The sequence below is a fragment of the Phyllostomus hastatus genome, unplaced genomic scaffold, assembly GCF_019186645.2.
Source record: "Phyllostomus hastatus isolate PE091 unplaced genomic scaffold, TTU_PhHast_1.1 phas_contig_80, whole genome shotgun sequence".
Classification (NCBI taxonomy): Eukaryota; Metazoa; Chordata; class Mammalia; order Chiroptera; family Phyllostomidae; genus Phyllostomus; species Phyllostomus hastatus.
The window spans coordinates 6,784,609-6,856,697 of NW_025333960.1; the positions used below are offsets into that span (position 1 = coordinate 6,784,609).

General features: G+C 42.9%; 1 pseudogene; it reads right to left on the reverse strand.

Annotated features, from left to right (window-relative positions):
• Positions 1-33,820: 33,820 nt before the first annotated feature.
• On the reverse strand, positions 33,821-35,712 carry LOC123826267 (annotated as a pseudogene).
• Between the last annotated feature and the right edge of the window lie 36,377 nt (positions 35,713-72,089).

The window sequence follows — 72,089 nt, forward strand, 5'->3', positions numbered from 1 at the left end:
ATATTAAAAAAAAAAGAAGTACGAATTGGTAGGTACAGCACAGACAGGGAGATGTTAAAAATAGTGTAGGAAATGGAATAGCCAAGAACTTATATGCATGACCCGTGGACATGAACTAAGGGGGGCGGAGGATTGGAAGGTGGAGGGGGGCCAAGGGGGAAACAGGGACAACTGTAATAGCATAATCAATGAAATATACTTTTTTAAAAAAAGCCAAATGTCACCAGAAATACAGTTCACTGCACTCTGGTCCACGAATCATTTTGGCCAAGATTTCCCTTTAAGGCTTCATGGTTCCCACTAGGTGGCATGTCACCTTCATTGCTTGTTTCTACTGTTTCCTACTTCTCTTACTATAAATCAATGTTGTTGTTTTTGCTGTAGGTGGGGGGGTGTGGGAGACGTAGTGCTGGAGAAGTTTCCAGATGGATTGTGGAGATAGTGAAATCTAATGGTCTGTTTAGCTCTGTGGACACAAAGCTTGGGACAGTGAGGGACTGGCCAGCCTGGAGTGGCACAAACAATCCCCCTTCACTCCCAGGCCAGTTAAACTGTGGACCACATAGAAATGACAGGATGGTGGTGACCAGTCATCGGTCCCGATCCCTTGCAGTGGGAAGACAAGTGGCCCTGTGGTCACCCCCTGAGGACACTATAGACAGCGGGAAGAATGTACACTCTTCCCTTTCCCATCACATTCCGAGTAGGAGGTGCTGCCAGGTTGACCACACAAAACCAGGATCCACCAGACTCCTTAGAAATATTTCTGTCCTGGTGCTGTCCGTCCCCTCTCTGCCCACTGCCCTGGCACAGCTACTAACAGTGACTTTTTTCCCTTCTGACTATTCCTGTTCGGAGGATAAGTTATATGATTCATTCTATACTCAGCGTCTCCTGAAACTTCAGATAGGACATGTGTTTGTGTATCTCTGAGTGTGGACATTAGGGATGTCAGGTTGGCAACAGCCCCCAAGAGTTTCCCTGCCCAGTGCTGGCCTGCTGGTGCAGGCAGAGGTTAGGCACACGTGGCAGGTACAGTATCACCCCAGGGCTGGCACTGCAGCAAGTGAGGGATGGCAGGCAGGCCTAGGCACTATCTGTTGCTCAGGATATGATGGCCAGAATTTCATGCAAAGCACAGAAAGAACACGGGCCCTGCCTCTAGGCAGAATTGGGGAGAATCCAGGTAGAGCTTTGCGGTGCTTGGAGGAAAACCACGGACAGGTAGATGTTTGTGGATTTCGTTGCTCAGCACTGTAGTGGATTTACTGGGTGGCAGCCCGTATTAACATCACGGCACCATAAATGCCATTAGACCCGTAATGTAATTGCATTGCAGGTACCATGGCTGAACCTGGGCTCTAAAGCTCTGTGACCTTGGTGGGACTCTTGGGCACAGGTGGCAAACACAAGGCCTGCAGGCCAAATCCGGCCCTCCACTTTGTTTTAGCCAGTCTGGCACCGTGTGTCTATCCAGCAGCAGCGCCGAGCTCTCGCTTAACTGCTAAGGAGTAGTTGCATTTATACAGTCCTAAAATTACATTCGGCCCTTTGAAGGCAACTGCAAGGTTGATGTGGCCCCCAGTGAAAATGAGTTTGACACCTCTGCTCTAGGGGGTCCATATGTGGGGAGTAGCACAAACCAGTTCCGGTAGCAGGCTTCTGTCTAGCAAGAGGGGAGCCAAAGTGGATGTTTGGGGTGGTCTCCATCTAAATGGGGCATCTAACTGCATGTGTATGAAGCGAGTGCCTACTAACGTTGATTGCTTTCATGGGACTGATGGGGCTCTATTGCAAATAGCCTTAGTAGGCACTGTTGACTTGCAGAATGTTTTCTGGAATTCTCTATTATACCATCTTGCATCCGGCTATTTCACTCAACAACTTTATGGGGCAATAGTTTTAACCCTATTTCACTCTTTCCAGGGCTGGCTTGTTATTTAGGAGATATTACCATTTCTTGAATCCAGTTTGTATCCTCTTTAGAAAACCAACCACATGTAGTTTCAGAGGTGGCTCCTGCTATCCTGAAAGGAGTCTGACTTGCCCTAGGACAGCCCCTGTCCCCCATAGCCACTCTGTGTCTGCTGTAGCCTGAGCCCTGTCACCCCCCGGGACCCCAGACTGGCCTCAGCAGACTGCTGTCTCCTTTTCCTCTCAGACGAAAACATGGGAACAACCTGTCATGGCACAGTCCCAGGGGACAGACCAGAAGGCTGTCACCCAGCTCTGCCACAGAGACTCTAAAACAACAAGATGTGATTTAATGGCATAAAAGGTGGCAAACAGAGCCAAAGGAAGGACATGCCCCTACCAGAGGCCACTTGTGAAGATGCTTCGGTGGACTGGGGACTCTATGTGGGGCAACCTTGGGGGTGTGGGCTGACGAGAGCAGGGGCACACTAGGGGAGGAGCCCAGGTCACTGTGTCACCCAGGAGCAGAGTCACACCCTTCAAGGAAACTTTGATCAGGACATGTGGGCTCCATAGACTCCGTGATTGTAAGACTCTCCAGTCCTGACAGACTTCTGAGATGCAGGGTTGGAGTCCAGGTTCCTTAGTTAATAGCTGTGGGGATGCCAGTAGAGAGAGGGAAAGGAAGGGAGGGAGGAGGGAGGGAGGGAGGGAAATAGCAATTTGAGAAAGAAACATCGACTGGTTTCCTACTGTACGCTTCCCAGTTGGGGACCGAACCCACAACTCAGGCACATGCCCTGACCCGGAATTGAACCTGCGATGTTTGGTTCATGGAACGCCACTCAACCAACTGAACCACACTGGCCAGGGCTTTGACTGGCTCCTGTGCACAAGGGATGTGGACTGGCCCAGCTTTGACCACCTAGGCTTACTGTGGAGCCTGGTGGGCCTAGAGTGACCAATCTCTAGGCTGCCATCAACATTCTCTCCTCTGGCCCTAAGGCCTGTAGAATACCATCACTTCCTGTTTCAGGGCAAAGTGAGGGACTGTTTCCTTAGACCTACCGGCCTCCCCTCCCCCAGCCCATCCTATCAGCCCTGGTTGCTAGGTAGCTGTTTACCTTAGAGGCAGAACACTCCACAGGGTTCTGAGCAGTTATTTGTGCCCTCAGGACACTGGCAGTCAGTGGCAGAGCTGTGAGCTTGGCCAACCATGGAGGGCCTGGTGCCTACCACTGTCACTGCCACCGCATCCACCTTCCAGCTGATCCTAGAGCACCTGTGTGCAGTTCTGCTGCTGATTTCTGAGGGCTTGAGACATGTCCCAGGTCTCCCTGTGTTCCCCCTGGGTCATCCTGGTGGGTGCTCTGGTGGTGGTATCTTTGATAGTAAGAAGAGGACACACTTCAGGAAGTGTGAAGGCACTGGGAGAAAGGTATCCTGCCCACAATGAAGTCTGTGCAGGATGTAGTGAGAATATTGGACCAATGACAGACCACCTGAGCAGGATGTTGTCACCTCAGGACCTGGTCGATTTAGCAAAAACAGTACGCAAGAGCCAGCCTCCTAAATGTTCCCAAGCGACTGATGAGAAGCCCATCTCAAAAGCACTGGGGACTGATGGAGAACAACTTCAGAAGAACAAACCAGATGATTTGAACAAACACACCAGTTATCCCGAAACTTCAGAACTGTGCCTAGACGAGACTATGGGATGGAAGCAGAACACCCAAGAGAAGAAGGAGGAGAAACAAAGGCTGGAGCATTCGATGGCTCGAGTGTAGTGGGTCCCACAAGGTAGAGTCAGCCAGTCTGTGTCCATGGTGGGAAAACCTCTTCAGACCAGCCCCAAACCCGAGGTCCTTAGAGGTCGCTTGGTTCACGTCAAGTCACAGGTCGAACGACAGAGGGGAGCAGAAAATGGGGATCAGCTTGTCCATGGGTCAGAAGGTGATCTCAAGGGTGTCCCTCGTGATGCTGACCTCAACGTGTCCCTTCAAAGTGCTGACAAGGAAAATCAGGAAACAGCCAGAAAATTGCAGGAGCAAAGGCAAATAAATGAAGAGCTTACAGCAGAAATGAAGAGTCTGCGATTGGAGAAAGCATCTTTGCAGTGGGAAAATTCAAACCTTAAAGCTGAGATTCAGCAACTGAAGCTGAAGCTTCTAAAGCGCTCCTTAGAAATGGAGAAGAAATCTCTGGAGGACTGGAGGACCATGAACTCCACCTATCAGATTCTGAGCACGTATAGGAAGATGGCCCAGGACATGAATCAAGAGCTACGAAGAAGCACTTCCTATTATTTAAAGGAGATTCGATACCATCGGGAAAGAGCTGAAGAAGCCCAGATGGCAGCTGAGTGCACTGAGAGAAAGCTCAAGGCGCCGAGGAGAGAAAATGATCATGACAGGCAAATGCCTGCCAAGGACAAGTCCACATCCCAGCCTTTCCCAGGTGGCCATTTTGCTCCTGCTGCTCCACCCACAGCCCACAGAGGCCCAGAAGTGTCAGGTCATCCCCTGGGTCATCGGCTCCCCAGGAAGGAGCAGGATCACGCAGTAAGAGCTCAAGAATCCGGGCGCACCTGCAGGTTTGACTCAGCTTTCACAGCGACTGGGCCCTGAGCCCCCACAACCTGGACAAAACATCTGCCTGTGTTTCTGTTTCAGTAATTCTGATCGATGTCTTGTTAGTTAAGCTACTCTTAGTACATCGATGCCACCATTGCTCTTAGTAATACACAGCTTTATAACTTTACAGTAATATTATTTCACTATAGATTCATTAATGTAATTTTCATGAGTACAGAATTCTCCATGAGACTCTTTAGAATTATCTGCTTATTGTAAGTGTTGCATTTTGATTTAAATGACCACTATTACCTAAACTGTCATCTCAGTTTGACACAGATGTTTAAACAAAGACCATCACTGTCGGCTATGGCTACTACCACAAATCTATGGAAGTAACTTCATATGTACCTGGTTTTAAAAACAATACCAAAAAACAAAACAACAAGAACAAAAACAAAAAAACTTGAACAGGACAACACCCCAAATCCCTATTTAAACTACATAATATTTTTATTAACTTAGTCCTAAATTCATAGTTTAGTCAAAAAAACTGTAGGATAGTTTAGTTCTAAATTGAGATTAGAAATCTTAAAATTCTTCTTCCTTTATGGTTTATTCTTATTGTTTCTTTGTCTAAGGTACTGCTTAATGTTTAGCATTTCTAAATTTTATGCAGTCAGAATAAAAGAGGTTTCTCTTGGTGGAAAACACACACACATGCACACGGTCTTGCTCTCTCACACATGCACTTGCTCTCCTGTCCATCACACACTCACACACACACACACACCACGAAGACAGAAGGTCCTCATAGCAGTTTTGAACCTCAAGAAAATGTAAAAATACTGTTGCAAACATGAATAAGTATTTTTAATAAATAAGTCCTTAGAAAGACAAAGTGGTATGGCTGTCATTTGTGCCACACACACACACACACACACACACGGAAGCAGAGCTGGCCGATGCATCTGACACCAGCTCATGAACATGGCAGGACAAGACACTAGGATGAAAGACATCCCCCAGCATGACAGAGATAAGGGAGGGTCCAGCAAGGGGACCAGGTGCCAGCAAGAAGGAAACTGTGACCACTCTGGGGCCTGGAGAAAGGAGGGCCCATAGTGTCACCTGGGTCCAGTGAGGGGCTGTCTTGGGAACAAGGGACCCTGCCTCTGCCCTCTGTCCTCCACTTACTGCTGAGCAAATGCAGCACCCCAAAGGCCACGGGAGTGCAGACCAGGGTCAGCCTTGGGCACAGAGCAGGCCCAGAAAGGGCCTGAAAGCACTTGGAGAATGACCACCAGACTCTGTTTGATCCAATGTGTGCGTGGGCTCTATTGCCTTGTTCACACCCATTTATTTAGTAACAACCTCTGGAGCCTCTCCCTGACCTGGGGACTCTTCTAGGTGATCGGGACTCAAGGATGAGAAGAACAGCCCAGCGAGCCCCATGGACCCCAGTGCTTACATTCTAGTGTCCTCCTGGAGGGACTTGAGAGAGGATTTCCCCTGGGGGTACTGAGAGTCCTATGCATGAGGACACCAGGGACCCCCTGGTGGGGCGGAGGGGTGAGCGTGTTGTTCCCCTGGACCCCATTCCACACCAGTCTGAGGAGGCCCACAAGGGTGCAGGCACTAAAACTGGAGACAAGAACCTCGAATGCTGAGTGATCCAGACAGAGAGAACTCAGACCTGGTAGAAAGAGGTTGGAATGCCGTGTGTAGCTCATGGGGTTTCAAGAGTGTTGAGTTCTGACTTTCATCCTGAGCTTTCTGGGCCAAGCAGGAAGGGAAACAAGACCAGGAACATAGCATTCTTCCAAGAAGAAGCAGAGGCTGGCTCAGGGCTGGGCTGCCACAGGGCTTTCCAGCAATGTCATGGGCGTGTCTTCCTGTAATTCTCCCTAAAGCCCTGTCTGAAAGACACCTGGGCATCCAGGCACTCCTGGGGGCAGCCCTCCAATGGGGATTTAGGCTCCCATCACCCTCACACTCGGGTCCAATCTCCCTGGGCACAGGTCCCCTCTGCCTCACATCCTGGTGTCTTGTGTCTGGCACAGGACCTGGGTCCCTTGCCCTGTGCAGTCTGACCAGGAACACAAAGCCAGCACACAGTGGGCCCAGGTTAACCCTGCAGGGTGCTATTCAGCTCTCCTTGTGGGGGAGGGATGCCGACAGCCCAGTGCTGCTCCTGCCTCTCTGTCCACCTGGGGGGATGATGGGACAATGGAGGAGCTGCCACATGATTGAGGTCAGATTCTGCCTGGGAGGGTTGATCACTGCCCCTCCAGCTCCCCCTTCTTGGCTGGCTGGAGTCATAAAGCATCTTAACATCAGGCCATATCCATTCTGCAATCACAGGTTTAAAGATTGCCTCTGTGGAGCCTCCTGACCTGCATCCCCAGCCTAAACTGCACTATAGCATGACTCCTGAGCAGTGCCCATGTGAAGACTACCCCCAGCACCAACACACCCCATACCTCCACTTGTCATCCAGTTACTGTCAGCTGCAGTTAGAGTCTAGGAGAGTCACCCAAGAAAGACCTTCAGCCCAGCCACTGGTCTGGGATACCACATGCCTTCCCTCCTGACCCTGTGGAAATGGCATTCTCTTCACACACACACACACACACACACACACACACACACACATGCACACTCACACCCATGGACACATAGACACATACATACACAGCAATCATGGAAATCAGAGGATGGTCATACACCAGAGCAGGGAGTTTGTGCCCAGTCCAGCCGCTGGTTATTAAGAGCATGGACCGAGGTGGTAATTTTGCCAAATGCTCTGCCCAAAAGATGCACGGCCCTGTTTTCTGGGCCACACAGAGTTCATCAAAGGGTGTTTGGAAAGGGGACCTGTTATTTATCATCTCTAAGCTGTGCCAGTGAGGATGCTGGGAAGGGACAGCTAGGGAGAGAGGGGGTTGGGTTTATTTTGTAAGGACGTGAAATGGAATAATACATATCCAATCCTGGGTGCACGGCAGGCTCAGTCATTGGAGCACAATCATGGCATGACACAAGGGTTGATACATTGCCCGTAGGCTGGATGACAGTCCTTCACTCACCACTTAAGCTCAAGGGCCCTGCTTCTGGAAGCATGGCCCTCTTATTAGGTCTCTCAATTGGGCAGGATCCCAGGATCAGCTGGTAGAGCCTTCAGCCTCCTAAGTCACACACCTGCCTCTTGAGGAAACAGGCAAATAACCCTGAGGTATGTCAGGGTTTGTTCATGCCTGCCTGGTCAAGCTGTCCTGCTATACACCATGCACATATACCCATACCTTCACTGCTGTCATGCATCCTCCTAGCCCAGTCTCATCACTTCTCGAAGCCTCATTTTCTTTGCTTGGAAGGACAAGCATGGAGCCTCAGACTGTTACTAGATGGATGTCTTAGCCAGGAGTGTCTGCCTCAGGCCCACTGTAGTGTTTGGGTTCATGTGTTCCTGTAGGAACGATTTCCTAACAAGAGTCTAGTTGACTATGAGGATGTGTTTATTAAAACTGGGGGCAATGAAACAAAAAAGGGCCTTAGCATAGAATAGGTGACAGGAGAGAGCCTACATAAGGCTGCTTTGGCTCACTAAGAAAGGGGAATCACAGTAAAAGAAGTAAGCTCTTTGCAAAATCAGAGAAAAGAGGGGTTTGGAGACAGGTTAAGGGGGTTAGCCCAGGATGAGCTGGAACTGCCTATTGCTATTCTGGTTGCATTCTCATGAGGTCCCTTGGAGTTTAGGAGATGCACACCTATGTAGGAAGAAGTATGCAAAGGACAGGTGCAGGTATGCTCCCAGGAGAGCAAACTCATGGTGGATTCTTTGTTCTGAAGCTTTTTATCTTTCACTGGCCTCAGGCCAGAATCCTAACAGAGATATCAGAGGAGGGTCTTAATAGAATATTTATTAGCTGTTTAGGTGTGTCCTTCAATATATTGATTCATCAAAATATATGCAGAAAGAGATCAGGGTTATTTTTCTGGTTAGTTTTATTTTTAAAAAATGTTATTGAAGAGGAACCAGGACTGAGGCTGTCCTGTCCCCAGGATGGTCTAGACTGTGTAAACACCATTTGCTCCTAAGTGTCCAGAAGAGGCTGCAGTTCAAAAGGTGGCATGTGTCCCTTTTTCAGCTACCACTATAACTAAACAAATTGATGAAAAGTAGAGGATATTGAGGCACAATTGTTAGAATGAATGAGTCACTGCAGTAGGCAATCCAGATTGATGAATCTTCAGATGCTGACAACAAGGCAATGATGCTTGTTTTTGTGTGATAGATTTTTTCAGAGGGATGTGCATGAGGATATGTTATGTGCATTTTTGTTGCCAACCAACACCATAGCTGCAAAACTATTCAAGTCTTTGAATGGTTACATACCAGGAAAACTGAACTGGTCATTTTGTATCAGTATATGCATGGCCCGAGAGGCTGTCATGCTGGGTGGCTTTCTGGTTTTACTGCTCAAGTCAAAGAGGTTGCTTCTAAAAGTGAGTCTACACGCTGTGTCATCCATATAGAAATTCTGGCTAGCTGAAAAATATCATCTGAACTTAATAACATTTTTCAAGATGTGGTTAAAATTATCAACCACATTAAAGTACATGCCCTTAACTCATGTCTGTTCGTGGAGCTCTGTGAGATGGATACAGAACACATATGTCTTCTCTTATACACATAAGGGAAATGGCTTTCTAAAGGTAGATCACTGGCCACAGCTTTTGAGTTACAAGAGCTGCTCCTGAGATTTAGAAAAACAGTCACCAGTGGCAGCACATTTCAGTAACACAGAATGGGTCAAAAACTTGCTTACTTGTATGACATATTCAACTTGCTCATGAACTCAATCTGTCACTTTAGGGGAGAATAAAAACCCTGTTCAAGTTGCAGATAAAGTAGCTGTATTCAAAGCCAAACTGGAATTATGAGGGTGATGAGTGAACATTGGGATTTTTGACATGTTTCAAACATTAGCAAAGATTTTAAAAGAGACTCAGCCAGGGCCTTCTTTCTCCCAGCTGGTGCATGATCATCTATCTCAGCTTTCAAAAGAATTTGAGTATTTCTCAACCACAAAAGACCCCTGAACTGGGAAGAATGGACCTGCTACCCATTTATGAATAAGCCAGGTGAATTGGCTTTGTCTGTGCTAGAAGAGGATCTACTGATTGAGACTGCAAATAACAGTGGCCTTAAAAGTATGTTTGATACAACTTCAAATCTCCATATGTTCTGGATTAAAGTCAAGGTGGAATATCCTGAGATTGTCACAAAAGTCCTGAAAAGTCTGCTTCCATTTCCAAAAGTCTATCCTTGTGAAGCAGGGTTTTCTGCCATGATAGCAACCAGAATGAGATTATGGAGTACATTGGACATAGGCAACATACTTCAGGTGTCACAGTCTCCCATCACCCCCAGATGGGACCATTTAGTTACAGGAAAACAAGCTCCGGGTTCCCACTGATTCTGCATTATGGTGAGTTGTATAATTATTTTATTATATATTACAGTGTAATGATAATAGAAATAAAGTGCACCATAAATGTAATGCACTTTCATCATCCAGAAACCATCCTCCTCCCACCGGCCCCACATCCATGGAAAAATTGTCTTCCACAAAACTGGTTCCTTGTACCAAAAAGGTTGTGGACCGGTTATCCATGGAATGTCATTTTGTTACTGAGCAAGGGCCTATTGCCTGATGTGCCTAAGATTCAAAACTATGGCACAGGTGTCTGAAGAAAGAGCTATTTACTTACTGCTGAGTTGACTTACAGGTAATATAAGGCACTGCTCAAATCTGTCTTCTGAATCTAGAGTCTGGACAAGTTTTAAGAGTGAGGGAGAAGAGGGTGGTACAAGGTATTATGGCAGGGCAAGGTTTGATTGGAGGGTTTTGGAAATTGGCCAGTTATGGCATAGGATAGAGGGGCCAAAGAAAGCACAGAGGAATTCCACTGTGGCAGACTTTGATTGGTCAGTTCTCTATTCATCCATATTGACCAAGGCACCATATATTCCTTATTGAAGGACCTCACAATTTGTATAGGGCTCTTGTGGCCACACTTCTGTAGACTAAACATTCTTGGTTCTGGGGTCATCTGAAGGACAGGGTGTCACATGTGCAGTGCTGTCTCCATAAAATAGCTCAAGGATTGTATTAATCTCCAGTTTGCTATAAGGGAGCAAAACCAGGGTGCTGTTTCTATTGAATTATTCGATGAACCAGAAGAAATAAGAGGGAAAAAGGAAGGTTCCTCATCACCAACAACTTTTTTTCAAGTGGGAGTTTTATCTTAACTTAGGGGTGGTCCTGGAGAAGGTTGGCCTTGGCACTGGGTGGCAAGTTCTTTCACAAATTTTCCCCAGTGGCAGCCCTACTTCCAGTCCATCTTTGCCCAGAGGCACTGGGTTGGCATATTCCTTGTGTAACCCCACAGTAAGTCCATTTCTTTAACATGATCCTTTCTCCTTTCTGTCTTCCCATTTCCTTCTTTAATCATTAGGCCCTTAGGACATCAATTTCTGGTCAGCATCAAACTTTCTTTTTTTTTAATTTTATTTTAATCATTGTTCAAGCACAGTTTTCTCCTTTTTACTTCCAATCCAGCCCACCTTCCCAACCCTCCCCACTTCCCTCCCATGACCACCCTCCCCCTAGTTTTTGTCCATGTGTCCTTTAAATTTGTTCCTGTAAACCCTTCCCATTGCCCCCTGAAATTCCCTCTTCTCTCTCCTGTGGTCACTGTCAGCCTGTCCTCTATTTCAGTGTCTTTGGTTATATTTTGCTTGTTTCTTTGTTTTGTTGTTTAGGTTCCTGTAAAAGGTGAGATCATAAGGTATTTGTCTTTCACCACCTGGCTTGTTTTGCTTAGCATAATGCTTTCCAGCTCCATCCATGCTATTGCAAAGGGTAGGAGTTCCTTCTTTCTTTCTGCTGCATAGAATTCCATCGTGCAAATGTACCATAGTTTTTTGATCCATTCATTTACTGATGTGCATCTAGGTTGCTTCCAGCATCTAGCTATTGTAAATTGTGTTGCTATCAACATTGGGATGTATAGGTTCTTTTGGATTGGTGTTTTAGTATTCTTAGGATAGAGTCCCAGCAGTGGAATTGCTGGGTCAAAAGGCAGATCCATTTTTAGTTTTCTGAGGAAGTATGGGACTGCTTTCCATAGTGGTTGTACCAGTCTGCAGTCCCACCAACAGTGCACTAGGGTCCCCTTTTCTCCACAACCTCTCCAACACTTGTTGTTTGCTTTGTTTATGATGGCCATTCTGAATGGTGTGAAGTAGTATCTCATTGTGGTTTTAATTTGCATCTCTCGATATTGAACATCGTTTCATGTGTCTTTGGATTTTCTGTATGTCCTCCTTGGAGAAGTGTCTGTTCAAGTCCTTTGCCCATTTTTTAATTGGATTCCTTGTCTTATTAGAGTGTAGTCGTGTAAGTTCTTTATAAATTTTGAAGATTAAACCCTTGTCTGAGGTATCATTGGCAAATATGTTTTCCCATACAGTTGGTCCTCTTTTAATTTTGATACTGTTTTCTTTAGCTGTGCAGAAGCTTTTAATTTTGATGAGGTCCCATTTGTTCATTCTTTCCTTTATGTCCCTTGCTCTAGGGGACAAGTCAGTAAAAAAGTTACTGCATGAAATATCTGAGATTTTCCTACCTACGTTCTCCACGGCTTATATTTAAGTCTTTTATCCACCTTAAATTTATTTTTGTATAAGGTGTAAGTTGGTGCTCGAGTTTCATTTTTTTGCACATGGCTGTCCAGTTCTCCCAACACCATTTGTTGAAGAGGCTATTTTTACTCCATTTTATGTTGCTGCCTCCTTTGTCGAATATTAATTGACCATAGAGACTTAGGTTTATTTCTGGGCTCTCTGTTCTGTTCCATTGGTCCATGTGCCTGTTTTTATGCCAGTACCAGGCTGTTTTGATGACAGTGGCCTTGTAGTATAGTTTAGTGTCAGGTATTGTAATCCCTCCTACCTTACTCTTCTTTCTCAAAGTTGCAGCAGCTATTCGGGGTCATTTATGATTCCATATAAATTTTTGAAGTGTTTGTTCTATGTTTGTGAAATATGCCATTGGTACTTTAATAGGAATTGCATTGAAAGTGTAAATTGCTTTGGGTAGTATGGACATTTTGATGATACTAATTCTTCCAATCCATGAACACAGTATATGTTTCCATTTGTTTGTGTCTTCCTTGATTTCTTTCCTGAGTGTTATGTAGTTTTCTAAATACACGTCTTTTACTTCTTTGGTTAGGTTTATTCCTAGATATTTTATTTTTCTTTTTGCTATTTCAAATGGGATTTTTTCCTTGACTTCTGCTTCTGCTGTTTCATTGTTGGTGTACAGAAATGCTTTTGATTTCTGGATATTGACTTTGTATCTCACTATTTTGCCAAATTCGTTTATTAGGTCAAGCAGTTTTCTTGTGGAGTCTATAGGATTTTCTAGTACACTATCATGTCATCTGCAAACAGTGACAGTTTTGTTTCCTCCTTTCCAATTTGGATGACTTTTAGCATCAAACTTTCTTAAGAACAAAGCCTCATGTCTGTCAAGCTAAAGATAATATCTTGACCTCAGTTGTGTAACCAGCCAGAGCAATGCCATGGTTGACATTGTATCATCAGTAATGATACAATGATCCACTACCCTCTACTCTGACCCTAGACAATCAGTAGAGCCTAGGACCCCATGGTTAATGATGTTTGCCCTACATAAGCCACCCCCTGGGAGCCATTGAGGAAGCCAGGCTTTGAGCACTAGCTTACCTTGACTCTGGGCTTGGTGCCATTTCCTCAGTTAATAAACCCTTCCTTTCTTGGATGCAAACTCCCATTCACATTTGATTGGGCTTTGATATGTGTAGGCAAATGGACTCCTTTAGTTTGATAACACAAGGTGTGTCCTGTGCAGGGATCAGAGTTAGGGTCATAGATGTAAGAGATTCAGCATCTAGGGTCCCTGCATGCATGTCCTTGGAAGTTGGGAATTGTAGTCTGTCATCAGAGTTCTGGACACCAGTTCCAGAGGCCTTGACCTAACTTCCTTCCCATAAGTTCCTAGCTACAAGCTCTGTTTTTCTATACATCTTATTGTAACTCCAGTTTCCTGGCTTTAATTTCCACTCTAGGTTGGTGGTGACTTCTAAAATCTTCATCTTTTGGTGTGATTTTTCCCCAAAACTTCAATGCCACCCCTCTGTTATTCCATTTTCATGAGACTCCATAGGACCAAAGTCACTCTCTCTTATTTCCTCTCATACCTACTTATTTACTTTATTCCATGTTTGGGTTTCCCTTTTTTTTAATCTCATTTATAAAATCTTGATGATTTTCACCATTGTACTGTGAACCAGGCATGGAGGGGGAGTCACAGACAGGCAAATGGGGACCTACTTGTCTTTTGACTCCTGTGTCAACTGTACTTGTCTTTTGGTGTTTATTATCTCCCCTCCTCAATGATGAACTCGCATATGATCTAAAAACTCTACAGTAAAATGAGATTGAATATCTTGCTATGGATGAACAAAATAAAGTGAAACTTCCTCCATGTTCTCAGGGCAGTTGAGCATGGAGGGTAGAACTCAAAAGTAATGCTTCTGGCACATCTCACTTTGTATGATGCTTATACTTTTTCCTGAAAGTAATGTGAACAAATGTTTATGAATCAAACATTTAATTAATGGAGACACTTCATTCTTTAAAGAAATTGTTGAATAAGAGAATAATCAACCTTATTTGTCTTTGGTTTAAGTCCTGGCCCCACACTAACATCTTCTCAAATCTTCTTATTTATTCCTGTAAACATTTTCCTCACACAAGTTTGTGTGTGTGTGTGTGTGTGTGTGTGTGTGTAGTATCCAGCCATGTAATATGAAAAATAGAGACATTTATTGGAGAAGATACAAATACAAGAAACATTGTACATAGGACAATGAAGTTTCTGTCCCCTTCAAAGTAGGCACCTTGGTACCTCATACCATTCTCCCAATTGCCATTAGCTACTCTGTTATATTTTCCTGAATCTCATTGATGGTCTGAAATCTCTTCCCATCAAAGGTGATTTTAATTTGGGAAAAAGCAAGAAGTCTCAGGACACCAAATCTGGGCTATAGGAGGGTTCAGTCACCTGGGTGGTTTGATGTTTCACCAAAAAACTCTGCCCAAGATGTGATAACATGAGTGGACATGTTGTTATGATGAAGCTGCCAATCACCAGTTGCCCATAACTGTGACCTTCAGAATCATCAGAATAATTCCCATGGGGGAATGTTCAAGCTTAATACAAAATTGGATGTGGACTCATTGCTCTTCTCACTCAGTCATTTTCAATGTGATGGCCACATTATACACATGCTCACTTAAAGGCCTATATTGCCCCCAGTGGCTAGTACAGTGATGTCATCATTGTTCATGCATGGACGTTCCAGTCCACTCTCCTTGGCTGCCAGGTTACATCAATGTCACGCAAACCATTCTCATTATATTAATAATGGCTGGATTTTTTTCCAGACAGACCTTGTCTGGTATGTATATGTACTATATTCATCTACCTATATCTCAGAGATATGTAATGAATGTTAACCAGTGCATTTTTAATTTATTTATGTTACACATACTCCTATAAGTCCTTCTCCTGTGCTGGGTACTGTTTAAGTGCTTTACAAATATTACCCATATTTAACATTCAGAACAACCTTATGAAGTAGGTACTATAACTGCTGCTGATGTGGATATGGGGAAAGGAGTCAGAACATCTTTCTGTTGTCCAATTTATTGCTTATTGCTTGGTATTGTTTTAGTAAAACTTTGACTCGCCTTTATCCAAATTCTACTTCATCAAAATATAGAAAGAAACTCTTGGCAGCTGTAAGTAATGCAGGCTTTACTTTCCCATAGGAGATGGTTTCAACATAACCTCATTGATTTTTCTGGGTAAAGATTTGATAAGGTCTGTGATAGAGTTTTATTACCATATAATTTCCATTAAAAAGTAAATTGTACTTGATTCAGCAGTTGCAGTAATTTAAGACCATTCTCATTGCTTTTCATTGGATTTAATCTTATACATAATTGGGAATAAGTTCAACAATCAACAAAAGAAAATAAAAATAAGGAACAGCAACAAATAATATTGAAAATTTCTCAGAGTCAGGATGAGCAACTCTGTTGGATTGCCTGTGTCTGAGAGGTTCCTGGGACACAAGAATATGAGTTCTAAAACCCATACATCCCAGGCAAATGGGGTGATTGGTCTTCCCAGGCTTCTAAAAGCAACAGATGCAAAGTTAAAATTCAGCATCAGTGGAGCTTGTAATCTGGAAAATATGCCCCTTCATTCATCACTTGGGACCCTCATGATTAACTGAAGAATGATGCTGTGTTGCAAATGAATTTCCTGCCTTATATAAGATTTTCCTGGCTTTTGCTCCCTCTTGTATTAATGTAGATACTCTGTATTTTAGATACAACATAGTTTTAAAAATATCTTCTTAATTATTTCTAAATTTCTCAGTATGGTTGACCTTTGAAGAGTGGCAGTTTTTTTTCTTTTTCAATTTCTGTTCATCTTGCCTTCCTCTTTATGAGAAAGCATACCTCACCTAATAGATGGATGTAGCCAACAAGGAAGAATTTCCTTCAATTTTTGTGGATTAAAGCTTTGTAATTTGGTTATCCCAAGAAGAAAGTCTATAACTTTCACCTTTCAGGTAAATTTTAAGAGTAAATTTTTCCACTTTGATCTCATCACATGCATGAAACCTATATGAACACAATTTAAACAGTAGTTGTTTTTCTAGAAATATAGCTTTTAGCTGCTGAAAAGTGGCCAGGGAAAGTAAGCCACTAAAACCCAAATTAAGGATTACCTCTGTCACCTGACTCTGTCCCCTTCTCACCAGTGGCTCCTCTCTGTCATTCTCTTTCTTCCCCATGTGTCACTTGCTTACAATAGGTCAAATGTGTGCCAGTGATAGGCACATAAAGCTAGAGCAGTCAATCTCATCAGACAAAAAATACATTTGAAGACCCACTGCCTTGGAGACCATGTTTTTCTAATTTTCTCAATGTTAATTAGTCATTTTGGCATGCTACTAGTGCAAATTTAGATCCTACCATTATCCCCATCCCAACACCCTACTGCTTTGGTCCAACAGTGAACTGGAGCATTCCTGATGTCAAAAAAAACAAAAACAAAAACAAACAAACAAAAAAAAACCCAAACTAAAGGCAATTAGTGTAGCCAAATGACTGCATAATTTGGCGAAAATATTTAATCTCAGTTCAACCCTTGCAGCAAATAGAACATTTGAATTGTGTTTTGGAGGTTCCAAAATAATTGTTTTAAAGGAGGGCAGTTCAAATATATTGGTTTGAAATTACCGTTTTTCTGTACCTTATTTTTTTAAAAATAAGGGATGGGCACTTCAAAATAATTTTTTTAAAAGGGAAAAATTGGGGTTAAAGAACTACAGTGGTAATCTCTAAAACCATTTCATATAAAATAAAGAATTAAAAAACTGAGGCAATTATGACTTCTGGCAAGATGGAGGCATAGGTGGATGCACTGTACCTCCACGCACAACCAAGATTGGAATAACAACAATTTAGAGGCAGAATAACACCCGGAACTGATAGAAAATTTATCTGAATGGAAGTCAGACAGTAAAGAAGTTGAAATAGACCCGTTCATCCAGACTGGTAGGAGGGGCAGAGGCACGCAGCTGGGATTGGGGTCGCGACGCAGAGAACAGGCAGAATTGGGCGCATAAGGCAACTGGGAGCACGTAAGGCATCTGGGGCGAGCAAGATCGCAGCGGGTGGATCCTGAGTACGCAAGCGGCAGCTGGCAGACCCAGTGAGGCAGCGATTGTGGAGCAGGGCAGAGCGCACAACCAAGAATCCCAGGGAAAAGACTGAGGTCCCAGGAGAACAGAGTTATCGCCATTGTTCCCTCTCGACCCCACCCCTACATACAATGTCACAATCTAGCAACTGGGGTGCCCAGCCCTGGTGAGCACCTAAGGCTCCATCCCTCACCATAACAGGAGTGACCAGACCAAAAAAAAAAAAAAGAAAAAAGCGAGAGAGAGAGAGAGAGAGAGACAGAGAGAGAGAGAGAGAGACAGAGAGATGGCTCAAACAGAAGCACAAATCAGTGTCCCAGAACTCATCTTTTTGAGTGACCAAGATATAGCTAACCTATCAGAGGCACAGTTCAAAACACTGGTGATCAGGAAGCTCACAGAATTGGTTGATTTTGGGAGCAAATTAGATAAACAAATGCAGGTTACCATAAGAGAAATGAAGGAAAATGCACAGGGAACCAACAGTGATGGGAAGGAAACTGGGGCTCAAAACAGTAGAGTGGACCAGAAGGAAGAAAGAAACAACCAAACAGGAAAGAATGGACAAATACAAATTCAAAAAAACGAGGAGAAGCTTAGAAACCTCCAGAACATCTTTAAATGTTCCAACATCCAAATTATAGGGGTACCAGAAGGGGAAGAGGTAGAGCAACAGATTGAAAATGTATTTGAACAAATAATGAAGGAGAACTTCCCCATTCTCGCAAAGGAAATAGACTTCCAGGAAGTCCAGGAAGCTCAGAGAGTCCCAAAGAAGTTGGACCCAAGGAGGAACACACCAAGGCACGTCATAATTACATTAGCCAAGGTAAACATGAAGGAGAGAATCCTAGAAGCAGCAAGAGATAAGGGGACCGTCACCTACAAAGGAGTTCCCATCAGACTGGCAGCTGATTTCTCAAAAGAGACCTTGCAGGCAGGAAGGGGCTGGAAAGAAGTATTCCAAGTCATGAAAGGCAAGGACCTACATCCCAGATTGCTCTATCCAGCAAAGCTTTCATTTAGAATGGAAGGGCAGATCAAGTGCTTCTCAGAAAAGGTCCAGTTAAAGGAGTTCATCATCACCAAGCCCTTATTTTATGAAATGTTAAAGGGACTTATCTAAGAAAAGAAAATTAAAAAATAAACATGTATAGGAAAATGACAGCAAACTCACAATTATTAACAACCACTCCTAAAACAAAACCAAAATAAATTAAGCAAACAACTAGAACAGGAACAGAACCACAGAAAGGGAGATCACATGGAGGGTTAGCAACAGGGGAGTGGGAGGAGGAGAGAATAGGAAAAGGTACAGAGAATAAGTAGCATGGATGGTAGGTAGAAAATAGACAGGAGGAGGGCAAGAATAGTATGGGAAATGTTGAAGCTAAAGAACTTATGACACATGGACATGAACTAAAGAAGGGGGAATGTGGGTGAGAGAGTGTGTACAGGGTGGAGGGGAGTGCAGGGGGGAAATGGGACAACTATAATAGCATAATCAATAAAATATATATTTAAAAAGAAAAAACTGAGGCAATTATAAAGAACTATAAACTTTGGAAATAGAAAATTAGTAATGTTTAAAAAAATATCAAGACACATATCCTGGCTGGTGTGGTTCAGTAGGCTGGAGCTTCATTCCATAAACCAAAAGGTTGTGGGTAATTGTGTTATGTGTACACAATGGAATACTATGCAGCAGAAAGAAAAAAGGAGCTCCTACTCTTTGAGACAGCATTGATGGATCTGGAGAGCACTATGCTAAGTGAAATATGCCAGAGGTGAAAGACAAATACCATATGATATCACCTGTAAGTGGAACCTAATCAATAAAACAAATAAGAAAGCAGAATATAACCAGAGACATTGAAATGAACAAACCAGAAGGGAGTGGGGAGGGGGATAACAGGAAGTAAGGGGAAGGTTCATCAAGGAACATTTATAAAGGACACATGGAAAAAGTCAAAAGGTGGTAGGATTGAGGGTGGGGGTTGAGTGGGGTTGGGTAAGGTGCTGGTGGGAAAATGGAGACAATTGTACTTGAGCAACAATAAAAAAAAAAGGAAAAGAAATTATTTTGATTCACCCTTGATTGGCTAGATTTCATTGTTTTTCTTTTTCCAAGAAAGTCTCATCATTTTCTTGAATTATTGCTACTTGACAGCATCTGCCTTTTGTCTCTTTATTTTATGTACAACTTGACTAAGTAGGAAAATCCTAGGTGACATGTTCTCCACTCAGAAGCTTGTAAATATTGCTTCACTGGCTTCTGGCTTTGAATGTTGCATTGGAGAAATTTGAGCCCAACCCAAACTTTCCCCTTGTGTGTAATATGGAACTTCTGCCTGAATCAACATATGAATCTTTCTGTAACTTGGAGTTCAGGAACTCTTCTGGTGTCAGGGGTTGAAGTAGGTTTACAGTTTGAGTGTGTGAAACGTAGAGTTTATTCTTGTGGTATGATTTTGTAGTTGCATTATTTTCCATACGAAAAACTGTAAACTCACTTTTGTCCCACTCTGTATATAGGTAGTGCAAGTTGTGTTCTTTTAAGCTGTAGAATCAAGTAGGTAATTTCAGGAATATTCAATTCTACTAAATGAGTTTGTTATTTTCATCAAAGTCATATATGCACATAACTGAAAACTCAAATATACTCTGATCCACAGTTCCCCAAGGCTCAATCCTATTTTCCAGAAATAACAAAATTCTAATTTTCTGTTTATTTTTATATTTACTTCTATATTTCTAAGTAGCATGTTTATATGCTCTTTCTTTATTTGCAGATTTTAGGAATTATTGAATTGCATTCTTTGGTGAAAGTTGAAATTTTCCCCTTTTATTCTTTTGCAGCCCCCTTCAGCTAACAAAATTTTGATTGATTAGTCCCTTATGTTTTCATTACTTTATGTGTATAAATAATGTTTTTTGCCTATCAGTTGTTGCCATAACTAATCTAGCAGTTTTCCCTGAACCCCTAAAGGCTTTCTCCATTTCCTTTACCCTGATTTTTCTTTTTCATAAACTCCTCTTGTATTTCCTCTCCTCAAGAATGCAATCCAGAGACTTAGTCTGATTTATTCTTACTTCATCTATAAAGTGCCGGAGTCCAGCTCCAGCAGGTCCAGGTATTCCCAATGGATGGACAGCATCAGCGAAGGTATGACTCAAGAGGTGCAGTTTCAAGCTCAACAGCCAGGCATCTCTGCCTGGGCTCTTGAGTTTTTTATTTTTATACAGTTGGGTGTGTACATGTGGCATATGTGAAAGCAGTAAAAAAAATGAAGTTTTTAAGGCATATTTGGTTTATCCTTATTCTGGAGAAAATAAGAAGCAGGTCTCTATTGCATATTATTGTGCAAGCTTTTAGCTCCTAATCTTTGCAATTAATCAATAACACATTTTACCACATTATATAACACCTTAATTTCTTAAAGCTTAACTTAAGTTTAATCTATATATTCTAAAGTTGCAAGCTAGGCACGTAGCTGGGCACAGGACTGTTTTAGCTCACTGACAAAGGCCATGCAGAAGGCTTTTGTGGTCAATGTGGTTAGTATCTGTCTCTCATTTCTCACTTCAGTGCCAGAACCCTGTCATCTTGTGCAAGTAATCTTTGTTTTGCTCAGTCCATTCAGCTGCCTGCCATCTACCTTGGTGTTGATGTATTTTTATTATTTGTTTCTATCTTTGATGTCTGACTTTTTAGGCAATAAACACCATGGGGGTCCTGATCGCTTAAGCATTTCATAGAAGGGAAGTGTATAATAATAACCTTTCCAATATCCATTTATATTTACCCATCATGTCTCTTTATGATAGATTCTGGTATAGAGTAAAGGGGGATCAGTGGGCCTAGGAGTTAGAGGGTGAACAGACCATGGATACTGGTACTATGCTGACCAAAAGTGTTTTTTGAATCTATGCCTAGCTCCCAGAGCCCTGGTTTTAAGGAATTGTGTAATAAGGGTGGGTATAGGGGCTTTTGTAGGGAGTAATCCTAGGAGTCTTTTCCATTCCCATTCTTTGAACTCTAACCCACATGGGAGGACACTCTGGTGGCGAGTCACTCTCCAATGAGCTGTCATTTTCTTGCTTACTTCCAAAGAACTGTATTTCTTCTGTGGAATTCCATTTGTCCCAGTCCCATGGTAAATCACATAGACCCTAAGCACAGGTAGTAATACAATGATTAAGCAGAGGAGTGCCAAGTACTTTCCCCCGCCGTGTCTGCTGTGCAGATGCGCAGCTCCTTCTGTGACTGTGTCAGACAGCAGGGCTGGGTTGGCTCTTGGCAATAAAGTGTAGGACAATTTCTCTCTTGAAATTGTTATTCATTAAATCCTTGCTCAATGAGTAAGTGCTGAGAAAATAGAGTACTAAGTTTATATATTCTTTCCTGTGCAACTTTCTGTTTTTCCCCAAATTAATAATTGCCTGGAATTAATCAATATCTCACTTTTTATTTGCTTATATTTCTTTTTAATGATAATTGATTATCTCCAGAACTTCCAAAGAAGTCTTAACACATCTAAATACTGTTTCTCTATATTATAATACATCAGGTGATCGCTCCTCCTCCCAAAGTCTCCCTCATGTCAAGGGCTGTGAACAGTTCTGTGTGGGACTCTTCTCCTTACGGATGGATTTTGGTGTCCCTCCCCATAGGGTCCTTACTTCTTGATTACCAATCTTCCTCTTAGTTTATTTCTTTATTTTAATGGAGCACATCTTCCAGTAATTTCCTGAACACATCGGGGGAGAGGTACTATTTTGAGCTATTATCAGAATTGTTTTTGTTCTAATATTTGTGATTTGGCTGGGACTAGAGTTCTAGGTTGGAAGTCCTCATAAATTTGAAGGTGTTTCATGTAGCTGCTGAGAGTCCATTGCCATTCTGATAGTTCTCTCTCTCTCTCTCTCTCTCTCTCTGTTATATTATTTAGAATGTTCTGAAACTTTACAATGATGTACTTTGGAGTGGTTCTTTTTATTGATTATGCTAGGAAAATCAAACTCTTCATTTCTGCAATGTTTTATTTTTTTAAATAATGTCCATTTTTCCTCTTTTCTCCCTTAGATTTCCTATTAGTGAGATGTGGCACTTCCTGATTTAATCCTCTAATTTTATTATCTTTTCTCCCCTAATTTTCATATTATTGTTTCACATAATTGAGGATTTTCATTCTTTAAAAAATTGTTTAATTGTTGTTCAAGTACAGTTGTCTCCATTTCCCCCCACCCCAGCCATCCCCACTTCCCACACTTGATCCTACCCCCCTTTAGTTTTGTCCATGTGTCCTTTATAGATGTTTCTGAAAACCCTTCTCCCTTTTCCCCCCATTGCCCTCTCCCACCTCCCCTCTGGTTACTGTCAGTTTGTTCTTAACTTCAACGTCTCTGGTTATATTTTGCTTGTTTGTTTTGTTGGATTTTCTTAATTTTATCTTTCAAACTTTTCATGCATTTAAAAAATTTAAGCTGTCATATTTTAAATTTCCACTGAGCCTTTACTTCTTGTTTTCTTTATTTTTTTTTAAGATCTTACTTTTTATTTTCAGAGAGAGGCAAATGGAGGGGGAAAGAGAGGGAGGAAAACATCAATTGGTTGCTTCTCATACATGTCCCAACTGGGACCAAACCCACATCCCAGGCATGTGGCTTGACTGGGAATCAAATTGGCAACATTTTGCTTTGCAGCACGACACCCAACCTATTGAGCCACACTAGTTAGGACTCTTGTTTTCCAATTGTTCCTTTTCCCCCCTCCTAACATAAGTTGTTCTTACTTTTTGAATGCAGTATCATATATTACCTTTTGATGATGTTAATTATTTTGCTTTTCCAATCCTGCCTCTGAGTTCCATTTTTGGGTATGTTTTGGTCTTTCCCCTTAAGACCTTCCCTGAATGTCATGATACTTTGTGACTCTAAATTTAAGAGGAAGGCACTAACAGTGAATGGGAGGAGTTGCTTGTGGGTGGTGCTTATTGATGAAGGGTTGTATTGTAAGGTGATTCAGACAGGTATTCAGAAGTTTCTTCTGGGGATCCCTACATATTCAGGAACTGAAGAGATTTTCTCTGGCTCCATCCATCTTTCCAGAGAAGCAACTCAGTGTTTTGTGAGAGTGTGGAAGAAGGGGCTGGGGTTTACAGCAGCTGGTGGACGTTCACTTGATTTCCCCATAGAGCCCTTCATGCCCCCTGCCCCAAATCCTGAGCACCTCTGAGGGGAAGAGAGTTTTGCCCAGTGGAGCACACCAGGACCAGGAATATGGGGGTCAAAGGACTGCTTCTTATCCAGAGTTTGGATCCATTTCCATTTTCCATCTCTTATCTCACTCCATTGATTCCTAAAACATCTAGCCCTCAATTTCCCATGGGCTTCTTGCTGCTGTCACTTTCCACAGACACTTAGGGTTCAGTCTTTTCTGTGTTCTTCTCCTCTACTTACTTTCTAAACTTCAGACTTTCCTATTTGTCACTCAGTGTGGTCTCTTTGGCATTTTGTTTGGAGTTTTAACCCTGCTTTATCCCTTCACTCTCCTCTTAGTAAAGTTTTGCAAGGGAGCAGTGCTATAAACATGCATTACCCCCACCATGTTTTATCATCAGATCTTTTATGATTTTGAGTCTTTCCTGCTCCAAATGCTTTGCTCTTCTTTGGAAACACCAGTGTGAGCATGTTAGATTTTCTTTCAGGTCCACTCATATCATGATAATCGTGATAACTGCCTTCTCATGCTCTTGGTCCTTCGTATCTTGTCTCTGGCTGTTTTAAACCAGGCTATTGTTTGTGTGTTTCTTACTTCCATTGCCATTTTCATTTTTTTAAAAATTGTTTTTGTCTTCTGTTTATTCCATTTTAGTAAATTGCTTAGTGTCACTTAAGGGAAGTTGTGTTTCTTTATAAATTGAATGGAATTTCTGCTTCACAGTTTTACAAAATCTCAGCTCTTGCCAAGCTGTCTTTTTGGGAACTGCACATTATGAGCCACAGTGAGGGCTGTGCTGTGCTAGGGGGACAGAGGTGGTCCTGTCCTGGTGAAAGTGTTTGGGGCTTAGCTGGAAGAGATCCACATTGGACTCCTGGCTCCTTCTCCAAGTTGGGCTTTTCATTGTGAAAAATAGGGTAGTTTGACTAGATAATTTCTAAAGACACTTCCAGCTATGTGTCTTTTGTAGGCAGTACCATCTCTGCCTTCCAGTTTATAATCCCATTGTAATGCTTGCCTAAGCCACCAGTGTCAGTGTGGTAAACATGTGACTTGTGTGAAGTGATCTCACATGATGAATGATCTGCTACCTCTGTGACTAAAATCTGGATGGCTGGGTTGCACACACACACACACACACACACACACACACACACTTCCTCTCAGGTCACTGACCCAATAGTTTCATGTTTGCTGAAGTCGCCTGGGCATCTTTACTGCTTGGCAATTCGTGTGTATGTCCCCACTCAGCCTTCAGGTTTCCCTTCCATTGAGCATGAAAGATCTTTCATAACGTATTCCCGCACCTCACCAGTCCTATGATCCTGCCACCTTTTGTCATACTCCTAGCAGAGGACTTTGCCTTCCTCCTGCTTCACAGAGAAAGATATAAACTATTAGAAAAGAACTTGCCTGAACTGGCAGCCCCTCCCTCCCTCACAGCTGCCTGGTCTCTGCCGGGATTTAACTTATATCTCTTCCATCTCAAAAAAGCCTCTTCCTGGATGCCACGACTTTGTTCTTCTTTCTCTTCCCTTTCACAGCTACATTTCTTGAAAGCAGTGACTGCATTTGCTGTCTCCCCTTCCTTAGCTCCTGCTCACTCCCTATTCCATTCAATCTGGCTTTCTCCCTTATCTCCACTCCATTGAAATGGTCATCACTGACCTTCATGTTGCTGAAACCGTGGCTAACTCTTGTCTTCTCACACCTAGACTGTTTCTCTCTCCCTCCACAAACTTTTCACTTACCTTGACTTTTAGTCACACTAGATGCTCTGGTTTCTTTCCTCTTGCCTTGGCTGCTTATTTTCACTGTTGGGAGTTCTGCTACCTTTGTTTTTTCTTTGGGTTCTGTCCTAGATGCTTTTCTTTCCCCTCAGAAACAGAGGTGAGAAATAAGAGCAGAGAGGGGAGGTATCCTAGATAGGTTGGCTAAAAAGCCAAAAGTAGACAGATTTGGCCCTGTTTTTCATTTGTAACTGTAGGAAGAAGGTGAAACAAACCTCATTAGATTACAGATGGAAATTTGACATGGGTAGGCATAGAGAAAGAACCAGTTAGCATGCCTAGATACATCAGCTCCTCTGTGGTGTCAAAGGGACCCAGACATGCATGTGTATCCACAACAGACATGCAGGGTGCATTTGAGAACTGTGCTGGAGAGTTTGCTCCAGAAGGCTGACAAGGCAAAAGTGGTGAAGGGACCCTATAGATGAGGGTGGCCAACTGAGCTGCCTAGAACAGGGATTGGGGCAAGTGTTGTATTATAATTGTGACAAGGGGGACCAGGAGGGCCAGAAGTGGAGTGTATCAGCAAGAGGAGGTGGCTAAATTCTTAGAGGGGAAGGTTTCATTTTTCCAGCTGGATTCTAGGGGCACCTCACTCAGTGAAATCAGCTGATATACACCCAAGACCCAATTCAAGCTGGAGACCAGTGGAATAACAGCAAAGCCTCCAATGCCATGAGGGCACTAGCACTTCTCCAAACCCAGATGCCCTCATGGAGAAGGACAGGAGAGTGGGAGAAAATAAGAAATTGTATTTACCCTAAAAGTCATCCAAAAGAACTCATTTAATTGGGCAAGGAACTGTGGTAATATAAATGATCTAGTTAAAATTTTACTCATCCCCATTCTCTGGGAGGTGTGTGTTCATGAGAACATCCAAGTAGTTATAAGGGATAAATAACCTGCATTTTCTTTGCATATTTGAGTGTTAAGTGAGACATTTATAAATTTTGCAAGAAATTTGAGGTAGCATTTAAAATGCTTTAAAGTATACACCCATTATAATGATAAAAGTCTGTGGATCAATGTGAAAAATGTGTAAGATGTTATATTAAGTTAGCAAAGAATACAAGTTATGTGGTTGATTGTAACCATGTAAAATTATGTGTTTGAATAAAACCTGGAAAAAACATGGGGAAATGAAACCATCTCTGCTACTGTGGTAAACATATGAATGGATTTTAAAAATGTTTTTATTTATGGTTCATAAAATAAAAACATTAATAAATTTATTTTATTAATTATTGTATGTTTAAAAATAAATAAATAATGAAATCATATTTTTATTTTTTCCTGAAATATCCTATTGGTTACATGTGTAAGCCCTGCTCCTTGTGGAATGGGAGTATGCAAGAAGTACATACTATGAGGTGAGGAGCATGGGGCCCTGTTGGAGCCTGGCTGCCACTGTCTGCCATCTGCCCTACAAAGACTCATGTCCTTCCCACATGCAAAATATGCCCATCTCTTCTCAAGGTGCCTAAAGGTCTCATCTTATTAGAACATTTCAAACAATCCAGAGTCTCATATCCTGTCTAAGTGTGGGTGGAGCTACTCAGCTCCAGTTCCTCACAATCTGAAGATCTGTGAATTAAATGGTCAAGTTATTCATCTTTCACACATCTAACATTCAATGGTGGGACAGGCATAGAATAATTACTATAGACTTTCCTGTCCAAAAAGTAGGGAGAAGGGAGCCATACAAGAGTCACTAGTCCATAGCAATTCTAAAATCCATTGGGGTACATTTTAAAAATTACTTCAGTTGGACTTAGTCCTAATCATGCCTGAGAACTTGCCTCTTGGTTCTGTCCCCTAACTGTTATTTCTATCCTTGAATTGTCCTTCCTTTCTCATGAAAGGTAGCCTATGTTTGCAACAGAATTTGTTTCCTAGTCTCCCTGTCTGTAGATGTTTGAAGTTCAAAGATTACTTTTCAGTTGAACTCTGTGCCTTTTAGCCCAAGCTGGTTGTGGTTCTGTCAAAATAATTTTCTCATGCCCACAACTCTTTCTCCACCTTAGGCTGCTACTGAGACTGCTGCAAGGCAACAACTTCAATGTACTTAGAAGTCCCAAACACTTCTGGACTGAACAGTTCTTTGAGGCCATAACAAAGGATTTTGCAGTTGCACCATAGGTTTCATCTTTAGAGCAAGTTTTCTCGAGAGAGCCCTGGATGTGATCTTTGCCACAAAGCTATTTCTTAAGTTAGCATCCTTTGTCACCTGGAGAGCCAGTTGATTTTCACATCCAACAATTTTGGACTCCTTCCTATTTAACAGTCTTTCCTTTAGTTTATCTCTGCCTTCTTGCATTTTAGTTTGAGCAGTAAGAAAAAAAAGTACACCTTCAAAATTTTAGCCTTGTTACTCATTTCATTAGATATTTTATATTTTTCACATTCTGCAGATCAGTGTTGATAAAATTTTGCCACTACATAACCTCTAGTTTACAATAATTTTCTCTTGTTTCCTTTAAGCCCTCAACAGCCCTTCTCAAATGTCACAAAGCTTTTGTGAACAGTTCCTTCAAAGTCCTCTAGCCTTTCATTAACACTCCTTCAAATCCATTATTGAGCAGGGATCAGCCCAGAGCAAGTCTACCTCAGGCCAGCCTGTAGTGTGTGGGTTCTTGACTTTGTGTAGGAAAGACTTCACAACATCAATCCACGTGATTCTGAGAGTACATTTATTAAAGCTGGGGACAGTGAGACAAAGGAAGGACTTAGGGTAGAAGAGGTAACAGCAAAGAGTCTGGTCGATGTTCTGCTTTGGCCCACTAGAAACATTACAGGAAAGGAGTGAGACAAGGTGGGGCCGTTGTCAGCTCACTGGAAAGTCAGAGAAAGGGGCCTTGGAGCCAGGATCAGTTGGTAAGCCTGGGTTGAGCAGCCATAGACCACTGATCCCCTGGCTGCAAGTGTCCTAGGGATCCTTAGAGTTTAGGAGGAAGTAAAAAGTTCATTCCTTGGAATGGTCATGGGGCATGATCCTGAGCAAGCCTACCCTGATATCCTTTTTTTTTTTTTGAGGTTTTATTTTTCTTATATGGATGAGAATCTTAAGGTAGGGTTTTATTAGGATATCCATTAGCTTTCCAGGTGCATTTTTAATATGCTGATGTATCAAAATGAGCATAGGAGGGGGGCAGCTGGAATCATTTCTTGATCTGTATTACTGTTCTACTTTTATCTTGGGTTTGTTTGGCTTTTAATGGAGTTTTTGTTATTTCTTTCCCTGACATCATCTGTCCTTGGGTTTAGCTGGCACAAAAGTCATTAATTGGGTCTCTATTCTAATTTCCCAGACCATGGTGATTTAAGCTATTATGTAGTCTCTGGTTTAGGGAGGAGAGGTATAAACCATTGGCACTCAAGTATCTTTGGTGAGAAAAGAGAAAGTCCTGTGATTCATCAGCTGGCTGTAAGTTGCTGAAACTATTTGGCCTTGTTTAATTATCTGGTTTATTTCCCCATTTCACTTGCCTGGGAATTTTCCTAGCTTCTTACTATCCTGTCACACTTCCAGCTTCTACCCATGGCCAATCCACAGCTTCTCCCACATAGCAGTGTTGAGGGAAGAGACCTGGTTCTTCTTGCTGATGCATGTAAAGAATTACAGATCAGCAAATCTAATAGCATGTAATCAGTTTATTAGTAACCCATTCCCATGGAAGAAAATGGGACTGGGTAGAGTGGGGGTGAAAGGCAAAGTTTCAAGGCAAAGCAGGGTGGCAAAAGTAAGCATCTGAAGACCAAGGTGGCAAACCCTGGGTGGCCAAAGGCCTGGTGGCCCAAGAGCCAAGAGCGCCAAGAGTGCCCTGAACCCCTGAGAAAGAGTCCTTTCTTCTGAGGACTTACATATTTGGTGAGATAGGATGGAAAAATTACATCTTGATTAATGGGTAAATGTGGTGCCAGCTTTCCTGGGGGAATGTGACTACTCAAACTTAGGTATGTGTGGGGGTCTGTTAGCCTGAATCCTTATCTTGCTCCAGACTCCATTTGTTCATCTTGTAAAACGAATACGTGACAGGAAGCAGTTAACTAAAGTTGGGGCACTTTCCAAAGTTATTTACGGGCTCTTTTTATAAGTATTAGGGACTCCCTTGTAAAACAGATAGTGACCAGAAGTAGACAATTAACCAAAGTTGTTTTATGGGCTTCTTCTTTGGGCACTGGGGACCCTCTCCCTCATTCCAGGCCCTGGGGTGAAAGCACAGTTTCAAGGCTTTCTTTCCTGGACAGTGGAAATGCTATGTAGAATTTCAAGGACATCCCTTCTTTCTTGCTAACACAGTGTTTCCTGTGATATTGGAACACCTGGCAATATTATCAGACCAGGCTCAGGACTACTGAGTTAGCATGTGAGACATGTCTCCTTCCTCCTCTCTGGCTCAGTTTACTATTTATTCTACCTAAATGGTAAAAGGCAACCAGGATGCTAGACACTGGTCAGTAACAGCAGTGCAGTTTCAGAGTTCTTCCTATTCCATCTACTGCCTCAGTAGCATCCCACTTCCCAGTGGATTACATCTCACTTTAAGTTGCCTGAAATAAATTTTTTTATCCTTAAATGAGATTTTCTCATTTTCTTTTTTTAAAAAGATTTTATTTATTTATTTTAAACAGAAGGGAAAGAAAGGAGAAAGAGAGGGAGAGAAATAATGTGAGGCTGCCTCTTGAACACCCCTCACTGGGTACCTGGACTGCAACCCAGGCATGTGCCCTGACTGGGAATCAAACCAGTCACCCTTTGGTTCACAGGCAGGTGCTCTATCCACTGAGCCACACTAGCCTAGGATAAGTTTAATTTTTTTGTTTGATGGATGTAAAATGATAATCTTAGATTGTCTTTAATTTTCATTTTTTAATTAATACTGAGGATTATTATCTTTTGTATTTTTGGCTTTGGTCATTCTGGTTTCTTGTTTCTTGAATGACAGTTCATGCATTTTATCTATTTTTAATATTTAATTGCTTCTTTCACCTGACCCTTCACCCCTGCCCCCCTCCACTGTATGTTTTATTGGCTCAGATAACTGACATTCAAATTCAGTGGCTCAGTGATATCTCTAATAACATCAAGGCTTGGTCTGGTCTGTCCTGTTTGCCTGCTGTGCAGTGTTCACTGTCCTCAAAGAGGCCTCCCACCAGATGCCTAAGTGGTTGCAACAGTTTCCAGCCTTAATCCCTATACCACACCTCCAAAAGCAGCAGAACATCATTTATCATAGATATGTCAGAATGTGGCTCTTTGAGGCCAGGTATTATTGCTTATCTGGTCAAAAATGTGTTTCTTGTACTTAAACACCCTGGCACAATGTGGGCATCCAAGAGACATATATTGCCAAAATGAGCATTTTATTTCATTTTATTGCCTAAGTGTTTGGATAGAACTTCCAGCAAAGTGTTTTGTAGAACTGGTAAGAGTTGTTTTTTAAAAGACTTTATTTATTTATTTATTTTTAGAGAGGGAAGGGAAGGAGAGAGAGAGAGAGAGAGAGAGACATCAATGTGTGGTTGCTGGGAGCCGTGGCCTGCAACCCAGGCATGTGCCCTGGCTGGGAACCAAACCTGCGATGCTTTGGTTCGCAGCCCGTGCTCAATCCACTGAGCTACGCCAGCCAGGGCAAGAGTTGTCTTTTAAATCAAATAGGAAAAAAAAGAGTTACATACAAAAACTACATTAATACTATTTTTAATATTGTATTTACCTTTACTGGTGCTTTTTATTTTTTCATATGAATTTGTGTTACTGTCTAATGTTCTTTCATTTCAGCCTGAAATATTTTCTTTAGTATTTCTTGTTGGGAAGGTTTGCTAATGATGAACAATTCTTCCAGTTTTTGTTTACAAGAAAATGTTTTATATTCTTCTTCAGTTTTGAATCCAAGATTTGCTGAATATAGAATTTTTGGTTGACAGTTTTTTTCCCTCTCACAACTTTAAAAGTCTTCCTCTTTATTCTGTTCTCTATTGTTTCTGGGGAGCAATCAACTGCTAATTTCACTGAGAATCCCTTATTTGTGATGAGTTTCTTCTCACTTGCTACTTTTAAGATTCTGTCTTTGTTTTTGGCTTCTAATAGATTATGATGTGTCTAGGCATCGATCTCTTTGAATTTGTTTTATTAAGTATTTGTTGAACATCTTGATTGTGTGAATTAATGTTTCTCATAAAATTTGGCAACATTTTGGCTACTTCTTCAGATATTTTTTCCCTCCTGAGATGTTAATTGTGTGTATGTTGGTATGCTTGATGTTTTTCTACACATCTTTGCAGGCTTTTTTGTTCCCTTTTTTGGAGTGTGTGTATACTTTTTTTCTTCTTGTTCCTCAGGCTGGATAATCTCAATTGACCTATATTTAAGTTCACTAACACATTTTCTGCCTGCTAAAGTCTTCTGTTGATTTTTTTCTGGTAAATTTTTATTTTTTTCATCTCCAGAATTTCTATTTGGTTTCCTTTTCACAATTTTTTTCTTTATTTATATTGTGTATTTGGTGACAGATAATCTCATACTTTCATTTAGTTCTTTAAACATCATTTTCTTTAGTTCATAGTTCCTTGAACATATTTAAAATAGCTGATTTAAAATCTTTGTCTGCTAAGTTCAACATCTGGACTTCCTCAGAGACAGTTTCTATTGATTGTCTTTTTTTTTCTTTTTATGAGCAACACTTTCTTGTTTCTTTGATTTTTTGTGGAAACCTGAACATTTATAATAATGAAGCAACTTTGGAAATCAGATTTTCCTTCCCTCTTCAGTTTGTTTTTGTTGCTTGTTGCAGTAATAGTCTTGCTTTCTTTTTTCTTCTTAAAAATATTTGTTTATTTTTCTTTCAGTTTTACTGAGATATAATTGACAGTCTTGGTTTCTTAAAAAATGATTTTTCTAATCTAATTCTCTAAAGTCTAGCTCTTTGTTGTATGTGAAGTCTCTATTGCTTTAAGACCTCTACTAGGTTAGTTTAGTGGTCAGCTAATGATTGGACAAGTATATTCTTAAATTCTTGGAATCAATAAATCTTCTAATTTACTCTTAGGTTCTGTGCATTTGTTGGGATATGCCTTCAACATTCAGCCAGACAATTCACACCTATACCTTAATCTCATTATCTGCTTGCACACAGCCTCATGCTCAGCCAAAGATGAGTAGAACCATCTTGAGTCTTAGCTGAGGATGCACACAGCCTTATGTGTATACATCTCTTACCCCACCAGTGGTTACCAGGGGCTGAGGGAGGGGGAAATATAGGGAAATGTTTCACGTGGCGTGGAAATGTAGCTCAGTTCCCACATGCGAAACCAGTGGGGAGTGAGTTGGCACACAGGACCATGTCCACAGAGAAGTTTTCCCATGGGGAATCAGGCCTGCATTGTACCTAGACTGCCATGAGACTTGTTTTTGCTAAAACTCCCTCACCCTGAATTGACGCAGCAAGTTCTTACTGTAACTTTTTAAGATCTGTGCTAAACCTCCCTGTAACCAGTTCAACCACTTTTCCCCTTGGTCTGCAACATCCTTCTCTTTGAAGTGATTAGCAACATTCTTTCCTTTGTTATCTGTAAAAGGTAATCACCTGCAGTGAACCTGTGCATAGTAAATGAGATCTACCCTCCATGTAATGTACCCAGAGAAGCAATAATAGCCTGTCCAGGCAGGGGCTAGGTCTCTCTCTCTCTCTCTCTCTCTCAAAAGGTCAGAAGTCAGATGGTGGTAATGGCACATGGTTTTCTATATTTCCAGAAATATGTCAGAGCTCTTTAATGTTTCAATGGGCATCTCATCTCTTCTTTATTCCTTTCAACTTTTTGGTTTATATGTTTTTTCCTAAGTTATACATTGTTGCAGGCAACTGTGATGTTAAAACAACTGTAAATGTTCTCAGTAAATTCAGCTTGGGAAGAAGACCTCAGTAATGAACAAGTATTGATTTAGGTCAAGTGAATCTTTCTTGCAGTGTCTATCAAGGAAAGCCACTAGACAAGGTAAATAATCAAAATTCTTTGGGAATGAGGCTTTGAAATAGCTGCAGCTCCATTTTGCTACCTCTACTACTAGGAAGCTGGGCTTTTGAAAATAAGAAACATGTATATATAATATAATTTATGTATATATATATTCAATAAAAGTCTGAAAGACCATGATTGGTAGTCAGTCACTGTACTTATTGCAAAATGAGGTGGCTGAGGTTTTACCAGAGTTAAGATTAATTCAGTTTGGCTCTTGGTGTCTATATCTCATATTTAGACTCTTCAAGAACAGTGTGACTGTTTCTATAATGAACTCCACTTTCTATATGATGACTTTCAACCAGCCCTGTCCTGTGATCCTGAATGTCACACTGGCTGGGATCATGGGACTTTCAGCTTTGTCTTGTAACTGATCTTCAAGAAAGAACCTAGGACATTTCTTACAGGTTGGTCTCATCCTCAGCAGGGTTATGTTCTTTAAACTTTCCTCAGCAGCTTTTCCAGGTCTTTGAAGGCTCTCTGTTCTTCCTCCAGAGATTTCTTCTTGTTATGTTGTCTTAATTCTTAAATTTTATCATTCAATGCATAGATAATATCAACAAGGCTCCTTTCTTCTATCACTATCTGATAATTGCTTCTAGTTTATTTCATTATAATTTTTTCTTTTTCTGGAAGCAGAACTGGCAGATTGTTTACATGAACTTAAAATGAGTGTCTGCTGTTTTTTGGTGCTTTTGCAATAAACTTTGATGACTCAGAATCTGCACATCTTCTTCCAAAACAGCTGTACTTTTCCTTAGCACAAATTCTTTGTTGAGGGTGTCTGCTTAGGTTTATGCTTATGTAGAAGCTTTTTCATGGTCTTGTGACTCTTACTAAGATCCTTGTAGTGGAAAAGCAGCTAAAGGCTAGAGGGGAGGTGCAGGTAGGTCACAGACAGCTCAGGCTCCATAGCTTGGAGTCTTTGAAGGCTCGAAGGCCCCCATTTGACAGTGGTGTGTAGAGTGCCATGATGAGAGGGGAGGGGCAGCATGTAGTAGGCAGGCATCAGCAGCACTGATTTGCTGTCTGTATGCTTCCTGGATGGGGTACTTGAATGGGAGGGGAAGGTATGAGATGGCACAGAATGAGGCTTAATGAAGGTGTTTTTACTGATGGATGTGACTTTCATTTGTTTCTGTAGATGGTCCAGCCATTCATGGAGATCTTGCTTGGTTGTTGCATGACACTTAATATCCACTCAGTCATGTCCCCTGATATTTCAAATGCACTTCTATATGTTTCACTGTCCTTAAGCTTTATAATGATTATTCCTATCATTGGTAAATTTCCCTGAGAGTTAAAACCACTTAGAAGACAACATTTGCAAAATATTTGAGAAGAGTAGAGGATAACTTTTATTCTTTTCCTCACTTCTGGTACACTGAATCATGACCAGGGACATGTAAATGATGTTGCTCAGGGTCTTAGTGGCATTTCCCTCTCAGATCCAGATGGCTTCTGTCAGGATTTGCAACTCCAGCTCTTTCCTTTCCCATATATCTGACACTGGGCTAAAAGGTTTTTGAAGACAGTCATAGATTTTTTAAAATATCCTGTCTATCTAAATGAAAATTCATGTGTCTCTCAAGTCCTTGAGCAGTGTAAGGTACTTACCCAGGCACATGAATGCTTTGCTAAGGCCAGTGGTCAACATGAGAATGCCCAGACTGTTGGCACCTTTCACTTTCATGAAATCTCCCAACTCCTTACTGTGCTCCATGAGAACATCAACTACAGATAGGTGATTGGCACAATACATGAAGTACAAAGATTTCATTTGTGGTGTCAGATTTAAAAAAAAAAAACAGCCTCCAACTCTGCTGAGCTTCAGGCAACTTGGTGTATTCTTCTAAAGACTATACAAGCATTCTATGGAAAGAACATATATTTTTTCTGGATTAACTGTTAAATATGAGGTGTTTGCAAACTTTTCACTGGTCTGCAATGGCCATAGATAGGTTAAAAGAACAGACTGAAGTTCTTTAGAATATTCATTTTCTGTTTCCAGAATATTCTGTAGCACCACTTTATAATAGCTTTTATTAATGGCAGTCATATCATATCCTTTGGGAGGGCTCTTCAATGTTCCAAATTTGGGACACAGGGGCTTATTACTGGGGTGATCTCTTGAAGTAGTTGCTGGGGTACCAGCAAGTGCTGCATTGTGTGTGCCTCCTATCAGCTGCCTCAGGATGATGTCTACTTTTGTAATGGAAAGCTCATCTTCATTTGTCTGCTGGAAGTTAAATTTTGCTTTTACTACCAGTTGATTGTTGCTATTATCAGTCATGTTCAAACTTCAGTACTGGCCCTGCAACACTTTTGAAGTCTGACTGTGTGAAGGCTGGAATCCCAGAGAATCAAAAGACTATATCCTATGAGATGAGGGTGGGGCACACAGAGTCACTTCTTATTTGTATCTACTGTTATTTTATTTAGAGTCATTATGGAACTGATAACTTTTGTTAAAAATTATTCCCTGACACAAATTATTTGCATCAAATTTCCCCCATGAATGAAGAGGCCTGGCAGACTCTCAGGAACTGAGGATGTTGCTTGGCACTCCCTCTCAGCTTGGAGCTCTCAGCAGACCTGCAACACAGAGCACAGATGCTGAGCAAAGCTGGAAGGTGCAGATGCACTCCCAGGTAAACCACAGTGGGTGGACCTTGTGGTCCATTTCATCCCTGGCTGCCCCTGGCCACTGGCAGTGCTCAGCCACTGGCTCTGGGCTGTTATTTTTCAATAACAGCTTCAGAGTGGGGAATAAGACTAGAGCAAGTTAAAGCACCATAAAACTTGCCTTTCTTACCAACATTCAGTTGTTTCTTCTCCTTTTTTTTAAAAAAAATTTATTCGGCTAAGGCACTCTGGATTGCTCCATACCTTGATTAATTTCCAGAGTTGCAAAAAAGTTGATTCTGATAGTTATTGATTTTATGCAATCTTTAGGAGTCTCTCACTCTGCCAGTTTCACTACCACTTATCTATTTTTCATCACTTTCTAATAAGTTTTCCATTTTTCCCAAGTTGTAGTTTTTTTGGCATGAATTTGTTTATAACATTGTTTTATCATGCTTTTAGTATTGTGGAATCTACATTGATATTACTTGTCTTAATTTTCATCTTCTCTACTCTTTCTGATCAATGTGACTAAACTATTATCAATTTTATTGACATTCTTAAAAGAAAGAGCTTTTAGTTCCATTGATTTTTCTCCACTTGATACGAGTAGGCAGCCTGTCCAGACCACTAAGAGTTGGCTGAGGGCAGGGAACAAGAGGGGTCACTGGAGTAGATAGAGCTGGGCCATGGGAATGGGACCTAGCAGCTGCCTGCGCACTGAGCCATGCCCCTCACTCCTCAGGAACAGTGGTTGGAGGTTCAAGGACTGGGGGCACACAGCCAAAGAGTGCTTTCAAGAGCTGCCCAGGGCCATGGCAAGGAAATTGAGTTTTGCAGTACTCCAGAGGCTGCAAGGCCACATTGCCTGGGTAACTGAATAGTTGCCTTACAGAAGCTCTGCCCTGGGTATGGAGGTCCATCTCCTGGCTGCAGATACCCTGCCCCTCCTGCTGTGGCCATCCGCAGAGCTGCATGAGATGACATGTGGGGCTTCCAGGGTCCCTTTATTTAGGTCTTTGGTTCAGTCACTCTCTTCCAGTGGACCCTGAGTATGTGCAACTGGCTGCATGCGACTTGCTGCATTTGGGGACTAGGATGTGGGAGGTGTGAAGTCGATAGATTGGCACAAGAGTCTCCCTAATTGGCCATGATGGTGACAGGGGACAGGGTCTTACACTGAGCATGTGCAAGGTTAGCAAGATAATTGGATAGAGGAAGAAGCCCTACTACTTGCTTCTGGTACCAGCCTGGGGGTGGGACCAGGGGAAGGCAGGCACATGCACAATAGAGGTCAGAATGGTGGCAGGGGAAATGCTGGTCCAAAGAGGCCTTAGAGTCTAGCCTGGGGAAAGAAGAGTTTGGTTGGACTCACAAAAAGCACATGAAAGTTTGGGTACTTAATTAGTCATTCTAAGAAACCACCTGGCCTGCCCTACACTCAAAACAAATATAGTCTGAGGGGAACAAAGAAACTCTCTCTTGCTTAATACTCCTCAGGACCTGCACTCAGACAGTGCACTGGCCCGTCCTCCCCATGTGCCACTTGGTCTTAGCAATCATGTGGCCCAAGGCCTCCAGGAAAGAGTCTCTCTCTTTCTTTGAGTGACGTGGTGGATCATTTGCTGGTGAGTTTGCATGCTCTCTCACCAGGGAGCATGTTACCCTGTGGCCCTAGCAACCACATGGCCATGGCCACACCTGCTCCACACATAGCCTGCAGGAAGGATTCTGAAGCTGGAGAACCACTAGAAAGAAGCTAAGCTACCTGGATGACTGCTTAGCAGCCGCCTGTGGGCTCTGAAGGACAGTACTTTGAAATGGAGCAGGAACTCTGGGAATTGACTTTTGTTTTAGCCTGATGATAACATGATGACAGGTTTTGCAGAGGAGATGAACTTTGAGGTGGGGAGTCCCCCATTGTCCCAGATCATTTAGCACCCAAATAAAAACCTCTTACCATATTTATTTTGATTTTTTCTTGACTGATGGATTAATTAGAAGTTTGTTTTTTAGATTTTAAATACTTGGGTATTTTCCAGAGATCTTTTATTATTTCTTTCTAATTTGTGGTCAGAGAATACATTTTGTATTGCTCTGTAACCCACCCCACCCTTCTTTTGACATTGTTTCTATAAATAATGATTTCTAAATTCACATGCAACTACTGATAAGCAATCTGTTTGCTTAAAGCAGGGGTGTCCAACCCCTAGCCCAGATGGCTATGAAAGTGGTCCAACATAAAATTGTATATTTACTTTAAACATTATGAGATATTTTTGTGATTATGTGTCACAATGTCACATAAAATAAATAACCATATGCTCTCACTGTTTGTATGCATGCAAGACTTCAGTTTTACAGTGGCATGTGGCTGCCAGTGTGTTATCTTCCAAGCACAGACAGTAGAATTGACACCATCACGTGTTACATGTGCTCGTGGTGACTTAGGCAGCGATTACCAATAATATCTCAACCCACCATTGTAACATTAGGCACTTAATGTTATTTAGAAGTCAGGTAAGCATTTTTGTTTCATCATTAAAAATACTTCCACACCTCAGCAACACCTCACAAATCACATACCACTCTTTACAATCCACCCTCTGCCTTGCCCTATGTTGGTGGCTCAGAGGACTGTGGAAAGGCCCAATTCTTACTTTCCATTTTCCTGTCAATTAATTTTCATAAGAGAAGTAAATAAAGTTCTTTATCTATTATTATTTTTAAACCTAAATTATTTTGCCAAAGAAGGGAGGGAAAGAATAAAAAAATAAAGATCTTACATTCCAAAAATGTTTCCTGGTAGAGAACAGCATGAGGTGGGTATACAGAGCTCTGTTACAAGGTAAGACCTGGAGAAGGTCTCAGGAGAGTTAACGCCATGGCCAGTGCTTCCCAGGAGGGCATTCCTAGTCTCCAGCTCACCTGGAGAAAGTCCAAGGCACAGTCTAACTTGGTCACACCAGCTCCCTCTCTCCCTGGTGGGCTGGTGGCTTATCTGGACTTTGCTCTGTGGCCTTCTTCACTCTCTGCTTGTCCATCCATACTCCAAGTTCCTAATCTATTACCCATGGTGGCCCCTTCCAGATGGACTTGTGTGCTCTCCCTGCCTTGCTTTCCTTCACCTCATGTGTACAGTGAGTGGCTTATGGTCCGGTGTGGGTTATTAGACAAGGGGAGCACAGATCTAGGTGTGGGAAAGGGTGGGCTGGGAGGACTTCTTTAGAGGGCCAAACAAATGTACATGAAACAGCAGAAGAGAAACAAAACATGAACAAGAAAACCTGGCCACAGGCAAGCTCAAGTCACAGCTGCTGAGAGGTGCTCCAGAATCTGTTAAACACAACAGTCTCATTCTCAGCAGTCTTTCTGCATTCCTGTCTGGTCTAGGGCTTTGCTATTATAGACTGATACAAGGCTAAAACCTCTCTCCTCTCTCCATGGTTGTATTTTCCCTTTGCCCAAGGGTGTCTCTTAGTTTAATAATTCAGGAAGCTGGCTTATGAGAAGGGATCAATATTAGCACGAGAAGTGCTATTTGTGTTACTTACTCTGCAGCAAATGGCCTGGAAGGCACTGGCCCACTCCTAGTTAGGACTGTGAGCATCTGGGCTCTAAGGATCCATCCTCACGCTCCTCGTGATGAACCCCGGGCCCACAGGGAACTCCTCCAGGATGGAAGATTATTGAGGCTGGGGGTAAAATGGACTTCCTGGTGCACATTTAAATGTCAAAATTGCATGCCAGGAGGGCAAATTTATACCTAACCTGAGGCCCCTGCTTGCCAGCTGCTCTGGCTTTTGGCAGGGAACCACTGTAGTTGTACAGGGCACATCCAGAGGGGGCCACATCTGGGGTCATCTTGCATTCCTTAAGAATTTTATCTTTGTGTTTTTTAAGCAGTCTGTTGGGACAAAGGAGGGTGTGCCAGAGGCTTAGAGCCTCGGCTCCTGTGGGCCCACCTCCTCCCCAACTCGGCAGGTCAGGTTCTTGTCAACCACTCCCCAGGCTGCCCTCCAACTTGCTTCTGCCCTCTGCCCCAGTGACCTGGGTGTGGGGAGGGTCAGCATCAGGTACTCAGCCTTGTGCCATATTGGACTGCAGGGCTGAAGCCCCCATAAGGGTCTGCTGCCAAAAGACCAACATTGAATAGCAAATGTAAACACTATGAGCGGCAGATACAGAGGAGAGGAACCAGGCTTTTGCCTGATTTTTAAATAAAAAACCCTGCATTTTTTTTGTACTAACTCCCAGAATGATGTAGCCAGTCCTAGCTGGAGAGCACCTCCAAACTCTGGGCTCAGTGCTGGCAGGAGCTGGGTAGGAGTCAGAAGGACTGGGATGGGATCTCGGGCAGCTGTGCAGAAGCTATGGCCTAAGACACAGAACTTGACCTAAGCAGTTTGTGTGGAGGTAGATGTAGGACAGTCAAGCATATGAATAAGAAACATTCTGGGACTGAGGTAGCTGTTGAAATGTCAGAAAGCCCAATTCAGTTACAAAACCACCCTCAAATCCAGGAATGTATCAAAACATGGGTTGCTAATTCTACTATGTCCTAAACATCACAGTTTAATTGTAAGTTCACTTAATATGAGTTTAACACCCTGCTCAGTGACACTTATAAAACATCCTTAATTTTTAAAAATCCACTTCAGTCTTGACTGAGTAGCTCAGATACTTGGATCATCATCCATACACTGAAAGGTTGTGAGTTCAATCCCTGGTCAGGACACATAACTAGGTGGCAGGTTTGATACCCAGTAGGGGCACGTATGGGAGGCAACCTATCCATGTTTCTCTTTTGCCTTTCCCCTCTCCTCAAAATCAGTAAAAAACTTAAGCTCAGGTGATGGTTAAAAAAATTACACTTAATCAAATCCAAGGAAGCCTTTGCCTAAACCAGTTGTAAGAAGGAGAGGCAGCAGGAGAGGTGAAAACATGACTTAACTTTGACCAGAAATCTGAAAGGGGAATGCTTACAAGCTGCCTATGCAATAAGCTACTGCCATATTGACTGTCCTCACTGTCAAGGTCCTCAGTGCAAAGAATGTAAGCTGTAGAGTGCTCTACTTCCTGGACTGGGAAGGCCAGATTCCACAAAGGGCTTCAGAAGTGCTTTAAGTGAAAACGAAAGGCAAGTTTTCTGTGCACAAGGTCTGTTATTGACAGGGCAGTTCAGATCAACTTGGTTTCAGGTTCTTCTCCCCCAATCACCATTCCTCCAATGTATCACCCCTGTGAATCACAGCCAAATCATATCTTAGCTTCAGCAATAAAACAGCTTTATCATTTGGCTCTGATATTGGGAAATCTTGGAATCCAGGAATTACCCAAGATACCCTTGCTGGGCCCTGGGAGGTAGGTAGCAGAATGCATTTCTATGCACTCACTTAGATCTCAGAGCATGTCCTTAAAGCCTGAATGTGCCCTGGCCTAATATCTAGTAGGGCACTTTCAGTCTCTCTAAATCAGGCAAGGAGGGCAGGGGAAACAAAGCATTCTCTAAGTTAAAGAACATTTCCGCAACCGTAGTAACGTTACATCTGTTTGGTTTGAAACGTGTTGAATGAATATTGGTCAACAGAAATTAAGAGTAACAAAGAGCATGAATAGAGACCAGCCAATTTTAATAACAACAGGACAACATTTGTTGAGTGTTTTTGTTCCAGTATTTCATATTTATTCAGTGCTCCCTAGGTGCCAAGCACTGCTCTGGGAGATTCACTGGTGAGGACCAAGGTCCTCCTCTCATGGAAGTCACATTTTAATTTAATGCAGTTCACATTTTATGCACACTTACAGAAGTCTGAGCCAGGTCTCTAAGGTTTTTGACAACTGATTGTTCACAATTCTACTTAAAAATTCATTATAAGTTCAAACTCCAAGTTGAGCCTACTGAAGTTATTGTTCTTTTCAAATAAATGACAGAAAACCAAGAAACCAGTTAAGCAACATCTCCCATTAGGTATGTTAGCACTGAAAACATTCAGAGTGAATTAACTCTTCTAGGTTTGCTTACTCACCAGAAAATGAGGATACCAAAGAACACCCATCAGAGCTAAACATGATGATACACACGTGAGATCACTATGCACATCTGTAACAGGGAGGGCAACAGTGGCTGCTTTAGTACCCAACTTACCTTCTATTAAAATCCTACAATGAGTGTTAAGAAATTACCAAAAAATAACATAATTGACCATCAGTGCTTTAAAGCCTATGCAGATTTGGCAGTCACAAGGGTGGCAGAGTCTCCTCTCCTTCTAGGCCAGTGGGAGACTGAAGGTTCCAGCCTCTTTGAGAGGAGGTGAGTAGAAGTCGTGTGTCACTTTTGGGATGGACTGCTTATAGCTGGCAGGATACTCCAGAGTTCCTGTCCTGCCCTAAGTGTGGGAGACACAGAGCAGAGCCCTCCACTGACCTGTGATGCACACGGAGCAGGAATAAAGATAAACCTGTTGTTTTAAACCATTGAGGTTCTGGACTTGCCTGTTACTATAACACAATCCAGCCCTTCCTGACTGACTCACTTTTTAGGAAGTCATGCCCTTCCTATAATCCAGATCACATTATCTGTAGCAGTTTGTTCATTAAGTTTATAAAAAAAAAGTCTAATGAATTATAACTTTATCAATATAAGGATATTGAATCATGGCCTAGAATCCATGAGATATGAAAAAATTCAGAAACCAAATACATGAAATCAAGTAGGAAAAGAAATGATCTTCAAACTAGTCAGAGGTGCAGAATCACATCTATCCAAATCAGGCTAACAAATGTTGAAAGAGATTATTTTAAAAAAGCCCTCAAAAACTGCATAGGATAAAGTTTTAAAAATGCCCAGAGGGTGTGTGGTCCAGTGTTGTGAACCTAAAGCCTGAGCTGTAAGGTACCGGCTCGCTGCCCTCCACCGACACAGTACAGGAACCAAAGAACGGGCACAGCTTGTTCCTTTGTGGCAGGTGAAGAATCTTCCCATGACTACTGAATAGTTAGCAGACAAGGTCTTCATCTTAGTCTCTGAACTCTAACTGTACTATAGTCCCAAAAGTATTTCCGATCGATCCAAGATGGCAAATTTATTCCCTTAATTGGGTAAGTCAGGTGGTTTATCCCAGTTAGATGTAGAAATAAGTATTTCATACTGACAGTCAACACCATGGTGCTCACACTCTGTTCAGCTAGAAATAAGTTTTGTAATTAATATGATAATCTGATATGTTTGTATTTAAGGTTCTTCAAATATTCAATATAATCTGACATTCTAACCTTATGATTTTCATTTTAAATATTTAATTGAGATTAATTTGAGAATTTAAGTTAACAAACAGTACTTGAAAATTTGGAAACTTGAATTACTACACATATAAGTTTAATTTATTAACTTTACAAGTTAGTTAAGTGTTTGCAAAGATTTCAAAAGTTTTGGGACTGCCCTAACTGGGCCCTTTGAAAGCTTTTATAGAATCAGATATTAAAAAAACAAATTGCAAATGTAATTTATAATGGTTAAGCCTTAAACTCTAAGGAAATTTAATTAACCTAGTTTATAAGGTGAAACTAATTATTTAGGGAAATTTTATTTAGTGTCTTTGAATGTTACTTTAAAACCCTATAAGTTCCTCCTGTGCACAAAGTTCATTTGGCCATTAATTTTTTTTAAAAAAAACAGCCTCAAATAGAAGAGGTTTGCTTCTCCTTTTTGATATTACTTGCTTTTGTCCTTTTTTCTTTTAAGACATTTTTAATATCCTTAAATTTAACATCAAATTAAAGTCAACACTGAGCCTTTTATTGGTGTAGCCTAATAAGACAATGGGAAGGGGTAGAGGGAGATGCATTTCGTTTTTCCTTCACAGTTGTCTCATCTTAATGCTACCAAATACCAGGGTGAACACATAGCACACTCAGAACGCTCCAAAATGTCCTGGAAGAAATGCAAAATTACATTATATCCAAGAACCATTCCTTCCCTTGCATCATTACCTCTACCTGTTCCTCCAACTTCTGTTAAGGCTAGCTATTAAATTATATCAATTCCCATTCTATGTAAAATATGGATGATATTTCATAGCAGGTGCTCAGAAAATATCTGATGAATTATAAGTAAATGCATTAGTAATTAAGATGCTAACTCTGCTTAAACACAGAACAATGCCACTTCACATTAATTTTCTTAGCCTTCTAATTATATATTTTTACATCACTTAACTCAATGAAAGAATTATTTCCTTTGGAAGATGTATAAAGTCATCCATTTCACCAAGTAGCAGATAGTGCAGTGTTTTAGTAACTGGATGGTCAGTATCTTAAAAACTCAAATAGTTTATAGTAACTCTCAAAGGTACTTAACTAACTACCACAGAGTGGAATATACAACTTCAAAGACAAATACTGTTTTTGTCAAATATAGCTGGAATCATATAAATGAGAATGTGTCCTTGGAAAAAAGGAAATAAATAAGCAAAACAAAATGAATAATAAGAAATAATCATATTTATATAGTTTCAGATTTTATTTTCATAATTATCTTCCCATAGAAGCAATAATCTGCATTTCATAATAACACATTTAATATTCTACTCATCAAAGAGCTGGAAAAAGTAGGAATAAAGCACAAATACCATACTCTGCATATATATGAATAAATTCAATATATTAAATACATTTTGTAGGCTGACTGTACTTGCAGTGTAACAGAACATTGAATGTTGGATTCTGAGCATGTTCATGCAGATTCCACTTCGGTGAAAGTAAGGACAGTGTTTCCTTTTGTAAACACAAGTTCTCCACGCTGGCTATTCTCTGAAAACAATGACTTATATTCATGGAAAAATTAAATGAATAAATGTGGAACCAGTGCCTTTTACTGGACACCACACAGGATAACCCTGACATCCACAAGTCCGTCTATTAGTTCTCAAATGTGAGTAGGGAGGGTGGCAAGAGGTTGCCCTTGTATACGACTTTCATGTTGTTTAAGACTCACTTGCATTGCTGCTGCAGAATGCACTGAATCACTCCTTATTTTTATTTAATGTGTGAGAAAAGAGTAAAAGTAAAAAAAAAATTCCAAGGGTGCATGGTAACATGGTCTATAAACAAATGGTGTAAAATGTCCTGTAAGTGCTGCCAGGTCTGTTTAACCAGATTGCTAATTAACTCAAATGAGCAATAATATCAGACCCTGGAAGTTTCTCCCTGGATCTAAAGGGTACTAACTACAGCAATGATAGTGTCTTTGAAATATTAATGCCATTAAATACAACTGCCTAAATACAGTTTTAATAAGAATGTTCAAAGTTAATCTCCAAACAATGATTGAAAATTAGCTGCTACCCACTAATTATGCAAACAACCTAAGGAATCAAACCATCAAATTTATTAGTGTTTTGAATCAGACCTCCTATAAAAAATTTTTTATCCTGCTATCCACCCACCCCAAGCACAGAAATGAGGATGTTATGCTGTCTAAGCTCTCCAATAGAACCATCTCTGGCCAAAACCACTTGTGATAATCTACCTTAGTGTTTTCAGGGAGTCTAGCAAAACTGAGCACACTGAACTTGCAACAAGTGGGACTCTGAGGAGAGGGACAGGGCGCAAACAAACAGGAAACCACTCTAGGCTGCATCTGCCTGCAGAACGCACACTGCTGGTGTTCGGAGCCTCTTCCAAATTAGTAGATTAAGAGATGGATCTAAACCACATAGGATGATAAAGGAATGCTTCAAAATAACCTTTTAGATAATACCTATAAGAATGAAAATATTGGCAGCATAGTACTTTAAATGTAAATACCTCAAAAACAATTCTCTCGTTTCAGCTAAAATTTGGTGGTAAACAGCGTTTCCTGTGTCACATAACTGGCCTGTTACAACTCTAAATGAATCAAATTATTTTGGGGGGATAAAAATGTGTATATAAATTGATGGAAGTATTACCTCCTTGTTAGAATGCATAAAAAGGTACACATTAGTTCCCATTTACACAAGAACCATGTGGGTTTAGAGACAATCACTATGTGTGTGTGTGTATGTGTGTGTGTCAGTGGGGTTTGGTGAAGGAAATACCTATATTTCACAGAGAACTGAAGACATTTACAGAATCACTTCTATATGCTACCTTCAGAACTTCCAAACTTCAGATGAATCTTTTATTGAGCTAAATAATATTGTAAAAACCAAAATAACTTCCTATCTTAATCTCAGCCCTGAAAAGATTGAATTTAATAATTTAAATGTAGCTAATATTATGGGGAATAATTTTCCTTTTCACAACATAACAAAATAAATGTTTAAAATATTTTGTTTAACTAGTAAGCCTTTAATTTTAGCAGCAATTATCAAATAAAAAGCAAAGAAAATTCTCTAACAAAAACTTACAGGAAAAAGAATATACTTATGGCCCTTTTGTTTGAACAGAATTTGTCTAGAATTTGGCTAGTGAACTTTAAAATCACCTGTATTAAAATGTGACAGTACTTTTTCTATTAATTCCTTCTGATGTTATTAGAAAGAAAAAAATGCTTCATGAGCAGTGGGTACAAAGGGTGATTTTGGGAAATGATAACTAAAAAAATTAGTGTTTCTTAGCATTTAAAGTTATGACTGCAATGAAGTCTGGATGCCCTTAGACCAGTTCCAAGTCTATGAATGGCATGTCAGGATTTTGCCCTTTCTTTGGCCCTTGACCCCCTCTCCCTGCCTCTTGCCAGAGTTTTTGCAAAGTAGAAGGCCTTCAATTTAATAATCAAGTAGGTGAAACAAAACTGTTGTATCCAGAGATTCTTCCACAGTTTGAATTTCCCTCCAGAAGACTGTCTGATCTCCCCTGTTGGTTGCCACTTTGCCCACCCAACAGTTCATCACACATGTGTGAACAGGTCTACATTCTCCCAGCTAACATCCTCACCGAGGCTCCTCCACCTATACTCCAGTGAACAGGGATGTGCCAAGTTCAAGGTTACAGTGAACAGCAGCACAAGAGGTGTGTGGTCTGATAGGAAATTGGACAACTCAAGGAATGACTAAAATACAGTCTAGTAAGTACACGTAGCAGGCCACATAGGGCAACATGAGAGGAACACTTACCTCTGCTGAGGCCCCCAAGAAATACCTTCTAAATTCAGGAGAGCTTGCATTGAGACAGTAGGCTGTGTGTTATATGGGTGACAATGAGAAGCAAGGGTCACCTTGCTCATTGTGGAAAGAGCACAGAGCTACACGAGGGGCGGGATGAGATGAGGTTGGAGTTGTAGCAGGGGCCAAGTCATAAGGGCACACACAGAGGCCTGGATTTTGGACTGAAAGAAATGGGAGCTCCTGATAGACTTAACTCATTTTCTCTGTCTCAGATTGACAGCTCCATTTACGATCCCCAGGTATAGAAATGGAAAGTGTGTCTTCTTGGATATGAAGCTATAAGGACCACATTGCTTTTGTTGTTTTGGAAAGTTACTCTTGTAACAGGGGTTAGAAGTTGGGATGGAGGAACTGGGTATATGGTCACTTGCTAAGAGGATACTGCAATAGCCCACAAAGACAACGATTTAGTCCTAGATTGAACTATAGTAGGTAGAGATGAAAAGGAGGGACAGAGGACTGTGTCAGACAGCAGATGGCCTAAGTGGAGGCGCAGGAGAGGGCTCACACAGCATGAACAAATGACCCTGGCAGGCCTGATGTGCCTGCCTTTCCAGGGAAAATGTGAACGGTTAAGACAACATGCCTCAGGGTTATTTGCCTGTTTCCTCAAGAGGCAGGTGTGTGACTTAGGAGGCTGAAGGCTCTACCAGCTGATCCTGGGATCCTGCCCAATTGAGAGACCTAATAAGAGGGCCATGCTTCCAGAAGCAGGGCCCTTGAGCTTAAGTGGTGAGTGAAGGACTGTCATCCAGCCTACGGGCAATGTATCAACCCTTGTGTCATGCCATGATTGTGCTCCAATGACTGAGCCTGCCGTGCACCCAGGATTGGATATGTATTATTCCATTTCACGTCCTTACAAAATAAACCCAACCCCCTCTCTCCCTAGCTGTCCCTTCCCAGCATCCTCACTGGCACAGCTTAGAGATGATAAATAACAGGTCCCCTTTCCAAACACCCTTTGATGAACTCTGTGTGGCCCAGAAAACAGGGCCGTGCATCTTTTGGGCAGAGCATTTGGCAAAATTACCACCTCGGTCCATGCTCTTAATAACCAGCGGCTGGACTGGGCACAAACTCCCTGCTCTGGTGTATGACCATCCTCTGATTTCCATGATTGCTGTGTATGTATGTGTCTATGTGTCCATGGGTGTGAGTGTGCATGTGTGTGTGTGTGTGTGTGTGTGTGTGTGTGTGAAGAGAATGCCATTTCCACAGGGTCAGGAGGGAAGGCATGTGGTATCCCAGACCAGTGGCTGGGCTGAAGGTCTTTCTTGGGTGACTCTCCTAGACTCTAACTGCAGCTGACAGTAACTGGATGACAAGTGGAGGTATGGGGGTGTGTTGGTGCTGGGGGGTAGTCTTCACATGGGCACTGCTCAGGAGTCATGCTATAGTGCAGTTTAGGCTGGGGATGCAGGTCAGGAGGCTCCACAGAGGCAATCTTTAAACCTGTGATTGCAGAATGGATATGGCCTGATGTTAAGATGCTTTATGACTCCAGCCAGCCAAGAAGGGGGAGCTGGAGGGGCAGTGATCAACCCTCCCAGGCAGAATCTGACCTCAATCATGTGGCAGCTCCTCCATTGTCCCATCATCCCCCCAGGTGGACAGAGAGGCAGGAGCAGCACTGGGCTGTCGGCATCCCTCCCCCACAAGGAGAGCTGAATAGCACCCTGCAGGGTTAACCTGGGCCCACTGTGTGCTGGCTTTGTGTTCCTGGTCAGACTGCACAGGGCAAGGGACCCAGGTCCTGTGCCAGACACAAGACACCAGGATGTGAGGCAGAGGGGACCTGTGCCCAGGGAGATTGGACCCGAGTGTGAGGGTGATGGGAGCCTAAATCCCCATTGGAGGGCTGCCCCCAGGAGTGCCTGGATGCCCAGGTGTCTTTCAGACAGGGCTTTAGGGAGAATTACAGGAAGACACGCCCATGACATTGCTGGAAAGCCCTGTGGCAGCCCAGCCCTGAGCCAGCCTCTGCTTCTTCTTGGAAGAATGCTATGTTCCTGGTCTTGTTTCCCTTCCTGCTTGGCCCAGAAAGCTCAGGATGAAAGTCAGAACTCAACACTCTTGAAACCCCATGAGCTACACACGGCATTCCAACCTCTTTCTACCAGGTCTGAGTTCTCTCTGTCTGGATCACTCAGCATTCGAGGTTCTTGTCTCCAGTTTTAGTGCCTGCACCCTTGTGGGCCTCCTCAGACTGGTGTGGAATGGGGTCCAGGGGAACAACACGCTCACCCCTCCGCCCCACCAGGGGGTCCCTGGTGTCCTCATGCATAGGACTCTCAGTACCCCCAGGGGAAATCCTCTCTCAAGTCCCTCCAGGAGGACACTAGAATGTAAGCACTGGGGTCCATGGGGCTCGCTGGGCTGTTCTTCTCATCCTTGAGTCCCGATCACCTAGAAGAGTCCCCAGGTCAGGGGAGAGGCTCCAGAGGTTGTTACTAAATAAATGGGTGTGAACAAGGCAATAGAGCCCACGCACACATTGGATCAAACAGAGTCTGGTGGTCATTCTCCAAGTGCTTTCAGGCCCTTTCTGGGCCTGCTCTGTGCCCAAGGCTGACCCTGGTCTGCACTCCCGTGGCCTTTGGGGTGCTGCATTTGCTCAGCAGTAAGTGGAGGACAGAGGGCAGAGGCAGGGTCCCTTGTTCCCAAGACAGCCCCCTCACTGGACCCAGGTGACACTATGGGCCCTCCTTTCTCCAGGCCCCAGAGTGGTCACAGTTTCCTTCTTGCTGGCACCTGGTCCCCTTGCTGGACCCTCCCTTATCTCTGTCATGCTGGGGGATGTCTTTCATCCTAGTGTCTTGTCCTGCCATGTTCATGAGCTGGTGTCAGATGCATCGGCCAGCTCTGCTTCCGTGTGTGTGTGTGTGTGTGTGTGTGGCACAAATGACAGCCATACCACTTTGTCTTTCTAAGGACTTATTTATTAAAAATACTTATTCATGTTTGCAACAGTATTTTTTACATTTTCTTGAGGTTCAAAACTGCTATGAGGACCTTCTGTCTTCGTGGTGTGTGTGTGTGTGTGAGTGTGTGATGGACAGGAGAGCAAGTGCATGTGTGAGAGAGCAAGACCGTGTGCATGTGTGTGTGTTTTCCACCAAGAGAAACCTCTTTTATTCTGACTGCATAAAATTTAGAAATGCTAAACATTAAGCAGTACCTTAGACAAAGAAACAATAAGAATAAACCATAAAGGAAGAAGAATTTTAAGATTTCTAATCTCAATTTAGAACTAAACTATCCTACAGTTTTTTTGACTAAACTATGAATTTAGGACTAAGTTAATAAAAATATTATGTAGTTTAAATAGGGATTTGGGGTGTTGTCCTGTTCAAGTTTTTTTGTTTTTGTTCTTGTTGTTTTGTTTTTTGGTATTGTTTTTAAAACCAGGTACATATGAAGTTACTTCCATAGATTTGTGGTAGTAGCCATAGCCGACAGTGATGGTCTTTGTTTAAACATCTGTGTCAAACTGAGATGACAGTTTAGGTAATAGTGGTCATTTAAATCAAAATGCAACACTTACAATAAGCAGATAATTCTAAAGAGTCTCATGGAGAATTCTGTACTCATGAAAATTACATTAATGAATCTATAGTGAAATAATATTACTGTAAAGTTATAAAGCTGTGTATTACTAAGAGCAATGGTGGCATCGATGTACTAAGAGTAGCTTAACTAACAAGACATCGATCAGAATTACTGAAACAGAAACACAGGCAGATGTTTTGTCCAGGTTGTGGGGGGCTCAGGGCCCAGTCGCTGTGAAAGCTGAGTCAAACCTGCAGGTGCGCCCGGATTCTTGAGCTCTTACTGCGTGATCCTGCTCCTTCCTGGGGAGCCGATGACCCAGGGGATGACCTGACACTTCTGGGCCTCTGTGGGCTGTGGGTGGAGCAGCAGGAGCAAAATGGCCACCTGGGAAAGGCTGGGATGTGGACTTGTCCTTGGCAGGCATTTGCCTGTCATGATCATTTTCTCTCCTCGGCGCCTTGAGCTTTCTCTCAGTGCACTCAGCTGCCATCTGGGCTTCTTCAGCTCTTTCCCGATGGTATCGAATCTCCTTTAAATAATAGGAAGTGCTTCTTCGTAGCTCTTGATTCATGTCCTGGGCCATCTTCCTATACGTGCTCAGAATCTGATAGGTGGAGTTCATGGTCCTCCAGTCCTCCAGAGATTTCTTCTCCATTTCTAAGGAGCGCTTTAGAAGCTTCAGCTTCAGTTGCTGAATCTCAGCTTTAAGGTTTGAATTTTCCCACTGCAAAGATGCTTTCTCCAATCGCAGACTCTTCATTTCTGCTGTAAGCTCTTCATTTATTTGCCTTTGCTCCTGCAATTTTCTGGCTGTTTCCTGATTTTCCTTGTCAGCACTTTGAAGGGACACGTTGAGGTCAGCATCACGAGGGACACCCTTGAGATCACCTTCTGACCCATGGACAAGCTGATCCCCATTTTCTGCTCCCCCTCTGTCGTTCGACCTGTGACTTGACGTGAACCAAGCGACCTCTAAGGACCTCGGGTTTGGGGCTGGTCTGAAGAGGTTTTTCCCACCATGGACACAGACTGGCTGACTCTACCTTGTGGGACCCACTACACTCGAGCCATCGAATGCTCCAGCCTTTGTTTCTCCTCCTTCTTCTCTTGGGTGTTCTGCTTCCATCCCATAGTCTCGTCTAGGCACAGTTCTGAAGTTTCGGGATAACTGGTGTGTTTGTTCAAATCATCTGGTTTGTTCTTCTGAAGTTGTTCTCCATCAGTCCCCAGTGCTTTTGAGATGGGCTTCTCATCAGTCGCTTGGGAACATTTAGGAGGCTGGCTCTTGCGTACTGTTTTTGCTAAATCGACCAGGTCCTGAGGTGACAACATCCTGCTCAGGTGGTCTGTCATTGGTCCAATATTCTCACTACATCCTGCACAGACTTCATTGTGGGCAGGATACCTTTCTCCCAGTGCCTTCACACTTCCTGAAGTGTGTCCTCTTCTTACTATCAAAGATACCACCACCAGAGCACCCACCAGGATGACCCAGGGGAACACAGGGAGACCTGGGACATGTCTCAAGCCCTCAGAAATCAGCAGCAGAACTGCACACAGGTGCTCTAGGATCAGCTGGAAGGTGGATGCGGTGGCAGTGACAGTGGTAGGCACCAGGCCCTCCATGGTTGGCCAAGCTCACAGCTCTGCCACTGACTGCCAGTGTCCTGAGGGCACAAATAACTGCTCAGAACCCTGTGGAGTGTTCTGCCTCTAAGGTAAACAGCTACCTAGCAACCAGGGCTGATAGGATGGGCTGGGGGAGGGGAGGCCGGTAGGTCTAAGGAAACAGTCCCTCACTTTGCCCTGAAACAGGAAGTGATGGTATTCTACAGGCCTTAGGGCCAGAGGAGAGAATGTTGATGGCAGCCTAGAGATTGGTCACTCTAGGCCCACCAGGCTCCACAGTAAGCCTAGGTGGTCAAAGCTGGGCCAGTCCACATCCCTTGTGCACAGGAGCCAGTCAAAGCCCTGGCCAGTGTGGTTCAGTTGGTTGAGTGGCGTTCCATGAACCAAACATCGCAGGTTCAATTCCGGGTCAGGGCATGTGCCTGAGTTGTGGGTTCGGTCCCCAACTGGGAAGCGTACAGTAGGAAACCAGTCGATGTTTCTTTCTCAAATTGCTATTTCCCTCCCTCCCTCCCTCCTCCCTCCCTTCCTTTCCCTCTCTCTACTGGCATCCCCACAGCTATTAACTAAGGAACCTGGACTCCAACCCTGCATCTCAGAAGTCTGTCAGGACTGGAGAGTCTTACAATCACGGAGTCTATGGAGCCCACATGTCCTGATCAAAGTTTCCTTGAAGGGTGTGACTCTGCTCCTGGGTGACACAGTGACCTGGGCTCCTCCCCTAGTGTGCCCCTGCTCTCGTCAGCCCACACCCCCAAGGTTGCCCCACATAGAGTCCCCAGTCCACCGAAGCATCTTCACAAGTGGCCTCTGGTAGGGGCATGTCCTTCCTTTGGCTCTGTTTGCCACCTTTTATGCCATTAAATCACATCTTGTTGTTTTAGAGTCTCTGTGGCAGAGCTGGGTGACAGCCTTCTGGTCTGTCCCCTGGGACTGTGCCATGACAGGTTGTTCCCATGTTTTCGTCTGAGAGGAAAAGGAGACAGCAGTCTGCTGAGGCCAGTCTGGGGGTCCCGGGGGGTGACAGGGCTCAGGCTACAGCAGACACAGAGTGGCTATGGGGGGACAGGGGGCTGTCCTAGGGCAAGTCAGACTCCTTTCAGGATAGCAGGAGCCACCTCTGAAACTACATGTGGTTGGTTTTCTAAAGAGGATACAAACTGGATTCAAGAAATGGTAATATCTCCTAAATAACAAGCCAGCCCTGGAAAGAGTGAAATAGGGTTAAAACTATTGCCCCATAAAGTTGTTGAGTGAAATAGCCGGATGCAAGATGGTATAATAGAGAATTCCAGAAAACATTCTGCAAGTCAACAGTGCCTACTAAGGCTATTTGCAATAGAGCCCCATCAGTCCCATGAAAGCAATCAACGTTAGTAGGCACTCGCTTCATACACATGCAGTTAGATGCCCCATTTAGATGGAGACCACCCCAAACATCCACTTTGGCTCCCCTCTTGCTAGACAGAAGCCTGCTACCGGAACTGGTTTGTGCTACTCCCCACATATGGACCCCCTAGAGCAGAGGTGTCAAACTCATTTTCACTGGGGGGCCACATCAACCTTGCAGTTGCCTTCAAAGGGCCGAATGTAATTTTAGGACTGTATAAATGCAACTACTCCTTAGCAGTTAAGCGAGAGCTCGGCGCTGCTGCTGGATAGACACACGGTGCCAGACTGGCTAAAACAAAGTGGAGGGCCGGATTTGGCCTGCAGGCCTTGTGTTTGCCACCTGTGCCCAAGAGTCCCACCAAGGTCACAGAGCTTTAGAGCCCAGGTTCAGCCATGGTACCTGCAATGCAATTACATTACGGGTCTAATGGCATTTATGGTGCCGTGATGTTAATACGGGCTGCCACCCAGTAAATCCACTACAGTGCTGAGCAACGAAATCCACAAACATCTACCTGTCCGTGGTTTTCCTCCAAGCACCGCAAAGCTCTACCTGGATTCTCCCCAATTCTGCCTAGAGGCAGGGCCCGTGTTCTTTCTGTGCTTTGCATGAAATTCTGGCCATCATATCCTGAGCAACAGATAGTGCCTAGGCCTGCCTGCCATCCCTCACTTGCTGCAGTGCCAGCCCTGGGGTGATACTGTACCTGCCACGTGTGCCTAACCTCTGCCTGCACCAGCAGGCCAGCACTGGGCAGGGAAACTCTTGGGGCTGTTGCCAACCTGACATCCCTAATGTCCACACTCAGAGATACACAAACACATGTCCTATCTGAAGTTTCAGGAGACGCTGAGTATAGAATGAATCATATAACTTATCCTCCGAACAGGAATAGTCAGAAGGGAAAAAGTCACTGTTAGTAGCTGTGCCAGGGCAGTGGGCAGAGAGGGGACGGACAGCACCAGGACAGAAATATTTCTAAGGAGTCTGGTGGATCCTGGTTTTGTGTGGTCAACCTGGCAGCACCTCCTACTCGGAATGTGATGGGAAAGGGAAGAGTGTACATTCTTCCCGCTGTCTATAGTGTCCTCAGGGGTGACCACAGGGCCACTTGTCTTCCCACTGCAAGGGATCGGGACCGATGACTGGTCACCACCATCCTGTCATTTCTATGTGGTCCACAGTTTAACTGGCCTGGGAGTGAAGGGGATTGTTTGTGCCACTCCAGGCTGGCCAGTCCCTCACTGTCCCAAGCTTTGTGTCCACAGAGCTAAACAGACCATTAGATTTCACTATCTCCACAATCCATCTGGAAACTTCTCCAGCACTACGTCTCCCACACCCCCACCTACAGCAAAACAACAACATTGATTTATAGTAAGAGAAGTAGGAAACAGTAGAAACAAGCAATGAAGGTGACATGCCACCTAGTGGGAACCATGAAGCCTTAAAGGGAAATCTTGGCCAAAATGATTCGTGGACCAGAGTGCAGTGAACTGTATTTCTGGTGACATTTGGCTTTTTTTAAAAAAGTATATTTCATTGATTATGCTATTACAGTTGTCCCTGTTTCCCCCCCTTGGCCCCCCTCCACCTTCCAATCCTCCGCCCCCCCTTAGTTCATGTCCACGGGTCATGCATATAAGTTCTTGGCTATTCCATTTCCTACACTATTTTTAACATCTCCCTGTCTGTGCTGTACCTACCAATTCGTACTTCTTTTTTTTTTAATATATTTTATTGATTATGCTATTACAGTTGTCCCATTTCCCCCCTGCACTCTCCTCCACCCTGTACACCCTCTCCCACCCACATTCCCCCACTTTAGTTCATGTCCATGTGTCATAAGTTCTTTAGCTTCAACATTTCCCATACTATTCTTGCCCTCCTCCTGTCTATTTTCTACCTACCATCCATGCTACTTATTCTCTGTACCTTTTCCTATTCTCTCCTCCTCCCACTCCCCTGTTGCTAACCCTCCATGTGATCTCCCTTTCTATGGTTCTGTTCCTGTTCTAGTTGTTTGCTTAGTTTCTTTTGGTTTTGTTTTAGGGGTGGTTGTTAATAATTATGAGTTTGCTGTCCTTTTACTATACATGTTTTTTCTGTATCTTCTTTTCTTAGATAAGTCCCTTTAACATTTCATAAAATAAGGGCTTGGTGATGATGAACTCCTTTAACTTGACCTTGTCTGAAAAGCACTTGATCTGCCCTTCCATTCTAAATGAAAGCTTTGCTAGATAGAGCAATCTGGGATGTAGGTCCTTGCCTTTCATGACTTGGAATACTTCTTTCCAGCCCCTTCCTGCCTGCAAGGTCTCTTTTGAGAAATCAGCTGCCAGTCTGATGGGAACTCCTTTGTAGGTGACGGTCCCCTTATCTCTTGCTGCTTCTAGGATTCTCTCCTTCATGTTTACCTTGGCTAATGTAATTATGACGTGCCTTGGTGTGTTCCTCCTTGGGTCCAACTTCTTTGGGACTCTCTGAGCTTCCTGGACTTCCTGGAAGTCTATTTCCTTTGCCAGAATGGGGAAGTTCTCCTTCATTATTTGTTCAAGTACATTTTCAATTTCTGGCTCTTCCTCTTCTACTTCTGGAACCCCTATAATTCAGATGTTGGAACATTTAAAGATGTCCTGGAGGTTTCTAAGCTTCTCCTCATTTTTTTTATTCTTATTTCTCTATTCTTTCCTGTTTGGTTATTTCTTTCTTCCTTCTGGTCCACTCTACTGTTTTGAGCCCCAGTTTCCTTCCCATCACTATTGGTTCCCTTTTTTTTTCCTTCATTTCTCTTATCGTAGCCTGCATTTGTTCATCCAATTTGTGACCAAAATCAACCAATTCTGTGAGCATCCTGATCACCAGTGTTTTGAACTGTGCCTCTGATAGGTTGGCTATCTCTCGGTCGCTTAAAATGATGGGTCTGGGGCTTTGATTTGTTCTTCTGTTTGAGCCACCTCCCTCTCTCTTATTTTTTTTTGTGGGGGGGGTTCTGGTCGCACCTGTTAGAGTAAAGGGCGGAGCCTTAGGTGTTCACCAGGCAGGGCACCCCAGTCACTGGGTTGTGACGTTGTATGTGGGGGCGGGGTTGAGAGGGAACAATGGCAGTTGCTCCATTCTCCGTGAGACCTCAGTCCCCTCTGCTGCTTCCCCCAAGCAAACTGGGCCCCTCTGGTGCCAATTCCCGTGTGGGTGGGCTTGTGCACGCCGTGGGACCCTCCAGGGACCTCCCTGTGAGGCTGGGTGTCTCTCCGTGTGCCTCAACTCCCACAGGTGACCTCAATCAGTGTCCCGAGGCTCTATTTCCCAGTGCTGGGATCCTGGGTTGCGCTCAGTGCCTTGCTTTACAATCGCCTCCTCACTGGGTCTGCCGGTTGCCAGTTGCCACCCCTGGGCCGGGGTCTGCCAGCTGCCGCCTGCGCACTCAGGGTCCACCTGCTGCGGTCTTGCGTGCCCCAGATGCCTTATGCGCCTGGTCCCACCGTTCTCTGCTCTTTGCGCTATGACCGCGCCTGGCTGCTCGTCTCCACCCCTCCTACTGGTCTGGATGCACAGGTCTAATTCAACTTCTTGGTTGTCTGACTTCCATTCAGATCAATTTTCTGTCATTTCTGGATGTTATTCTGTTTCTAAATTGTTGTTGTTTCTATTTGGGTTGTGTGTGGAGGTACGGTGCATCCACCTATGCCTCCATCTTGGCCAGAAGTCCCCAATTTGTACTTCTTAATCACTGCACATTTCCCCCATTCTTCTTTTCCCCCTCCCAACTGCTAACCCTCCAAATTATCTCCATATCTATGATTCTGTTTCTGTTTGGCTTGTTTGCTTAGTTTGTTTTTTAGATTCGAACATTTTAATGTTTGTAGTTTTGGTCTTTTTCTTAAGTAAGTCCCTCTAACATTTCATAGAATAATGGCTTAGTGATAATGAACTCCCGTAGCTTTACCTTGTGTGGGAAGCACTTTATCTGCCCTTTGATTCTAAATGATAGTTTTGCTGAATAGAATAATCTAGGTTGTGGGTCCTTGCTTTTCATCACTTTGAATACTTTTTGCTAGTCCCTTCTAGTCTGCAAAGTTTCTGTTGAGAAATCTGCTGAAGTCTACTGGGAACTTCTTTATGGTTAACTCTGTGCTTTTCTTTTGCTGCTTTTAAGATTCTCTTTATCTCTAACCTTTGACATTTTAATTATGATGTGTCTTGGTGTGGTCCTCTTTGCATCCATCTCGTTTGGAACTCTGTGTTTCCTGGGCTTGTATGTCTCTTCCCTTCACCAAATTAGGGAAGTTTTCTTTCATTATTTTTTCAAGTATGTTTTCAATTTCTTGCTCTTTCTCTTCTCCTTCCAGCACCCCTACGATTCGAATGTTCATACATTTGAACTTATCCCAGAGGCTCCTTACACTACCCTTGTGTTTTGGGATTCTTTTTTCTTCTTCTTGTTCTGATTGAATCTTTTCTTCTTCCTTATGTTCCAAATCATTGATTTGTTTCTCAGCTTCAGTATACTCTACTGTTGATTTCCTGTAGATTTTTCTTTATTTCACTTAGTTTAACCTTCACTTCTACCTGTGTCTTTTTTTATGCTGTTGAAGTACCCAATAAGTTCCTTGAGCATCCTAGTAACTAGTGTTTTGAACTCTGCATCTGCTACATTGCCTATCCCCATTTTGTTTATTTCTTTCTCAGGGTTTTGTTCTCCCCCCCCACCCCCCAATTTGGGCCATGCCTCTTTGTCTCTTCATTTTGGCAGCCTCCCTGTGTTTTATTCTATGTATTAGGTAGAGTTGCTTTGACTCTCTGTCTTAGTAGCATGGCCTAGTGTAGGAAAGTGCACCTGTAAGTTGATTGGGGCAGAGCCTTATGTAATTGCCAGGGTGGGGAAACCCATGTGAACTAGGTGGATGGAGTCTCAGATATGGAGTTGCCGTTCTATGGCCTGTGTGAGGGAGGACTCAGAAAAGGGACAACGGCTGCTGTCACGTCTCTGGAGTTTTGTCCAGAAGAAAGCCATCCCCCAACACTTGCCCTGATGCCAGGCACTTCAGTTTCTCCCTGTAGGCCACTGGGGCCCTTCCAGCTGCTGACCCCGTGCTGGAGTCCAGAGGGAACGAGTCTGTACAAGTCCTAAGTCTGTTCGGGGCCCATTAGTAAGGGACACCTGAGAGTTCTGCAATTTCCTCCACTGCCCCCAACTCCCCTGGTTTGTAACAGCCAGAAGTTATAGGGACTCATGTTCTTGGCACTGGAAGTCTGTGGGGGATGGTTTGGTGTGGGGGCTCGGATCCCTTGCTCTTGAGGTATAGCTCTTGATTTTTATCCACCACCCATGGGTGTGGGTCCACTTGTTCCACATCTCTGCCCCTCCTACCCAACTAGATGAATGTGACTTCTTTAATTCCTTGTTTGTCATTTTTCCATACACCTTGGTTTTCTGACAATTCTGGGTGATAGCTGTTTCATAGTTTAGTTGTAATTTTTACTATGGTTGTGCTAGGAGGTGGGCCATGTTTACCTATGCCTCCATCTTGACCAGATGAGCTTGCATTTCTGGCAAAGTTCAGCTTAATTCTTAATTGAAGAATTCTGTGTTTTGCCCTTGATAAAAGTCCCTGAAAGATTTGTGGTGCTTGGAAAGCCACACAAAGTGGACATAATGGTGCTGTACCTGTTACAGAGCAGACAACAAGGGGGGCCTGAGACAATATACTATTATTGAAAGAAGGCCCCGGGTCCGTTATGTCCGCCGCCAGAGGAAAGACGTCTCTCAATGCCAGAGATTCGTGAAAAGGAAAGGAAATGTTTATTTAATGCTATGCTAACTTAAAGTAGTGACCTAATGTCTTTATCAAAATCCCAAAGTCCCTTAAAACACCCACAAACAGACACAGTCCTTCCTTCCTTCCCCCTTTGCCCAGTCCAGAGTACCGTATCTCAGGAAAGGAAACAGAAGTCCATGGCTCAGGCAGTCCTCTGGTTCTTCCCAGTTAGTACTCCATCTTGACTGGGAGACCTCCCTGGGTTCCCGGCACCCTCAGCTGAGTCGCCCGGATCTCTGCTAAAACCAGGTGGTGGTTCCCCTTCTAAAGCTGTGGGGGTCCCCACTCTGTCCAGGCCGCGTGGTTCTCCCTCTCCCAGGGATGCAGGAGTCTTCACTCTGCTAAAGCTGTGTGGCTCTCTCTACAATGGCCGTGATCCTCTCTGCACCTCCACAGCCACATGGTTCTCTCTCTCCTAAAGCAGCACGGTTCTCCTCCTCAGGGCTGTGCATGGCTCTCCTTCTCAGGGCTGCGCATGGTTCTCCCTCCTCAAAGCAGCATGGTTTTTCCCTCAATGGCTGAGGTCCTCCTCATTCTGCTAAAGCCGCATGGTTCTCCCTCTCTGGGATGCGGGAGTCTCCACTCTGCTAAAGACACATGGTTCTCCCTCAATGGCTGAGGTCCTCCCTATTCTGCTAAAGCCACATGGTTCTCTCCTTCTCAGGGCTGCACATGGCTCTCCTTCCTAAAGCAGCATGGTTCTCTCCCTCAGGGCTGCGGGAAGGGAGAGTCCTCACTCTGCCAAAGCCGCGTGGTTCTCCCTCCTAAAGCAGCACGGTTCTCTCCTCAATGGCCGCCACATCTGGGTTTTTTAAATCCCCGTGGCCAATCTTCCTCTGCAGCCTCATTTCCGACTCCTCCCACACTCGGCTTCACATGCCAGAACTCGTATTCTTCCAGGTTTACTGGGCTGCCATCATGAGTCTGGGCAGGTGTGGCCCCATGTCCTGGAGCCAATCTTCTCCGAGCTCCCACGCAGACGCTGTAGCTTGGGGGATCTGCCCCCAGTCACGTCTTGGTGGGGAAGTTACTTCCATTCCCCTGGCTCAGAGATGATCACAGCTATTTAACATATCTAAGCGACCAGCCAAAGGCTATAGATATGTTAAATGACCACACCAGAGGGTAGCTGCAAGGCTGTTGCTATGCAAAACAGTTCTCAATGGCCCTGCTCCATTTGTCCCTTCCCCCAACCCACACCATGGGGGGGGCGGGGTGGAGACATCTTAAAATCTCCTGGACACCTTAAGTTCTGGACCCCATCTCAAATGCCCATTTGGGGTCCCCCCTCTTGGCTGTACCCTGTAACATACCTACTGGGTCTCAATGAGGTGCTGCCTCCAGGGTCAGCATTTGGGGCCTCAAGTTTCATTACTGAATACTGCAGGTAGAGACAGGAAAGGGTCATTGACTCATAGGGCTTACAGCTGAAAAAAGACCTTAGAGTCAATCAACTGACATTTACAGAGCAGTAACTCGAGGCCAGGCACTGTTCTAAACACCCTATAAATATTCATTCACTTCTTGCTCACAACCCTATGCACACACACCATAACTATCTCAACTGATGAAATGTTAGTGACCTGCCCAGAAACACTCAGCTGATAAGGACATCACACCCAGTAGGTCTGGCTCCAAAGCCACTGCTCACACCCAAGGTCACAGTGCAAGGAATCCAAGTGCATTGCCCTTGCCCCGAGATGCAAGTGATCAGAAATGCTCAGGATTTGTGTTTTCACCACCGTTCCCCCAAAGCATAATGTTCTCTATTCCTATTCTTTTTTTCTGGAGTTTACCCAACACAGACGTACAGAACAGGGTTGTTTGTGAGTAAGGCACGTTAGATTCAAGCTCAGGCCATCTGCGATGACTTCTTCTGTCACAACTTGTGAGGATATTTTCTTTTCTTTTACAAAATCCCTAATATCAGTTCACTATTGGACTATTCTGGACATTTTTCTCCTGAAATAAGACTTAGGAATACATGCCACATTTTCTCAGGGGTTCCTGCGTGACAGGAATGCAGTCCTGACAAGGATGGTATCAGCTGAACACCTGGGCTGATAACAGGTTGCTGCAACAGCTTTCTCCCAGCTGTTCCCAGAGGACAGCAGATCTCTTCTAAAGTTTCTGCTCTTAACCACAGCAACAGAAATAGATTTTTACCCTGTAAATCTAGAGAGCAGAACTAGAACATATGAGTACAAGAGACCTTGAGCAAAAGGCATTTCTGTATAACAGACTGGCAGAGAGGGAAGTGCCAAGGTCAATCTAGGGCAGATTACTTAACTTTTTGGACTCCTTTCCCTTAACTATAAAATGTCCTTCCTACCCCTCAGGAGAGTTAGATTGTAAAGTTCTATGTTGTTGTTGTCTCACTAGCGAGGTCCTAAAATGGTTCCTTCTCACCCAGTAAAGTTTGTTTCTGTGAGTTTCTCTCAGGCAGGCTCTAGCTGAGTGTTGTCCCCCAGAAGGGGAAGTTGCCTTCCTGGGCTGAACACCCTGCAGGTAACCTTGTGCATAATAGCTTGTCCTCCAAGGGCCTAGTTTGTAGGACGTGGATGGGGTTCTAAGAGAGAAGGCCATTAGGCTCACGTGCATCAGGGAATGCTGAGTTACACAATTCACAACTATTTTGTTTAGAACTTCTCAGAAGCTTTAATGTGCTACAGTGCACCGTGAAACGTGCTAAGATATTATACAGCATTTCTTAAACACTGAGCTGTCTTTTGGGGAACTGTTTTTCTAGGAGCCCCTCCTGGGAATGATGGCCAGTGACACACCCTGGGAAATGGTACTTGCTGGGAAGGTTTAAGAAACTAATAGCTGAAGTGGAAAAGTATTGGGTGGGCCCTCACTTCCACAGCAGGCTCACAACTTCACCAGCATGCTGCTGAGAGCTCCTAGTTCTTTTCTACACAAGGAGATGTTTCTCATTTAAAGGTTGTCATCTCTCTCTCTCTGTCTCTGTCTCTCTCTCTGCTAATAGTTCATGTTTTGTGGGTTTTTTGTTGGAGCAAGTTAGGAGGCACACCTGCACAAGGCAGTGTTTGTTGGTAGATATTCTGAAGTTCATCCCAGCATCTCATTGAGTCCATGTTTCCCAGCCCCTGAGCCCAGCTGCCTGAAGTGTTCTATGCAACTGACCCTCTATTTTGTTTGCTGGCAAAGAGGGTGTTTCTGACAGAAACCTCTGAATGTCTCTGGGTTGCTAAACTAGAAAGTCTTCCTCTAACATGAATAATTCAGCCTGAAAGAGGAAGAGAAAGAGCCAAGGGTTTTGCATTGAAGGACTTTGTGAACTCTCAGGAGAAAGAATAATTCCAGTGAGGCAGATAGAGCAAATAGATGCTTCTTGGGGACCCAGATAATATGTACCCTGTACCAGGATAAACCTTAGACTCAAAGGGTCACACAGAAGGAACAAAATGAAGGATGGGAAGTAAGATGGCTCCAGAACTGCAGAAACAGACACTCTAAATGATTTTACCTGTACCTATAGCTGTACCTGCACAGGCAGGGGTGGGCGGTGGTCTGTTGGCTCTGCTGTCATCTCACAGATCACCAGGGTTGATCAGCGGATGCTCCATCTACACTGGACCCTCTAACACAAGGTCCTGTGGCATGGAGTCAAAAGAGTGCTCAGCTGCACTTCAAAAGAATGATCAGACAGCACTGTCCAACAGCACTTTCTGCAATGCTAGAAATGCTCTCTGTGTGCATGACCCAGTATGGCAGTCACTAGACACATGGGGCTAGTGAGCCCTTGAGATGTGACTAGTGCAACCAAGGACAGCCCAGGAGCCATGTTGCTGTTGTGATGCTATATAAGTATTTAGAAAGTTGGTCCAAGACATGGTGTGTTGTCTAAACCAGGGGTGTTCAACACATGGTCCGTGGGCTGTATGTGGCCCAGGATCACTATGAATGTGGCCCAACACAAAATTGTAAATTTAATTAAAACATTATGAATTTTTCGTGTGATTATGTGTCACAACATCACATAAAATAAACATATGTATGCTCTCGCTATATGTAGGCATGCAAGGCTTCAGTTTTACAGTGGTGTTCGGTTCCTGGTATGTTGTCTTCCAAGCACAGACAGTAGTATTGACACCACCAGAGGTTACATGTGCTGGTGGTGACTTAGTGAGGCAGTGACTATCAGTAATATCTCAACCTGCCATTGCAACATTGGGCATTTAATGCTATTTAGAAGTCAAGTAAGCATTCTTATTTGAGTATTAAAGGTACTGCCATGCTCCAGTGACACCTCACACATCGCCTGTGATGCTTTACAATCGGTCCTCCACCTCGCCCTGCATCAGCAGCCATGAGGGCTGTGGAAGGGCTCAAACCCTGCTTTCTATTTTTCTGTCAATTAATTTTCATAATAAAAGCAAATGAAGTTCCTTATCTGTTATTGTTTTTCTAATCCCAGCATGGCTTCTACAATGTCTCAAAAGAAAAGAGAGCCCCCCAAAAGGAAAATTATGGATGAGGGAAGATTGTTCAATGAAAAGTGGATAGATGATTGTTTTTTTGTCGAGGCACATAGTAAGGCACTCTGCTTAATTTGTATGGGATTTATGCACATGTTCAAGACATAATCTGAAAAGACATTACATGCAATAACATGCTGCCAAATTCAATGTGTATGAATGATTTTGTCATGAGGACAAAATAGTGGAACTGAAAAAAAGTCTGTCTTCTCAACAAAATTTTTTCAAAGTTACAATTTGGGTGGATTCTACTGTAAAAGCTAGTTATGTGGTAGCATACTTAATAGCAAAAAAATCAGAACCACTTACTGATGGTGAGTTCATCAAGCAATGTATAGAAAGGGTGGCAGATATAAACTGCCCTAAAAAGTGTGTGTGTGGGGGATATTTCTAAAATCAGTTTGTCTCACCAGACTATAGCTGGGTAATTGAAGAAATTGTAAAATCTATCAAAAGAAATTTGGAGAGTAAAGCTGCTAACTTAAAAATTTTTGTTTTGATGATGAATGATAGCACTGATGCTACAGATATGACTCAACTTGCCATTTTTATTTGAAGTATTGATGACAAATACAATGCCACTGAAGAAATGGCTTCTTTAGTGCCATTTAAAGACACAAATAAATCAAGGGTTTTATATGAAGCAGTAAAAAAATATGTTAAAGCATTTTTTCTTTGTCCATTGTCAACATATCTGGTATAGTTACTGGTGGTGCCCGCTGATGGTAAGTAAAAAAAAGGGACTTGAGGGCCCTGGCTGGCGTAGCTCAGTGGATTGAGCTCAGGCTGCTAACCAAAGTGTCGCAGGTTCGATTCCCAGACAGGGTACATGCCTGGGTTGCAGGCCATGACCCCCCAGCAACCGCACATTGATGTTTCTCTCTCTAAAAAAAAAGAAAAAGAAAAAGAAAAAAAGAGACTTATAAAATAATAGAAGATGATGCAATTGCCTTCCAAAACTCACGTTTGATGAAGAATCTTTGGCTTGTACATCGAGAAAATTTATGCACAAAAGCTTCAAAGATGGATAACGCTATGCAAATCATCATCATGACTGTGAGTTTCATAAGAGCCAGGGGTTGAATCTGCCAATTTCAGGAAATCCTTAAAGGTACTGATGCTGAGTATGGTGACATCATTTACTTTTCAGAAGTAAGATGGCTAAATCAAGGCCAAATGCTGAAAAGATTTTATGATTTGTGACATGTTATCAAGTTGTTTATGGTATCAAAACACAAATTTGTGCCTGAACTTGACAACGAAAACTGGCCTACAGATTTAGCATTTTTAGTGGATTTAACCACTCATCTAAATGAGTTAAACATGCACCTTCAAGATGAAAACCAAGTTATCAATACCATGTTTCAAATGATAAGAGCATTGCAAATGAAACTGTAATTATGGCAAGCTCAAATGAAGGCAAACAACTTTATGCAATTTGACACATTGGGTAAACACAGTTCTGTGAACAGTGAAAAATATGCAGTCTTGCTTTTTTGATTTGAAACAAAATTTGAAAACACATTTCAAGCTTTCCGGGAAAATAATCAATATTTTGCTATATTTGTGACTCCATTTTCAGTTGACAGAAATATTGTTACCTGTCAATTTTCAAATGGAATGCATTTGAAATGAAATGAAATATCAGAGCTGCAATATGACATTCAACTTGAAGAAAAATATGATCATGTCTCTGTACTGGACTTCTATAGGTCCTGTCTTGCAGAGACAAATATCCCTAGCTTCACAGTCATGCATTATTCATGTCATTTCTATTTGGCAGCACCTACATTTGCAATCAGCTATTTTCAAGAATGAAATATGTTAAGAGTAAAATTAGAACCAAAATATCTGATGAGCACCTTGAGAACTCACTGAAAATTGCAACTACTTCTATCAAATCAGATGTTATGTTGATGCACTAGTTTCTCAAATACAATGTCAAGCATTCCACTAGTTTCATATTGCCATCTTTGTTTTAATTTTATAATAAAAAAATTAGAAAGCATCCATGATTTTTTTACTTAGATATGTGAATTTTCTATTAGTGATCGCAGACTTGGGAGTTGTTCAACAATTTTAAAAGATCATTGAAAAGGCTGCTGCATAATTAAGGTTGTTATGTAATGACTTTTTTGCTTGTGTGTGGTGGTGGATATCATGAAAATTATGCACAGATGTTATTTATTGCTCATTAGTTTTTATTAGTGTTTGTGCATTTCATGGATGACCCAAGACAACTCTTCTTCTTCCAGCATGGCCCAGAGATGCCAAAAGGTTGGACACCACTGGCTTAAAGGATTCTAGGAGCTAACCTCAAAGGACTTAGACTGTAGCTTTCAGGCATTTCAGCTTTAGGAGATTTGCTCAATTTGGACTGACCAGCTGTGGATGGTGGAGATGGTTATCTAAGCAGACTGTGCTGACATGCAGATAGCACTCTCAATGAGAGCCCACAACTTCCTCTGGTTTCCTTTTTTCTGCCTTACCCTTCCCCACTCATAAAACCCATATTTGCACTAAGATGTTAAGATAGTCTTTGTGACAAGAGTCCCCCATCTTCTCAAGCTGCCTGTTCTTGAATAAACCAACTTTACTTGCTCCAGCACTTGCCTCTCACATATTGGCTCTTCAGGTGTCAGGCAGCCAAACTTAGGTTTGTTATCAACTCAAGTACTTTTAAATTAATGGGGACTTGTTTTATAACCTTGAATATGATTTACCTTAGTACATGTTGTGTACATATTTAATGGAAAGTTTACTCTGTTATTTTTGGTTGAATTATTTTAGAAATGTTGATTGTTAAAGCTGGTAGATAGTGTTATTGAGCCCTTCTATAGCCGTACTTATTTTTTGTTTCCTTATTTTGTCAATCATTGAGGGTACTAAATATCTGACTATATAGTGGTGAATTTATGTGTTTCACCTTATTTTCACCAAATTTTGTTGTTGTTATTTTGAAGCTCTGTTATTATGTACATAAACTCTTGGTATTTGTATGTATTCTTGATGAATTGATTCCTTCTAAAATAATTCTCTTTAGTTCTAGTGATAGTACTTGCTCTGAAATTTGCCTCATCTGAAATTAATATAACCATCTCTGTTTTATTGTGACTTATGAGAGAATGACATATCTTTTTCCATCTTTTTAACTTCAGTTTAGTTGTTTTTAATTTCAAAGTGAGTTTTTTTGGTTAGGCATTATTACATTAGGCAGTTATTTGGATATTAATGAAAAGGAGAAAGCCAGACATCTATGCCAGATTAACTAGGAAAGGAGGGCTTCAGACACTGGGAATAACTGGACTTGTTCTGATAAAGTAATTAGCATTTGAGTGGACAGGAAAAACCAGTTTTCCAATTTTTCCAATTACCCCAGAGATCAATTGGCCTGTTTCCACAGATTATTGAGGGGGCTGGATAAAGAGTGAAGGAAAAATTCTTCTGCTGAGGCATGTGCAGCAGATACCAGATGATGAAGCAAAACTATGAGGCATGAAAAGTAGGAGCCAAAATTGTGACCAGAAAGAGGAGGAGTCTAGCCAGGGAAAATATCAGATAGGATAAGGCCACAAATCCTGGAACATCCAGGAATGGGATTGGGTAGTATGAAAGGAAGCCTACTCTTGCCCAAGCCCAAGGAAATATAATAAAAGCTTAACAAGGCTCAGATACTTTCTCTTCAGCATCCACACAGGCTGAAGTGCAGTGCAGTTATGGGCCAGATAGGAACAGAGATGGGTGCTGGGCATAGCTGCTTTGAGTCCTGGCCCTCTGCCTGGGCTTGGTGGAGACAAGTGCTGGCCTGCAGCCCCAGAAACTGGACTTCTTCTGCAGCAAGATGAAGCTGTACCACCTAGTTATGCATGAGACATTGGGAATGGTGCACTTGGGGACCTTCCTTTGTTTTTGCTCCAACAAATCTTGCTGATATACCTCAAGTATTACAATGCATATATCCCTGAAATGCATTTTTAGCAATACCATGGAAGAATCCTACTTCCTTTGGCAATGGCTTTATGTGTCATGCTGTGCTTTAAATCCTATCTAACATTATCTGCTTTTATTTTGGTATAGACACTTTGTATTTTAATATGGTACTGCATATATCAGGATGTAAATATTGATATGATTTTTAATTTTAAATAATTATCATATTTTAGGACTATAAGATGCACCCCCAAATTTGGAAGGAAAAGGTGGGTGCATCTTGTAGTCCGAATGTAGCTTACTTGGCCCACTGTGGTGGGGAGTGGAGGTGGAGAGGGGTCACAGGAGGCAGGAGCAGGGTCACCACTGCAGGAAGCCGGTGGCAGGAGTAGGGCAATGCTGTGGATCCTGGGCTGGGAGGAGTGGGTATTCCAGCAGTGCGAAGCAAAGGAGGCAGGAGCAGAGTACCCGCTGTAGCACACTATAGTGCTAGGGAGGAGGGTACAGGCGGTGCAGGCATGTTAGGAGAAGAAAGCCTGTGGCGCCCATACATGCTTCCATCATGTGACTGGCATGTCCCCCATTAACATTAATATAGGCAAATTCCACTGCAGGGTCACCTGTCAATGTGGCCCTGCAGCTGTTGCAAAACTACAACTCCCATCATGCTTGGACAGTTTGGGATGATGGGAGCTGTAATTTGGTAACAGCTGCAGAGGCACACAGGTTGTGCAAAACTGCTGTCCCCATGCAAGAGTGTTGCACAACCTGTGGCCCTCCAGCAGCAGATCCCCCCATAACAGAGTCAGCAGCAGATCTCCCCATAACAATGCGTCATCTACTGATATTCTCAGCTACAGTGATCCCATAACTATGAAGGACACAGTGCTGATAGTTCTGTCATCACTGTATTTTGTTGTAGAAAGATACGATAGCTTACCGTAGTCTCCTGCTGAATCTACTGTAATTGTGGAAAGATGTCAAAGCAGAAAAAGATTTCATATAAAATCCCTTTTAAACTGGAAGTAGTGAAGTATGGCAAAGAACATGGGAACAGAGCGGTGGAGAGACACTTTGGATCACCTCCAACCAAAAAAATGATACGGGAATGGAGGAAACAGGAGGACCAGCTGCAAAAAACAGACAAAACAAAACAATGTTTTTGTGGGCATGCTGCAAAATGGCCACAATCAGAAGCGGATATAAAAGAGTGGATCACATGTCACAGGAACAATGGCTTTTTATTATCTACAAAAATGATCATATATGAAGCCAAATGTCTTGCTGCAGAGAAAGGTATTGAGGACTTCACTGGATCACCATCATGGTGCCACAGATTTACAAAGAGATGTGGCCTTGCTATATGCACCAAAACTAGTATTGCACAAAAAAATGCCTATAGAATATGAATCCAGGATTGTGCCTTTTCACAAATTTGTACTGGATTCAAGAAAGAAAAATGGATTTGAAATAAGCCGGATTGGGAACATGAATGAAGTCCTGTTAACCTTTGATGTTCCATCAAACAAGACTGTTGATGTGAGGGTGCCAAAACCATAACCGTGAAAACCTCAGGGCATGATAAAACCCATTACATGGTTGTGTTGTCCTGCTATGCGGATGGCATCAAACTGCCACCAATGCTGATTTTCAAGACAAAAAACATGCCGGCAAAAACAAAACAAAACAAAACGCAGTCCCAAAAGGAGTTATTGTTCACATTTATGACAAAGGATGGATGGAAAAAATGGCATGAAGATATGGGTAGGAAAAGCGTGGTTCAAATGTCCTGGAGGACTTCTGAAAAAACCTGCTCTATTAATGCTTGACCAGTTCAGGGCACATATCACTGAAGCCTCAAAAAAGAGATTTAAAGGAGAGAAAACCCATCTAGCCATAATTCCTGGGGGTCTTACCAGCCAGTTGCAACCTTTGGGTGTTTCCATCAACAAGCCATTTAATGTTTTCATGAGAGAAGACTGGAACAAATGGATGGCTGCTGGAAATCATGATCTGACACCAACTGGATGAATGAAGAGGCCCACTATTACCCAAGTTTGTGAGTAGGTGAAAACCTCATGGCAGGTCAGTTAAGGTTGAAACCTCATAGGTAACTAACTGCTTTTCTCTTTCTGCTTCTAAGATTCTCTCTTTGTCTTTAACGTTTTGTATTTTAATTATGATTTGTCTTGGTGTGGGCCTCTTGGGGTTCATCTTGTTTGGGACTCTCTGTGCTTTCTGGATTTGTATGTCTATTTCCTTCACCAGGTTAGGGAAGTTTTCTGTCCTTATTTTTTTCAAATAGGTTTCCAATTTCTTGTTCCCTGTCTTCTCCTTTCAAACCCCCATGGTGTATATGTTGGTGTGCTTGAAGTTGCCTAGAGGATCCTTGTATTATCCTAATTTTATTACTATTTTTTTTTGATGTTCTGATTGGGTGTTTTTTCCTTCCTTATATTCCAAATTGCTGGTTTGATTCTCATCATCTATTCTGCTCTTGATTATCCATAAATAATTCCTCATTTCCTTTAGTGTATTCTTCACTTCTGACTGGTTCTTTTTTATGCTGTTGAAATTTTCACTAAGTTTATTGAACATCCTTATAACCAGATAACTAGGGCTTTCAACTCTTCATCTAGTAGATTGGTTATCTCCATTTTGTTCTTTTCCTGGGGTTTTGTTTTGTTCTTTCATTTGGGACATGTTTCTTTGTCTCCTTGTCTTGACAGCCTCCCTGTTGTTTTTTTTTTCCTATGAATTAGATAGAGCTGCACATCTCCTGGTCTTGGTGGAAAGACCTTACCCAAGCTAGGCTCTTAAGGTGTGCCCCTGCCCCATGTGGGCTGTGTTCACCTTCCTCTTGTGGTTGATCTTTGATTGCTGTTAGCACGTCAGTGGGAGTCCCAGGCCAGTCAGCTGCAAGGACTGGCTACAACCACCATGGAGGATCAGCTGTGCTGGGGCCAACCCCGCAGAGCTGAGTCTGCCCCTTGAGTGTATCACTTCTGAGGTGGTTGGGTGGTGGTTCTTCACCATTGTCTGAAGCTCTCCACTGAGTGTGCTGGCTCTGGGGCCTCCTGGGAGGTGCAGGTCAGTCACCATCTGTGTTCTTCCCGGGGCCACCTGACATTAACTACCACAAAAGCAATCTGCAGATGCATGCTGCTTGTGCTACACTTGGAGGTGCCCAGGAGAGGCCAAGCTATGATCCAAAGCCAGCTGCTCCTAGTTCTGAGCCTGGGGCCACTTAGTGAGAGGTAGAGGATGCACTAAGGCCAGATGCTGACTGAGAGATTTTAGGAAAATTTGAAGCATGAGCCAAGATAGGTCATTCATATGGAAAAGTCATTGGAAAGAGCTTGGATGGGTGCAAAAGTTAGGTGGAGTGGAGCCTCATGGAATCACCAGGGTGGGGAAAACAGTGAGTGCCAGAGGAGTGGATTCTCTGATACGGTGCACACCTGCCAACTCTGTTGAGGGAGGGCTCATCAAAGGAACAATGGCCTCTGCCAGAACTTCTGCGTGGGAGAAAGCTTCCCCCAGCTCTCACCCTGACACTGGACAATTCACTTTCTTTCTGTATGTTTCTGGTACCTTTCAAGCAGCTGCCCAAGCCCTGGAGCTTAGAGGGAGTGAGTCTGAGTAAGTCCATGTGCAGATCCTTTAAGAGGAACTTACTGAGACTCCAGAAGCCTTCTGTCTCCTTCAGCCTCAATCTCTGCTGGTTTTTACAGCCAGAAGTTATGGAAACTTCTTTTCTTCGTACAGGAACCCGGGGCTGGGGGGTGTGGTGAGGGGCTGGAACCCCTTGCTCTGCAGAGGGGACATCTGAAGTTGAGATAGCCCTCATAATTTTTATCTACTACATGTGCCTGTTCCATAGCTCTGCCCCTCGTAATAGTCTCAATGTGGCTTCTTTAATGTCCTAGTTGTATAACTTCCATTCAGCTTGATTTCAGATAGTTCTGAATGACAATTGTTCTGTAGTTTAGTTGTAGTTTTGATGTGGTTGTGGGAGAAGGTAAGTAGTACATTTACCTATGCCATCATCTTGATAATTGAATTTA